The sequence below is a fragment of the Apium graveolens genome, chromosome 3, assembly GCF_009905375.1.
Source record: "Apium graveolens cultivar Ventura chromosome 3, ASM990537v1, whole genome shotgun sequence".
NCBI lineage: Eukaryota > Viridiplantae > Streptophyta > Magnoliopsida > Apiales > Apiaceae > Apium > Apium graveolens.
Window position 1 is genome coordinate 34,213,039 of NC_133649.1, and position 72,089 is coordinate 34,285,127.

General features: G+C 34.2%; 2 protein-coding genes across 2 annotated transcripts; one reads left to right on the forward strand and one right to left on the reverse strand.

Moving 5' to 3' along the window:
- Positions 1–9,550: 9,550 nt before the first annotated feature.
- Positions 9,551–15,064, forward strand: LOC141712090 (putative membrane protein At3g27390). The gene is made up of 11 exons (XM_074514887.1): positions 9,551–9,699; positions 9,843–9,977; positions 11,472–11,580; positions 11,670–11,862; positions 11,951–12,087; positions 12,739–13,027; positions 13,434–13,540; positions 13,632–13,770; positions 13,926–14,124; positions 14,235–14,478; positions 14,589–15,064. The coding sequence occupies exons 2-11, from the start codon at positions 9,884–9,886 to the stop codon at positions 14,842–14,844; spliced, it is 1,767 nt and encodes a 588-aa protein (XP_074370988.1). The 5' UTR covers positions 9,551–9,699; positions 9,843–9,883; the 3' UTR covers positions 14,845–15,064.
- A 16,096-nt stretch (positions 15,065–31,160) lies between these two features.
- On the reverse strand, positions 31,161–34,296 carry LOC141710666 (sesquiterpene synthase 2-like). The gene is made up of 7 exons (XM_074513215.1): positions 34,148–34,296; positions 33,632–33,911; positions 33,108–33,483; positions 32,807–33,025; positions 31,972–32,113; positions 31,642–31,890; positions 31,161–31,525 (listed from the first exon to the last, which is right to left on the reverse strand). Exons 1-7 carry the CDS (start codon positions 34,277–34,279, stop codon positions 31,232–31,234), a joined length of 1,692 nt encoding a protein of 563 aa, XP_074369316.1. The 5' UTR covers positions 34,280–34,296; the 3' UTR covers positions 31,161–31,231.
- Positions 34,297–72,089: the final 37,793 nt, after the last annotated feature.

Here is a 72,089-nt window from a genome sequence, read left to right on the forward strand (position 1 = left end):
GATTACAATGTTGCTATTGGAGAATTAGACATAAACTCCCCTTCTCGTGTATGTGCTAAAGGGAGGGAAGTACCACATGTGCTTAAGGGTGTTGATGAACCCCTCTATAAACCATCAATTGCTGAACCATTTGATGCGACCTCTTCTGTTATTCAGGAAGAAATACGTGCTGAAGATCATGCTAATGAGAAGGTTGTTTCCAAGTCAAGTGTGTCGAAAGTTCCAGTCAAAGTTGTGAAAGCAACTGAGACTAACTCAGACACACATGAGTTGGATAACAAAAATGCCATGTCTGCCATGCATAAATTGCCTACTATTAATCACTCTCATAAAGCATGTGGTGTTTCTAATTGTATGTCTTGTGCTTTTAATATGATGTATGCTTATTTTAATGGTAAGTATGTTTCTAATGATAAGACTACTCCTCGTCAGCATGTGAATAACAAGAAGCATGATAGGTCTAAGACTGCTAGTCCTTCTAAGGCTAGAAAGGAGACATTTGTGCCTAAGCTTAAACAGAATTTTGTTAAGGCTGTTTACAAGGTCAAATGTTCAGTCATTGAGAAAGTTGAGGCAATTAAAATTAAAAATGTTGTTTTGCCTGACAAAGGACAGTTCTACAAGTATGCCGGGCCCAACCAAGTTTGGGTTCCGAAGAAGGTCTAATCCATTTGTAGTGCAGGGCATTAAACAGGTGTAACCGGTAGTGTGGATTCTTGACAGTGGATCATCAAGACATATGACCGGAGATAGAGGCCTGCTATCAAATGTGGATTGAGAAAGCTGGCCCCCTGGTTACCTTTGGAGATAACAGCAAAGGTTTATCTGAGGGATATGGCTGTTTGCAAGCTGGAATGTTATCATTGTAATTTTGTATATTGTGCTAGGTTATTATCAGGAAGCAGTATCCAACATATAGCACCAGTGACGAGACTTGGGAATATTACGACGTATCAAGCACCTGCTGCACATTACACTTGGAATTGAACTCTAGTAAGATGTGTACAAGTGTACTCCTGTTTGGTGAGTCAAAAGAGGAAGTCAGTGCACCACAGTTCATGGACTTTGCAGTTGCAGATCTATTGGACTATGCAATCTCTTCTTCACAATCTCACTTCAGGTTGGTATGAACTAGTATACTGCTCAAGCAATCGTCAAGGACATGGTATGGCACTCTAACTGCAGTTACAGTTTTATATGAATAAGTAGAGTCGTCATATTAATAACTATCTTATCACTAGGCACAATCGTATTGTTTTATATGTGCAGTGGTATATTGATAATGCTATCATTGAACTCAAACTTCTTTCTACATTAGTGATTTCTTATTTCTTGTAAAATCTTTTGAAATTACTATTGTAAATCATTTTCTCTCTATAGTGCCATATATTCTGTGTTACAGGTTCAGTCTCCAATGACTTTCTTTCATTGACAGTCATGAGGTTGAAAACCCACAACGTCTATCCCAGACTGTAAAGACAAACACAAAAACAGAACCAACCAACACTCTCTTACCACTAAATGTAGTATGAATAAGCGTGAGGGAGATAGTGCCTTAGTGCACCACATAAGGAAGGTTCTGTAGTCAACCCAGTAGCTCTGTCTCCTACAAAGATGAGTAGTATTTAAACCGAGACAACTGCTAACCCCCATACATCTTCTCAAAAAGATGTAATGGTTGAAAAGGCACAAAAACAGTTACTAGATTCATTCTCTCAACAGGGTGCGTCTATTGAAATTTGCCTGTCGTCCAAGGTATCCTATGTAGTGTCACCACCTCAAATATAAACAATTCTTAATGCACAAGGAAAGGTTACACACACAAAGGATGAGTTGACGGAAACAAGAGTTTTGACCATTTTAAGGTTAGATTCGATTGTTTAAGGTTCGTTAATGGACCAATTGCCTTTACAGGTGTTAGGAGAGGATACTGATCCAAAAGCCATATGTCAGTGGTCAGTGTCTACCTCCCAAGGCTTAAATCCCCTGGATGCATCTGCGGATAGTGGATCTGACATAGGCACAGATCGGCAACTTGTTGACAATGATTCAGATATTACCTGATAAGTCACAAGGAAATGTCTTCACAGGCATTAGAAGGGAACTTTGATCTTTATGCTAAATTCGTTGGATCATTGTTTACCTTCCCAGAATTCAAATCTGGAACCCTAAAAGGGAAACTAGCAACTTGTAGATTATGACTCAGATTCATCTGACGAGTTTAACAAGGATGGGGATTTGCGAACTCCCATTGCACCACCTGTGACCTCCTTAAGGATGGCTAAGGTGATTTTCCTTGCAGGTACAGCTGGATTATGGAGCTATGAGAGAAGAGTGATACACTTGTGAGAATGAGTGTAAACACGAGTGGAGAGAAGAGTGAAACACATGTGAGGTACACTAAACAGAATCACACACTCACAGTGAGGAAGAAAGAGAAACTACTTGTTATTTCTTTTCCAACCAAGTGAAATATGAGAATTCCTTCAGACGGCGGCATACATTCCTTCTTTAAGGGGGAGATAAAAGCTTAAGTAATAGTTTGGAGGATTTCTCAACTAAGGGGGAGAAATAGCAGGGAGGAAGAAAAAGATCCTACGTATGTACACTACACCACACCATTGTTGTTTGTAACTACGGATCCTATTGTACGGGAGAGGTGGTAAACACAAGGTGATTTTCTAGTAAGGGGAGAAGCTGTTTTCAAAAGGGGAGTACCATTAGCTTTTATCTGCGGATCCTATTGTACGGGAGAGGTGGTAAACGAAGGTGATCTTCTTTAATCAGTTGATTCTCATAGGGGGAGAAGCAAGAGAGATATGGGCTTCTCAACAGGAAATGTGGTTATACAAATGAAGATGAAACTACTTGAAGATATGTTCAGTCTAGAGGAACATCTATTTGGAATCTGGAAAATGTTAAATCTAGTCAAGAACTTTTCTACTATTTACTTTGCATTTATGTTTATATCTTTTTCTTATTTGTTAGTTGAGTTATCCTCTAGGTATTTGTGTGTTATTGTCTAACAAACAAATAGGGGAAGATTGTAAGGCATATGTCATAGGCCTATTTGTATATTCGAGGATTCAACTCAACTCAACTCAAATAAGAATATAATAAGTAAATAGTGGATCTACCGTCAGAGAGATCTCGCAAAGTAACATCTGTCAGAGGATTCAGAAACAAGGTTCATCTACAGACTTGAGGAGTTAATTCACTGGAAGAATTTCAAGAAATTGATCAAGCCTCAGTGATATAAATCTAGATCGTGGATTTAATCAAGTGACAGAGATCTCGTCAGAGTATCATTAATTACAAGGATTTAATCTGAAGAAAATCAAAGTGTCAAAGTCAAGACATGAAGAAACGTCACGGAAGTTAGTCACTCATGAACCAGACAGTACATCGAGTGTCAACATTGAAGTGGTGGAATTGATTCATATATTTCAGTGATTTTCAGAATATATACAGAAGAATAGATGCTGCTCAAGATTAGTATTAATTCTCTATTAATTAATTAAGTCATATAATTTAATTAAGAAAATAAATTATATCTGCAAAAGATTAATTTATTTGATTAATTAAATTAATTGATTAATTAATTATGAATTAATATTAAGAATTTTCAGAATTTAAATTGGTTTAAAAATCTGTTTTAATTCAACAAGACAACTGATTGTATTAGTATGACAATCGGTATGACAATCAATAGTCATACCGAAAGTCATGCTAATTCAAAAGGATTGTCTTACCAGAATTTTTATAGGATTTAAATCTATTTATTTTCAGCAAAAACAATCTGTTTGAACTACTATGACAATCGGTATGACCATTGATTGTCATACCGAAAGTCTTGCTAGTTCATTCTGATTGTCTTGCCAGTTCTAAACAATAGTCCTACCGATAGTCTTGCTGAGCCAAAGAGATTGTCATGCCAGTTCATTCTATTCGGCTGTTGGATTAAATAGAAGCAGAAGTCATTCATTCATTTTTCAATAATCCAGAATACAGAAGTCAAGAACAAAGCAGAAAAGAAAACAAGAAGCAATATTTCATCTTTTCATCTGCATACTTCAAGATTAAATTTCTAGATTGTAAAGTTAAATCCAATCCACTAGAAATCTTTATCTTGCTCTTGTGTAACAATCTAGCGGATCAAAATCCCTAGAACTTAATCTCATATCGCGTTTAGCATTTGATTCTAATTATTGCAAAAATAGAAAAAGTTCATGTCGAATTTATTCTAAATTTGTGATAATTAATTTAAGATTAATTCCTTGTAATCGATACAGTTGTTGTAACACCTTTCAAGTTTAATAATATTTTTATTTAACTTGAATTTTGTTTCACATTTTTTATTCCGCAATTATTCGATTATTCGGTACTGTTTGTATTCAACCCTCCCTTCTACAAACACATTGGGACCTAACATATTGCAATTAGGTTAGGAAGGAGTTCTCGAAAGAGTTTCGGGTTATAAAAACGTAAAAGCGGATGATGTCGGTTGGTTCCCGTTTGTATAAAATAGTTTTTGAATACTCAGAAAAAGATTTTATAAAATCAAGATATTTCCTATAAAATCATAAATCAACATAAAAATAATTAGGAAGATATGACAATTATCTATATTTTATTTTGGACATATAAAAATTAAAATACTCAATTAATATTATTTTTAAACATCCAAACACATTTAACACTTAACAAATAATTCACAAAATAGATACTGAACACATATAATAATTATTTTTTAGCAAAAATAATTACACTATATATCCCGGATATTACAAATCTCATACAGATTGGTCCTTACAGGCACATTTTTAATGCTTACTTTATCTGTTTTATCTACAAGTTAACAAATCTCATGGTTCCGGTGCCATCTTCCAAAAGTGTATAATAACTTCAGTTCTTGGTCTTTTACATTCAACTCGTGTTAATTACATCTCACTTATCCTGGTGATACTCGTAGTACTTGTTCGCGTTCTTCTTATGATCGGCCATTTTCATTTTGGCAGGGCGGACGAAGCCTGGCTTTCCTTTAATCTCAAGGAAAGTCTTGGAGATTGGCGCGTAAAGATGTGTAAACGCAATCGAATCTCTATCTTTTCGCCTTTTTACGCCCCTGTCGGTTTGCTTTTTACCATCATTCGTACGATCATCCCTTCGATCACTGTTGGACCCTTGGGAATACTCGTAGCGACCGGACTGCCTGTTTCGATCCTCTCTTCGGGGTTCTCTATGCCCCTCCATGATCTCCATATTTCTTTGGATATTCTCACATCTCACATATATATCATTAAGGGACTTTGAGGGATAATCGTAAAGTGAAGATAGGAGCTTCTTACCATTGATCGGATCCAGTCCAGTAGTCAGGTATCCAATAGCCTTTATTTTGTTCAAATTGGTGATTATGCCCGCTTCCTCTTTGAACCTGGCTAGGTAGTCACCCAAGGATTCATTCGTCCTTTGTCGGTAGTGGATAAGGGTCTCAGTAGCATTCTCTCTTCGGCATAGATGTTAGTAGTGCCTTATGAATTTTTCCTTCAATTGTTCATAGAAATGAATCGATCACGGCCGAAGCGACTTGTACCACATCGAAGCCGCTCATTTCAAGTATGTCTTGAACATCTTACACAGCATCGTCTAGCTATGACCCATTCCAGTCGTCAACAGTTCATATTTATCACAATGGTCTTCGAGAACCCCCCCTCTCATTGAACTCTGTCATTTTTGGGAACTGTTTCTCTTCCCCTAGAAAGACCGATATGCCTCTATCTCTTCGGTCACCACTGGTTCACGATTGAATTTCCTGTCCCCAAACGTGGCATTTTCAAGCCTGGACAGCCTAGTGCCTGACACATCGCCTTCCTCCTCCTGGTCGGAGTCCGAAGTCAGAGCGACTTTCGTTCTCCTCCTCCTGTGGTATGAGTCAGAGTCCGTGGACTCATCTTCCTCAACATGGACACGCTTTTCTTTTCGATGGCCTTTTCCCCCTTCAGTTTCCTGAAACGACTCCCTAAGCGCCTTCTCCTCCAATTCCAATTCCTCCCTTCTTAGCTTGATGGCCTTAAGTTTCAGCGCGTCGGCTTCCCATTTCTTGGCCTTCGCCAATTCAGCCTCATCGGTCTCTTTGGACTTTCCTTTTTCCTTGGCTGACTTTTCGACTCTCATCTTCCTCAACAACGCTTGTTCCTTAGGAGTTGGAATTATATCGGCCTCCTCCTCGAAATCAGCTCTCAGATTCCGAGGAATAATCACAGATTGCAAGGTAGGATTGGTTTTTGGATCGATGAACCCCGGAGGGCCCTGCTCATCATTTCCGTTAGTCATTATCTCAGATCTCAGAACTTAATCTCGTATTTCCATAGACGACACCAAATGTTGTAGCCTAATTTATGCTGACCTTTTTCGCCTTGAAGAATAGACTTCGGCCTGCAAAGAGAAAAATATGAGGGCTGATCCACCCGATTCACCTTCGGTATGAGAATAAGTAAATCGATTTAAGTATGGGTAACTCATGATACGAGATAGTACTGTAATTTGTGTGTGTGAAGATGGAAAACCCTTCATTGTGTATATATAACCTGTATTAAGTTAACGTCCCTTTCCGGGGTCTTCGGCCCGTTCCACTTTGAAGGGGTAGGAGACTGCGTCTTCTCGGTTACTGGGCTGCTCTTGATCTCCGTTCTTGGGCCAACCTTCATTCGGCCCACGCCATGTCGATTTGTCTTCGGCCCAACTCGAATCATGGGCCTAACATAGTGGGCCTCCAACTCTATCTAAGATACAAACAGTTTCAATTCACAACTAAATCCATCTTCTTCTGTGTGTTTGATGTGTGTAATGTGGTTTGAAGTAAGGTATTATATAAATTGACCGTTTTTTCAAAAAATTTTAAAAAATTATTACTAAATCAGTTAAAAATATTAAATTTATTTAATAAATTATCGATAAATTATTCAAATTTTTGAAAATCGTCGATAAATCAGTATTTTAACTGAGTCAATCAGTTCAGATTTCTCGACCTCATTATTAAATCTTTAATATAAGCAAAAATTTTATTTTCCATCGTACACTCAAGCACTGAGTATAGTTAGAGATGCACAAAAAATTCAAACCCGAAAATCTGAACCGGCCCGATTCGGTCGAAACTCGCCCCGAGAAACTCGGTCTGGTCCCAATTCAGGCTTACGGTCTCGACAGACCCTATATTTTATAAGCACAGCCCGACCCAGCTCCGTTAAAATCCTGGATTTCTGCCAGACCCGGTCTTTGAATCAGCCCGATTAAAACCCCGAAAAACCGGTTGAAATCTGATTATTCTAATATATTTCTTTATACAGTAATGTATGTATATTTATTATAAATATAAATAATACTTTAAATACATATATTATTTACATATTCATGACTAATTTATATACTTAATTTTATGATTCTATATATTTGGATAACATTTATAAAACGTATTATTTTATAAACATGATTATTTTTTGTCGAATTTAAATATTTTCAATGAAATAGTATCTTCACAAAATAATTCATGTAAACTAATCAATTTTTGCAATGATTTTGTTACTAGCATATATTGTATTTAAAATCTCTAATTAAATGCATTTCGCTTTAAATTAAAAAAAAAGTCCAACATGATACGATCCGACTTGAAAAAAAGTTCAATAAAATCTGCCTAGAGAGTAGGGGTGTTCATGGGCTCGTCAATCCTATCAAACCAACCCAATTAAACCCTCTTTTAGGCAGATTAAACCGTTTTAAAAAAAACCCGATCCAAGGTTGGGTTAAAAATATTTCGAACCGCATTAAATGGGTTGGGTACGGGTTCAAGATTTTTTCGGCCAACCAAACCCAATCCGATTTAACTTAAGCCTCGTTCGATAATTTAAATATAATATATATTATATGCAATTGTACATTATAAAATATAAATATTTTCATTTATAGTTAAATTTCGTGTATGTGTATATGATTTACGACATGATATACATTACTAAAATTTCGATTTAATCAAATTTTAGGAAAAATACTATAATCTTAAGTTATATTATTCGAAATTAGCACATATTTATAATATTGAAACTTTTTTTATATAACCATTCAATCCGTTCAAACCAACCCAACCCGACCCTAACCGGTGTACGACGGGTAGAGTTGAGTTACGATTTTATATTTTACGGGTTGAGTCAAAAAATTTCAAACCGATTTAATTGGGTTGGGTGGTAAAAACGCCTCCAACCTGACCCATGAACATTCGTGACAGAAAGCCTAAACAAGGTCTAACAATTCCGGAAACACCAGACTCGGCCCAACTCAATTAATGTTAAAATTTGAAAAGCAAGTCCGGTCAATACCAGAACTTTTTATGGTCAGGCCGGCCCAGAGATCTTTTGGGCAATTCTATGTATAGCGAAGTATGGCTGCACAAAGGTCAAAAACCGGACCGAACCGGACCGACCCGGACTGGACTGAAGACCGGAATTTTTCAGAATTAAGGACCGAGGACCGGACCGGCTCTATCCGGTCTTGAGACCGGACCGGACCGGAAAAACCGGATTGGACTGGGACCGGACCGGTTTGGACCGATTCAATTAATATTTATATAAAAAAATTATTCATATAATTTTTTTTTAATTTTGTTTCCAAATTTATATACATTAAAAATTTTGTTACTTGGTACGTCAATAAAAATTTAAAAGTAATTACATATTTTATTATTTTAAAAGTAAATATAAAATCTTAAAAGTATGAATATCAATATTTTATTACATAAAGTACAAAATTTAGTAATTTAAAGTGTAGTATCGATCTATTCTATTATATGAATTTATTATCTATTAACTTGGATCAATAAAATATGATATGGGTGAATATTTAATATTTATATATGATATTACAAGACATAAACTAAAGATAAAACAATTATATATATGAATTCAGGTCCATTCAGGTCTGAACCGGATTTTTTTAGGTCTTGGACCGGACCGGACCGAATCGGACCGGACCGAAAACCGGATTTTTTCAGTTATAAATACCGGGGACCGGACCGGGTCCGGTTCAGATCTTGGACCGGTACCCGGTCCGGTAGACTCCGGACCTGAATTCTATTCAGCCCTGTAGCGAAGAATTGATTCATTTGTTTAGTAGAATATTAGCACAACAATGGACAGCATTTCTCCTTTATCCAGGTTTTCTTTATTAAAAGATTGTACAGGTGCCAAGAACAAAGCTGCTTTTATTAATTCCGTGCCCCTCCTTTTTCGGTTCTATTAAAATTTTGTTGCCTATTCTAAATTATCAGATAAAAGATATTTACAAGTCACATTAAAAGAAATTCTAGTATATAAATGAAAAAAAAACATACTTTTATATTAAGTATAAAATTAAAAAAACATACTTTTATATAAAGTATAAAATTAAAAAAAAATATTTTCCGAAAATACTAAAAAAATGTGTGAACACTAATAAAATTAAAGGTCGGTGACCAAGACAAGATAATATATTTTGGTTCTGTATAGTGTATATAATTAACAAAATGAAAAAGAAAGTATTCTTTGCTTCTGTGCTTTTAAATACTTCACCACCTTAAAAGTTGCACGAGAGGTTCTTGACAGTTTATCATACCTGTTGTTAATACCTAACTGTCAAGTGCCAAACAAAGTTATTCCTTATATTCATACATACGTACGTGTATCTCTTGCTCAATTTCCTTTCTTGTTAAACAACTTACATTTTTGGTGAACAAAAAATGAACTTTTATGAATTCAAGTTGGTTGTTTTCTTTATTAAGTGGGATTAAGGGAATTAAAAAGTTAAGATTTGAGCAGGTTTTGAGATGGGGTTTTAGAGATTTTTGTTAGATCTGAAGATGGAGCCTCCTAGAGGGATTTGGGCTTCTTTGTGGAACTTCATTTGTTTTTTGCCTTATTTCATTGGACTTCTTCTTCTGGGCTTAATTAAAGGTTTGCAACTCTATTGTTGTTTCTATGAAATTTTGTATTTATGTTTTGTTTCTGTAATGAATAGATTTTACTCTTTTCTTTCATTGCACCAAAGTATTGGTTTTGTTTTAGTTTGTTTGGTTAATGTTTTGTGGAGCTTGATTGTTTGAGGTTGAAACCATGGCAGTGAATTTCTTTGATTTTTTAAAATATCAGCACTTGGAATTTTGTTTGTTTTGATATAGGAGTAGTTTGTGATTAAATCCTTGATTTTGATTTTTTACTGTTTGATTTATGCTGAAAAGATGTTATGTCGATAAAATGCGGACAAGGTATACATTCAAAAACAAAGACACTACGGTCTGCGGCTAGGGGTGGCGGGGGTGGGTTAGCCACTACAGAAGAGAATATATAATACCATCAGTTTTGGTGGTTTGGTCATTTCATAGACCTCGAGTTGCATCGGTTTGACTATTGAAGACTTAAGTCCAGGGATGTGCAAAGATGCTACTATAATTCATGAGTTAAAACTTTGAATATAGACATGAGCAAAAGAGCACAGGGCTGACCGGAAAAGTATCAGTCAGAAGTTTTATGCGGAGAATTGTTGGGAAATAGGTGACTGACAGTGGACCAGTGACTAAAAGAAATTTCTGGAGAAGTTTTAATATAGAAATCCTTCCATGATTTATGTGTGGTTTAGGTAGATGGAGAAATATGTAATACCACCGTTTTTGGTAATTTGGTCATTTCATAGACCTCGAATTGCTCAGGTTTGACTAGTGAAGACTTTAAGTTCAGGGACATATGCAAAGGTGCTATGGTTGATGAGTTAAAACTTCGAATATAGACATGTGCAAAAGAGCAGAGGGCCAACCAAAAAAGTATCGGTCAGAAGTTATTTGCGGAGAATTGTTGGAAAATAAGTGACTGACTGTAAAACTAGTGACTAAAAGCAATTTGTGGAGAATATTTAATATAGAAAACTTCCATGATTATGTGTGCTTTAAGTTGACCTCCTCTAACCTTTTAGAAAAAAAGGCCGCTCTGAGGACTTTGTTAAGATTTGGATCTTGTGTCAGGAAGTGCTAAAAATTTGTTTCTGAAGCATTTGTATGATTTTATATAGTATCCCCTTAAATAGTACTCTCAATGTGTGTGTATGTGGTGTTGATTCTTCCCTTTCATTCTTAGTGTCTGTGTTTTGGCTTTTAGACTCTCAATTCTACAAGTACTCCACAACATTTAACTTTTGCACTTCTATAAATCTCGATCTATAAAGGTTGATGTAGGTTTAACATAGCAAAATCATGTTTGCACACCGATTTTTTTTGTCTCAAAATTGTTCTTAGAGTATTCAATGATTTGAAGTTGTCTTTAGAAGACCTTGTATTTGCAATGTGTAGACAAGTCCAAAGAAACTATCCTTTGCGGATAGGGTTGTATGAGTGAGTTTTTTTTGTGTACTACATCAGTGGACTCATAAATGTGGAATTCCTTGCTCTTTGTTCTCAGGTATCATTTTATGCCCAATAATATGTCTTATTATGACCATTGGGAACTCTGCGATAGTATTGGGACTCTGGCCAGTACACTATCTTTGGACGTATTATTGCATTCTGAGGTGCTGTTTCTGGTCACTATATTCCTGTATTTTTTGCCTAATCATATTTTATTTCATTATGTAATTGTTCTTTGAATTTCATATGGCAGCACCAAACAATTCGGGATCGTTTTGAAGCTTGTCCTCTGTATCTGTATTATCGTGCCTTTGTTTATGTGGCCACTGATTAGCATAGTTGGAAGTATTATTGGTGGTGCAGCATTTGGGCTTCTTTCACCTATATTTGCCACTTTTGACGCAGTTGGCGAGGGGAAAGATGATGTGTTTTTCCATTGTATCTATGTGAGTTGGATATTATATTTGCATAACAAGTTATGGTCTCTTTCTTGTTGCTTATGTGAAAAGAGATCGTGTTCTGGATTATTTGCAGGACGGAACTTGGGAAACAGTCACTGGGTGTTTTACTATTGTTAGAGATTTTGGGGATGTATGCTATCATTCCTATTTCTCGATTATGGATGACCTACGAGGTCAAGGACCTCAAAAAGGAAAATATTACGAAATAAGGTTATTTCTTCTACATGTTTTTAGCAGTAATACTTTGGGGGGGGGGGAGGTCCATATTTGTCAACCTTTTATGCAAAAAATTGTTAAGTTATATCACTGGTCTTATTACGATATTCATTTTGGTGGACAAGACCTCAGATGGATTGATTTTTATCTTTACTAATAAATTTTAGGACATGGTAACTGTAGCACTTGAACTGAACTCTACGTTAGTACGTTCTGGATGTTAAAAAATAACTCACTAGCAGGCATTATTCATAGCCTTGTCATTTCTCAATCATCGTGGCAGTATAGTTCATTCCCTTATTTTGTCGTATTTATAATCTTATAGGTTTACCCAGCCAATCTGGACTCAAGTGATTCAGATAACAGTGGTAGCTCACAGTTGGCTGCTAAACAGTCCCGTCTCTCCATCTGTTTTCATTAATTATTTCACTTGTTGCTGTTCCTAATATTATTGTGAGAACTGAGAATAATGATGAAATCCTTGTCAGGATTCTTTAACAACTTGAGATTTCTTTAACCTTTACTTTTCTGAAGTTTGCATGGAAATGACTCCATAAAATTGTCCTTTTACAAGACTCTGCTTTCGTTGGCCACTCATTTGATTTTCCTTTGTTTAACGAACTGATCCATTTTGCTCTTGTGCAGGTTGATTTGCATTCCAGGAGCTATTATAGTTGGAGTGATAGGTATCTTGGTTGACTTTATAGTGATCTCACTTGTTGCTTTCTGTAAATTCCCCTACATGCTCTTCAAAGGGTGGCACCGTTTGTTTCAAGACTGCATAGGACGGGAAGGTCCTTTCTTGGAAACGATATGTGTCCCAATTGCAGGTCTGGCTATATTACTCTGGCCATTGGCTGTCTTTGGGGCCTTATTGGCCTCCATTTTGTCGAGTATCGTCTTGGGGGCTTATGCTGCAGTTATTGTATATCAGGTGATTTATTGTTTATTCACAATCCATATCAGTGACAAAGATAAACATATTTTTTTTTGAACATCTTAATAACTCAATCAGGAACTTTTGAGTTCACAATTTTCTAAAAATTGAGGACTGATGGTTATGATTTGATTTACTTGGCTAACAGAAAGTAAAGAGTAAAATATTAATGATTACAAAATTTTGTGAAACTTATTGTCTTATTACTTTTGGTGCTTTAGATGCAATGTAAAGTAGAGAATCATTACGAAATCACCTATACGTGTTTTCTAATCTGCACATTTTGTAAAACATTTTGCATCTAGACAATCTACATCTGAGCATGCTACAGATGAAGCTAGATTGATAATTATTTCACATACATCAGGTTCCAATAAATACTTTTACTTGGCTTGTGCTACAGGAATCTTCTTTACAGTTGGGGTTGTGCTATATTATTGCTTCATTATCCATATACGATGAATACAGCAATGATGTTCTTGACATGCCAGAAGGCTCCTGCTTCCCCAGGTTCTCGTTTGACTAAATCTTTATTTTAGTATGACTAGTTACTAGTGTTAATTTTGGCTACCAACTTATATATTTCTTTAAATATAACTAGGCCTCAGTATCGGAGAAAGACTTCAAACTCAGGAGGCAGCTCTAATAAAGGCTCTTTACACAAACCTGAGTCCTTCCGCAAGGTTCCCTCTCGTTCAAACTCTATGAAGACCCCTTTAGTTGAGGTGAAGCCTCTAGAGGTATAAATGAGTATATTTTAAACGTCAAGGGTCTGATTAATTTTTATGAAATAACTCACTTCCTCTCCGGTGCAGGCAAGCACATACAAAGAGGGGGGGGGGGGAGGGGGTATTGAACTTGGTGCATTTGATTTAACACTTAACATTACTTGTAGCTCATTGATAACTTATTCAAGGAGTGTAAGCGCTATGGGGAGGTAATGGTTTCTGAAGGCCTTATAACTAAGCAAGACATTGAAGATGCCAAGTCAAATAAAGGTAATGGAAAGGCTATATGTACTGGTTTAGCCGCCTACGGCATCCTGCAGTCGCTTTTACGATCTGCAAAATATAACTCTCCTGGTATATTGCTAGGTAAGCTAAAGACAATTTTATCAAATTAATATACTGATCATGAGTAGAGTCTCAATCATGCAAGGTAATGATTATGCAATCTTATTACAAATTTTGTCACCTCGGTGCAGCTGACAATACTACTGAGATAACACCCACAGACAGACCAAGGGATGCTTTCTTTGATTGGTTTCTTAACCCACTCCTTATCATTAAAGAGCAGATTAAAGCTGAACATCTCACTCCGAGTGAAGAGGCCTATCTGGGGAAATTAGTTCTACTGAGTGGTAACCCTGAGAGATTAAAGAATTCAAACATTGGCACACCTCCTGAGTCTGAGCTTAAACGAGCTGAGCTTGATGGATTAGCTCGAAGGTATTGAAGAAACCAATTTTTGATAATCTCTGAAGTGATTTTCTTATTATGTACTTGCATTCCATCTGCTACTTATTCTGCACTTTACAACTTCCAATATTCTTCTTCAGGCTGCACGGGATCACTAAATCTATCTCAAGGTACCCAACATATAAACGTCGTTTTGACAGTGCTATTAACACAATATCTGACGAACTTGCTAAGAAAAGTGATAACAGCAACAGAGAAGGCTCTGGATCTCAAACAAACCCAAGGTCAAAAAATTCGTTTGCTAAGATATTTAGCCAAAAATCTTTTAAAGGCAAGCCGTCAGAGGCTGATACAGAGGCTCAACGAGTTGATGAAAGAGAGATCCTTGTTCAGTGAAGATTACATCTAACCTTGAACCAGTATATGGTTTTCAACCTATTCGAGATTGAGAACTTACATGTGTTGTAAATTTAGGAAATATAACGGGTGGTGTTGTTAGGGAGAGAGTGGTTTACTTGCTCGCTTTTTCAATGGACCACAAGTCCTATAGATTTATGTGCTGATCTTATATGATATTTGTAAAATCTAATTTAAGATCTAATTTAGTTTTGGAATAGTTGAGTTTCTTCTGCGTTTTGAGAGAAATTTGGTAACATCTCAAGTAAATATTATCGGAATAGCTGATTTTACCCTTGGTTTTCGGGGATTAGAACAGATCTGTTTGTTTCATGATTCTGCATAGGGACTGCAATTCCAGGTTTGTGGAGAGATGTGACGTTTTTTGGGACGGATTTTGCAAGGTTTCCGGACATGGGAGGCGGAGCAGTTTTTACTCGGTCGTGGGGATGCCTGAAAATGTCTATTGTTCCATTTTCTACATGATCCTTGTAAAATAATTATAAGTGAGAATCAATATTTTTTAGTCCTTACAAAGTGCTAACGTATCCAATATTTATAAGAATCAAGTCTCATGTAATTTTTAGGTTTAGGACTCACTTATGAGAAAGCCACATTTTGATAAACCATGTGTACAAAGTTGTCCAACCATTTTTCAGTAAGTTTCTAGTGTCCGAACTCCAGGACACTCAAAACTTGATTAGAAGTTATTACCATGTTTTTAGTGATAGAAATGTATTAAGATGTTATTCCTTGAAAATAGAGTCCATTTTACTTGATTTTAGGAGATACAATTCTTGTTAAATATTGATTCTGCCCATAAAAGTACGCTAGTACGCCTGTTCGAGTACCTCTCCATTCTGGCTCGCTACCACAGTGTTTTCAGCACCTCACCTGTTTAACCAAAGATTTACCTGGGCAACAGCACTTGCCATGCCTGTCCAAAATCCAGTTGGACCTCTGTTATTCGGCTTTAACTTTCTATGGTATGCAGCTTCATATAACCGGTAAAACATCTTCTAATATACTGCAGCTTCACATGATAAGTTGCACCTTAGTATAAGAACCTCCAAAACCATCAATTTTTGGACCAAAATTGAACCCAATTATCCATCTCACTTGGACTCGACACAGCATTCTACAAGAAGCTCTCCCTTCGTGGTATCGTGCTAATCATTCAGTGATCACCTAGAGTCTTGCCCTAAACGATGAGAAAGGTTAAATGGTTCATAAAATTATCAGATTTCAACACGAGCACAAAAATAAATAAATAAATTAATTAACGAATTTTTCCGACTAACCTTGTTCATAAGATGGATGGACATGTATTTTGGGGAAAAATTGTATGAACACGTATTTAGCAAAAAACAAAGAAGTTGTTCCGCAGGCTTCAACCTGTTAAGTTCAGAATGTTAATCGTAAACATTGACCAAGGTTGACAACCAAAACACTAATTAAATATGCTTAATGAACTTTTAAGTTTGGGTTTGTCTAGTGTGTACATGCTGTATGTAGAGTACATTATTATTAATGTGCTCTCCATAATATTTTATGGACAACTCATTAAACACTAAGAGTAACTCTTAGCATGTCCACATCACACACTAGAAAAACTCTTTAAATTTTATTAACTTACAAGTTAATTATTTTACTTTTCACGTAATAAATTTGTTATTAGTTATTATTTTATGTTGAATATAACCTATTGTTAGTTTTACTAACTTAAAACCCGTGCGATGCACATATCGCATGCATAGATTTTTTTAAGAATATATTATTTTTTAATTTTTTTTTGAATTCAATTCTTAATTTGTTCATTTAAAACTTTAAATAATATGACTTCATAATAATTATATTAGTAGACGTATATATTCATAACTTTTTAGAATATTTAAACTTATTTAAAGTGATAGTATTGGTAAGAAGGAATGTTATTATAACGAAATTATCATTTTATTCAGGGCAAAAATATAATGTCTTCATTATGTTCGGACCGTAAAAAATATTATTTTAGCATGGTGATTACTTAATCAATTAACTATAATTTTATAAAAGATATTTGAAAAAGACAATATTACTGATTGAATGATATAGTTTTATTGATAATTTTATGTGTATTTTAAAAAACTATTATTTATATTTTAATTAAAATTTGATTATTAGTTCACATTAATAGGATACGAATTACACTTAAGCTCTGTTTGGGATTGGTGTTAAAAATTGTTGTGCTGTTAGAAAAAGTGCTGCTAAAAAAAGTGCTGTTGTAAAAATCAGATGACTGTTTGGTAATTTTTTTGATATGTATATGTGTTGATGCAAAAAATTAAAAATAATGATGTTTTTGATAAGGTTTGATGGTGAAATCAGCATCTGCTTCAACAGCTGAAAAGCAGCTTTTTCTAAAAGCATTGGGGGACTTGCTTTTTCTAAGAAGCTTTTAGGCCAAAAACACTTTTCCGAAAAGCAGCTTTTAAATTTTACCAAACAGTTTTTTAACTTCTTTTCAGCGAAAAGCTGCTGTTGCTGTCTGCAACAGCAATACCAAACACACCCTTAGTCTAATATTAATTTGATTTCTCGGATCAGTGGTTTACATTATTTTATTTTAGCCTGATGTTCAATACACCGACCAAATCAAACTAATTATTTTTAGTTTAATTTTAATCTTTTTTAAAGTATGGATCATTAAGATAATTTTGTTTTAAACTGAATAATTAGTATATATGATTTTTATTTTTATTGGTCGAATTGTATTTTATTTTAGTTTTGTGTTAGTCTGAATCAATTGTATAATGTATTTTTTTTATCATGGATAAATAAAATATATTATTTTGTTTATCCAAGTTCATTATATAATTTTATAGGATGATGTATAGTATTATTATATTATCTTAACCCGATTCACATGATATATCAACTAAATCTTAATAATTATATTTAGTTTGTTTAAATTTAATTTAGCCCGAAGTAACAAATTAGAATAATATGAACTCGATATGAATTGAAATATAAATTGGTAGAAGAAGTTGAATTCAATATAAATTATAATGATATAGATTTTGATATATAATAGAATTGAAATTGATAAAACAATAGAGTAAGTTGACTTCAAAATCATTTAGAATTAGAATTGATCGATCCAATAATTAGAATTAGAATAATTAAATAAGATTAATTAAGTAATTTCAGCAAGTACCGACAGACCGACTACCAAAATTTTAATTTTTCGTCTATTATAATATAGTATAGATTTACTTGAGCATTATTTTATTTTATTTTTGATATTATTATTTTAAAGAAAGGGCTTGTTATAATTTTTTTGATTTTATTGTTTATTAATTTATAAACTTTTAAAGTGAAAAAAGTTGAGAACCAATGTTAATGATAATTTCTTATTATTCAAACTAGCTTAAATCTCGTGTCATGCACGGGTTCCTTTTAATATTTAAATTTTTTATTTATCTCGTAATATTATAATTTTACAATATTTGTATAAAATGTAAAAATTATAAATTTATAATAAAAATAATAGAATAACGGATGGTCGTGGTTTAGTAGAATTAGTAGAATATGTCTAGTATTTATTAATTTAGTAGTTTTGCAGTACTATTTATTATTTTTTAGTAATGTGATAAGTTGTGATCGTGGTTTAGTAGAATAAGTAAACTATGTGGAATAGTTTAACAACTTAGGAGTTTAACGGATATATAACACTATTTATTTATTTTTTTTAATAATCCAAATTAGGGAATAATCGTTGAACCAAATTATACCCCATTCCGGTTAATCAATTTAGTAGTTTAGCAGTACTATTTATTATTTTTTAATAATAATTTTGATTATTAAAGAAAATAAATTAATAATGTTATATATCCGCTAAACTACTAAATTATTAAACTACTAGATATAGTCTACTTATCTTACTAAATTACGACCACAACGTATCATATTATTAAAAAATAAATAAATAGTGTTATATATTCGTTAAACTACTAAATTGTTAAACCACCAGACATAGTTTACTTATTCTAGTATAGTTATTATATTATTTTTATTATAAATTTATAATTAATAAATATTTATAAAAGTATTTTAAAAATTAAAATATAACGGGATAAATAATTTTTTAAATATTAACGAGAATCCGTGCATCATACGGGATAAGCTAGTGCATTATAATCCCAGCACTTCACGAGTAATGGCGTGGTTAGTCGAGGCTTTGGAATTCAAGTTACACTTTGGTACGAAAGTAAGCAATTAACTGATTATTAATGTAGTTAAGTATGTGTATATTTATATAAAGATTAAAAGAATGATTATTAACACCATCCTATTCAGAGATTGGGTACTTTTAAAAATTAAAATACTATTTTTATAATGAGTTGGGTTCTATGGAGACCCCATATATTTGGAGACTAAAGAGACCTATTTTATAACCATTGGATCATTTACCATCGTGTGACTCAAAATTAAACAAAGATAATGACAATTTTGAAATTAATTACAAAATTAAATGGCAATGTGTGGCTCTGTTATAAACTGAAAGTGTGGGTATTGCAACAGTCGTGTCATCATCACTCCCAAATATCCTGCAAGCAGTTACCAGTTCAAACTACAATTTTCCGTCGGGACAAAAAAATAGCAGAACACTTCATTCTAATTAGGTTTTTTTTACAGTTGGTGCAAAACTTGACGTGCAGAACAAACAGAATCATAATTGATGATATGTTTTTTATATGTTCATGAATGACTATTTTGTTTTGTTAACCAATTAGTAATATTTTTTAATAAACATTGGTATAAGTTTATGTATTTATTAAATGGTAGCATTATTTGTATGTGATTTACTTAAATTTTATGATGTATATCTTAGGCCGGAGACGTAGTGGGAAACTAAACGCGACTCATCGGGTTTACAAACGGCCGGAAAATCATTATGTTCATGTTGACTTGGATGTTGGTCAAAAAAGTGGGAGTAACGGTACAATGATGAGTGCACGACGAGGTAGATGTGTGTTGAACAGTAATAGGGTAGAAGCTGTTGATTCAAGTGAAGAAGATGATGAATTTGTTACTCCTGGAGAAACGTTGACATCGAATACCAAATCTATAAAAACAGGGAGTACTGTGGAGAAGAACAAATTTGTAAAACCAGTACATAAGAGTATGAATGAAAATATAAATGTTAATTATGGAGATGCCGCAGAACAAGGTTCTAAAACAAGGAAAAGAAGCAGAGGCGATGAGGTAAAAAATTTCTTAATTTTTTTATTATTGTTTTCCTACAATTACAAATGATGTAATTGTATGAGCTAAACGTGTTATTTTTTGAGTGTATTGTAGACTACTTACCAAAGACGGTCGCGGGTCATTCTTCAAAGAAAGCATAGTAGACATGATGCACAAGTCAGTCCTGCGAGCATAATGGATAAGGTATTTTGTGAAATGATAAAACATTAGTTAAATTAATAAATTTTTATTTCACAAGGGGTGATTATACTTTGGTTTTTTACATGATGACAAACAGACTGAATCTAATATTGTTCCACTAAGAAGGAAATTATCTTTACAAAAGGTTTCAAAATCAGAAGGAAAAAAAGGTAAGGATGTCTGGTCAAATAGCAAGAAAAAGAATAAAAAGGTTAGGACGTATAATCGTTACATCCAAAAGAAGTTCTCTCCCTCTATAATGATAGATGTGATAATGAATCTTTCTGAAGCGCAAGTTAAATGGGTAAATAATACGGGTTTTGGACGGCTACTGAATTTTAGAATGGTGCATTACACACACAATTTAGGATATAATGTTGTTGAAGCATTTGATGGTGCTGCATGTTCGTTAAAGGTGAAAGCATGAAATATTAATATAAGTGATAACACTGTTCATAGTGTTATTGGACTACCATTGGGGAGTGAGGCTGTTGAATGTAAAAAAGACCTATCAGAAAATCATGCTTGGGGTGAGCAGTTTGCAGGTGGCAAAAGTTCTTCAGTAACACCTTTGATGGTGAGAAACAAGATGCTTCAAAGTCGGAGAGCTGATTATAATTTCAAGTAGAATTTTTTGATGATGATGTACAACTTTTTTATTGAGTCCAATCAGAATAGCTTTCTTAATCGAGAAATACTAAAATTTTATGGGAATATAGAAAATTGTGACAACTATAACTGGTGTCACCTGTTGATTGAAAAAAATGAAAAAAATGCCATGCTTATTGGGCTGCAGATAAGAAGAGGAACTTCGCAGGACCACTGCCTTTCCTAATCGTAAGTGACTATTTTTTTTCATAGTTATTAAATAGTTTAAAAAAATTGCGTCAATAAGATTTTTAATACATTCTTGGGTGCAGTATTTATATGTTAGCAAAGTGAAGAACAGGAAAATAAATTACGCTCCTATAACCTTTCCAGCGTACCGTGGTTGGTCAGATATGTTATTGCGTGAGCGACAAAAGTATGACTCCAGTGCCAAAAGGTTTGGAGTAGGTGAACTAGTCAAGTTACTTGATGGAAAGAAGGTAATCACTCAATTAATTTCTATATTTTAGTTATCAATTGTCTTGGGTGATTAATTATTGAAGTACTGCTAAAATAATTGGGAATGTTGTCACTACAGGATGAATGTGTGGAGGAAAACAGCGAAAAAGAGGTAATTATTGAGATAATTAATAAAAGAATGGATATGAAATACTGGTAAAGTTTTTATTTCTTAAAAAGAACTCACACGAATGCAATGAGGATGGCGAGCTTACAATGTTCGATGTAATTATGGGGAATAACTTACAATATGAGGATGAGGCGCAAAACAAAGATGACAATATTGTATATGTCATTAACATTAAGGGTACCGAAGACAAATCAGATGTGAGTAACAGAAATATACTTATTTTTTACATATGTAATTGGAAGTCGTGACGATGTGCATATTGATAAATGTGCATACTGATAAAACTTAATGCAGGAACTAGTGGTGTATAACAAGGATGGAGAGATGAAGGAGAAAATGCACAATAAGGCAAATTTGAATGAAAACTATGAGTTGGATAGTTTTCAACATATGTTGGACACGGAGGTGAATGATAATGTGAGCAGAACAAATTTGTTTTGAGGTTAATGAAATAGTCCAAAAGGGTTATTATAAGTAATTTTATTTGCAAACAGGATGTAGTTTCAGAGGAAGAGGTGAAAGAGTTCCCTGGTGCGCTGAAACTTGGTGAAAAATTGATGAATTCAGGATAATATATGGTATTGCGTGGTATCCTGTACAAAACTAGATGTACAAAACTGCAGGATGTTGTATGTACTGTATGTATTTTTCAGGGATCATATTTCTGCACAAGAAATAACTGTTATCCTATATTTCAGAGTAATAGAAACTGACGCACAGTTGGTTAAAAATGAAAAGAACAACGTGTGTAATCAGGATGGTCAGGATTAAAAATTAAAAAAAAAAAACTAAAAGGTGGACCATCGGATTAGGTTAAAATGGATGGTCAAGATGTAGTTTCCAAGTCTCCACAAAAATTGAGGTCTCCACTGAACTTTGTTCTATTTAACTAATATGCGTCTAATAACAAATTATGTATTGTATATTAGACCGAAAGATGGGAGTTTAGTAATCATGTTTAGGCATTATGTTAGAGTGCGAGATTATCAATTTCGAGGTATGAATTCTACTCTTCTTTTTTATTCAAAGCTATTCATACCAGGACTAGCTATTTTTGTTTCGTTTTCTTCTCAAATCTCTTTGGTCCGTTTTTTTATTCGTGTCAACTGTTTTAACTCTTGAAAATTATATATATTTACAAAAATATTTTAAAAATTAGAATATAACGAGATAAATAAATTTTTTAAATATTAAAGGGAACCCGTGCATCGCACGATCAACGGTTATTCCCCATTTTGATTATTAAAAATAAAATAAATAATATTTTACATCTACTAAATTACTAAATTGCTAAAATATTAGACGGTGTCCTTAGCATCCTAAACAACTGCCACGACTTAAAATATAAACACAACTTCTTTCTAATTATTTATTATTTTGACTATAAATTTATTATTATCATATATTTATATAAATATATTAAAATAAATGTTAGGATATGGTTAGATAAAAAAAGATCGAGATATTTATAAATTAATGGGAACTCGTGCATTACACGGAATTTAAGTTAGTATATATAATAGGAATAGGGTGAAAATATTTCTGAGATTAAATTGAAAAGACTAATATCTACTAACTTAAATCCCGTGCGATGTACGGGTTTCATTAATATTTAAATTTTTATTTATCCCGTCATATTATAATTTTAAAATATTTATATAAATATTTAATAATTTGTAAATTTATAATTAAAATTATAGGATAACATGTGATCGTAGTTTAGTAGGATAAGTAGACTATGTCTAGTAGTTTAAAAGTTTAGTAGTTTAACAGATATATAACACTTAATATTTATTTTTTAATAATAGAATAAATTGTGGTCGTAGTTTAGTAGGATAAGTAGACTATGTCCAGTAGTTTAAAAATTTAGTAATTTAACAGATATATAAGACTATTTATTTATTATTTTAATAATTAAAATTAGGAGATAATCTTTAAACCAAATTATGACTCATTCCGGTTATTATAGTATACACGGATTTCCGTTATTATTTAAAAAATTTAATCGAGTAATAAGAAGAACAAAGAGTCAACAAGAAGGTACTCATCATTAGATATTTCAAATAATATAGCCCGCCAGACAATGGATGCAGTTATATCATTTTCCCATGATACATATGCCATTACAAAGTGACCACGTTTTGAGATTACAGATCTGATTCCACTTGATTGTTCTAACCCTTTTGCTAATTAAATTAGTTACGAGGGTTCTTGCTGGTTAATGCCACGTCACATATTTTATGAAAAAAATATTATCAGATACCTAATATTATATCTGTAACACTGATGTTTATATAAATTTTATAATTTAAGTAAATAGAGTTCTCGGTGAGTAAAAGTATGTCCAACAGCCATGGAACGATTATTATTTATAGAAGCAGAGAAAATTGTTCTTGACTACATATTGTAGAACTACTCCATTGTGCAAAAAAGTTTAAAATCGATCAGAGTTCTCTGTCAAATGTAGTAAAATAAAAATTTAACACCGTTATGCTAGTTAAGTTAAGACTAAAGGGAAAAAATGCCACCACGTTTGCAGTCACTGATGAAACACAACCGGAATAATGGTCTGCCTGCAAATAGTTTAGCTACACAACTTCTTCAGAAATTCTGAGCTGTTCTTGAATATAGACAAGTTCATGGTTTTTAATTAAATGTGTACAAGGTCAAGTAACTCCAATACTTGGTCTCCATATCTATGAAAATAACACTTGCACTCTACCTCAATTAAGAATATCACAAAATATGTCAGCGGCCGGCATGCAATTTAAAATTTTCAGGTTGTATCTTTTCCATTTGTTCATTATCGAAATTTTGGCACAGAATTGGACTGCTTAACTCTTTTATAACACTCCCAACTTATACTTCACAACTCAATAAAACCTTTCTCTTTAATCTGTACCCCATATTTTTGTTCATTCTTAATGGCTATAAAATTTATTTACCTAGGCTTGTTGGCCATGATGTTCGCTGTTATTTTGGCCATTGATGGTAGTTCTTTACAAGATTTTTGTGTTGCTGATCTGAAGAGTTCCGGTAAGATTATAATCACAATTCATCACATGAGGTTAAACAGTTTTAATTAGTCATAAAAATTTAAGTGCACAATGTACATCTTTATATAGTAATTTTTCATGGATGGTTTATATCGTTATATATGAAAATATCTCTAGCATACAGTTTAACAAATTTACTCTGATTGCAGCTCTAGTAATAATAAGCGTATTGATTTACCACTACTTCCATTCATCCAACCTGGCAACAATGACAGCACAACAACACCACATTAAGTCATTCTTTACTATTTATAGAAAGATAACAAACTCTAGCTGGATAGACTTTGTATATATATAGACAGATAGTTAGTTTTGTTTTTCCAGGTTTTTCTCCACAAATTATAACAAACAGAGTTTGTATAGTTTTACATCTTCTTCATTGTTGTGTTCTCCGTTACTGTTCTTAATCTTTGCTCGTTCATTTCACTAAAACTAACATGGTATCAGAGCTTGTGCAGATCATTGTGATTCATCTCGACGACTGGTTACGTCATCTTAACGACTGATTCGTCATTTTTCATCACAATCTACGTCATTTTAATGACCGATTTGTCATCTTTTCATCAGAATCTTCAGAATTCAAGGTGTTTTCTTCCATTAGGTTACTGAATTTCGTTATCGATCTGTTTTTCGTTATCGATCTGTTTTTTCGGTGATTTTTTTTTCCTGAAGATTGATCTGTTTTTCGGCGTTTTTCTGAACATATTGTTCTGAATTAGTTCTAAACATTGATTGTTGATTAGCATATTGCTTGAATCTGATTGTGTAATAGTTGAAAATGTCAACATCTACATCTACGTCTCAAACTGATGTTCAAACTCAGTCGAACTTAGATCTTTCGAGTGTGTATTACATTCATCCCTCAGATGCAAATACAACACAATTTGTTTCGGTTAAGTTCAATGGCATCAATTTTAATAATTGGAAGAGATCGATGATTTTGATTCTATCAGCCAAGAATAAGCTTGGTTTTGTTAACGGAACAGTGATTCCACCTGAAATGACTTCACCTGAGTATAGTGTTTGGGAACGATGTAACTCTCTCGTTATTTCTTGGATTTTGTTTAATCTTGATGAGACAATTGCTAGAAGTGTCCTGTTTCTCAAAACTGCAAGGTCAATCTGGAAGGACCTAGAGGAAAGATTTGGTACTTCATCTATTACTGAATTGTATTCATTGGAACAAGAGTTGACTGAAATTTCTCAGAATTCTTTATCTGTTTCTGAATATTATACAAGGCTTAAAACTGTTTGGGATATCATAGATGATGTGAATCCTGCTCCTATGTGCACATGTGAGAAATGCACTTGTCAATTGGGACAAAAATTTCTAAAGAAATAATAGGAACAACGATTGCTGCAGTTTTTACTCAAACTGAATGATAAATTCAGTGTTGTTCGAGGTCATATTATGATGATGAATCCGTTGCCAACAGTTTCTCAGGCTTATATACTAGTGGCTTAAGAGGAAAGCCATAAGGACATATCTCAGTTATCTCTACAACCTGAAAATGTAGCATTTGTTGCTGACAAAAGGAATTACAATTCATACTCTGCTCAGAGGTTTCGACCTCAGAATGTTTCTCAGACTTTCTCTCAAAGTTTTCGACCTCGGAGTTTTTCTCAGAATTCACATAATTCTTCTCAGAATTTTGCTTAGAGTTTTGCTCCAAAGAGGCCATCCAAGCCAGGAGCAAATTATTTCTGTACTCATTATAAGGTTCAAGGCCACAGTGTTAATAGATGCTTTCAGATTCATGGATTTCCACCTGGTTTTAAAGGTTTCAAGGAAAGAAAACCTAATTCTGCTGCTATGCTGTCTCAGACTCCCATCACTGATAATCAGAATACAAACACTTCTCAGGATACATCACAATTTCCATCAGCTCCAGTTAATGATGGTCATCACAGTCCTCTTACTGATGAACAGTACAATCAACTTCTGAGCCTTCTGCATAAATAATTTCCATCCAATGATCATTCTGCTTCTGCCACTAACCATGCACTCTTAGAAGGTAATATCTGCTTAATGAGTACCTCTAAATCTGGCTGGTTAGTGGACAGTGTTGCCACTGACCATATTTGTCCAGATTTAAATAAATTTACAGACTATACATCTGTAGCTGGTTCTAACATGACCATCACTATTCCTGATGGTAGTAAAATTCCAGTTCTGCACAGAGGAACTATAATTCTAAATGTCACAATTACTCTAAGAGATGTCCTTCATGTTCCTGATTTTCACTTCCATCTTATATCTGTTAGCAAGTTGTGCAGGGACATGAATTGTAAGATGATCTTTACTGACAAATAATGTGCTCTAAAGGTCCATTTGAAGAAAGAACAGCCGATGCCTCTTGGTAACTTGACTGATGGACTCTACAGTTTTTTGAATTGCTACATATTGATGTATGGGGTCCTTATAAGACCAAAACATATACTAATTATCAATTCTTTTTTGACTATATTGGACGATTACAGTTGTTATACATGGATTCATCTTTTATAACATAAGTCAGAAGTCTCATTTATCCTTGAGTCATTTATGAATTATGTTGAAACACAGTTCAAAGCTAAAGTGTTATGCATTCGTTCTGATAACGCTTTGGAGCTGACAGAAGGAGTTGTTAAACAGTTTTATCTGAAACGAGGAATCATCAATCAAACCAGTTGTGTCCACACCCCTCAGCAAAACGGGGTGGTGGAACGCAAATATCGCCATTTACTAGAAACTGCTCGTGCACTGTTTCTTCAATCTCAGGTGCCAGCAAAGTTCTGGGGAGACAGTATTCTTTGTGCAGCCTATCTCATTAACCGCATGCCTCTTTCCAGCATTGGTAATTCTTCTCCCTATTTCAAACTTTATGATTCGGTTCCATCTCTTGATAATCTTCGCAACTTTGGATGCTTGTGCTATGTAACTACACCTAAAGTTCACCGCTCTAAATTCCAACCTCGAGCTGAACCTGGGGTTTTCCTTGGATATCCTCCTAACAAAAAGGGCTACAAAATTCTTAGTCTTACTTCTAAGCAGATTGTAATTTCTCGAGATGTTAGATACCATGAAATGCACTTTCCGTTTCATTTACTTTCTAATATCTCTGATCATGATTATTCGAACACTATATTTTTACCTAGTACTACCACTCCTCATTCTAAACAGTTTGTTGATGACTTTCCCATTCACACTACTTCCTCTTCTATTCCTACTTCTCCTGATACACAAAATTTAGTTCATAATATTGTTTCCACTGATCATACTTCATCAATTAATGATGTTCATGATCATAATGTTCCATCCATTAGAACTTCATCACGACAAGAGAACTAATCCTTCATACTTAAAAGATTATCAGTGACACATTGCTACCCTTTCTACTCCAAGTCATCATTGTCATTTTGTTTCATCTGCCAAGTTCACTAGTGCGCATAAAACTCATATTTCTCAGCTTGATAAAATTACTGAACCTACCTCATATGCTGAAGCATCTCGTGATCCTATCTGGGTTGATGTCATGGCTAAGGAATTACAGGCCCTTGACAAAAATCACACTTGGGATCTTGTCCCACTTCCACCTGGCAAGAAACCCATAGGATATAAATGGGTTTACAAGGTTAAACTCAGGTCTAATGGTACATTGGAACGCTGTAAAGCTCGATTGGTCGCGAAAGGCTTTACTCAGCAATATGGAATCGACTATGAAGAAACATTCTCCCCTGTTGTTAAAATGGTTACTGTTCGATGCCTTATTGCACTAGCAGCTAGTCTCCATTGGAATCTTTATCAGTTAGATGTCAACAACGCGTTTCTTCACGGTGACCTCAAAGAAGAGGTTTACATGAAGCCACCCCTGGACTGAATGTGAGTTCACGTCTGGTATGTCGTCTTGTTAAGTCTTTATACAGGCTCAAACAAGCCTCACGCGAATGGTTTTGTAAACTTCTTCATGAACTTACTGCTCAAGGTTTTATACAATCCAAAAACGACTACAGTTTATTCATTAAACGTAATGGTTCCATGGTTACTATAATGGCAGTTTATGTTGATGATATCATTATCACGGGCGATGATATTTCTTCAATAATCACATTAAGACACATCTTGACAATGTCTTTAGTATTAAGGATTTGGGCCTCCTTCATTACTTTCTTGGACTCGAAGTTGGTTATTATGCAAATGGGATTATTTTGAGTCAAGCAAAATTTACTAAAGATTTGCTCATTGCCTGCCCTTATGAATTGCCTCGCAAGGCTTCTACTCTATTGCCACTCAATCTTAAACTTGTTTCTGATGGTGGTACTCTATTACCTGCTCCTGATCTTTATCGATCATTAGTAGGTAAACTCAATTACCTTACAAACATACTCCCCGACTTAAACTATGTTGTGCAAGTTTTAAGTCAGTTCATGCAATCACCCCGTACTTCTCATCTGGATGCTTTATTACATACCATCAAATACATTTCTACTTCTCCTAGCCAAGGTATATTATTACGTGCTTCCAATTTATTGACACTTCAAGCATATTCTGATAGTGATTGGGCTGCTTGTCCCATGTCACGTCGGTCTGTCACTGGCTATGTTCTTCTCTTTGGTGATTCTCCAGTATCTTGGAAATCCAAGAAGCAAGCCACCATCTCTCGTTCTTCTTCCGAATCTGAATACCGTGCCATGGCTTCTGCCGCAGCTGAAGTCACCTGGACAGTGAGGTTACTTGATGAACTTGGTGTGCATAATTTGACTCCTGTAACCCTTCACTGTGATAACAAATCAGCCATCCATATTGCCAAAAATCCTATCTTCCACGAGCGTTCTAAGCATATCGACATAGATTGTCACTTTACTCGTGATAAGGTTTTAGAAGGGCTGCTGCAACTTACTTATTTACCAACTCAAAATCAGTTGGCAGATGCTTTCACTAAGATTTTACCTCTGCCACAATTTCAGAATCTTCTTTCCAAGCTGGGAATGTATTCCACCCTTCCCACCTTGAGGGGGGGGGGTATAAGCGTATTGATTCACCACTACTTCCATTTATCCAACCTGGCAACAATGACAGCACATCAACACCACATTAAGTCATTATTTACTATTTATAGAAAGATAACAAACTCTAGCTAGATAGACTTTGTATATATATAGACAGATAGTTAGTTTTGTTTTTCCAAGTTTTTCTCCACAAATTGTAACAAACAGAGTTTGTATAGGTTTACATCTTCTTTATTGTTGTGTTATCCGTTACCGTTCTTAAGCTTTGCTCGTTCATTTTACTAAAACTAACAAGTAAATGGCAAGGCATGCAAGGATCCTAAGCTTGTCACAGCCGGTGATTTTTCTTTAACTGGACTTCGGACTTCATCTAGCTGGTGACACCTCGAATGCTATTGGCTCAAAGGCGACACCTGTATTTGTTGCACATATATCAGGACTTAAGAGCAAGTTTAACAATGTCCTAGTAAATGCCTTATAAATATTATAAAATATTAGTTGTATATCAACTCGAACAATATGCCTTGTATTTTTGCCTTATTACTAAAGTAGTATTATATTTGAATTATAATGAGGGGGAAAGTCAATAATGAGAGTAGAGAGGTGTGTAAAAAGGGAGGAAAATAATATTTTAATTGAAATAAATGAGATAGGGCATTTTTAGTGGTGCTTTAAAAATGAGGCACATGATTAATGTTCTAGTGTTTTAAGGCAATATTGAGACATTGTTGGAGCACTCTTTTGTCCAAAACGCCTCAAATTTTAATTTAGGACAAATTTTTAAGACATTTTTGGACTTGCTCTAACACCTTGACATTTTAATGGTGCGCCTTGACAGCACCATCATGCATAAACCCTCTCCACACACACCCACGTGCCACTGAAATTCTTAGAGTTATTGAAGGTACTCTAGAAGTTGGATATTTCACCTCCAACCCTAATTATCGCCTCATTACCAAGATACTTAATAAGGGAGATGTGTTTGTGTTCCCTGAGGGTCTTATCCAAAAAAATGTTGGAAAGTCTTATGCAGTTGCGATTGGAATTCTAAACAGCCAGGACCCTAGTGTTATTACAATTGCTACTGCATTGTTTGGGTCAAACTCTCCCTAGTTACGTTTTGGCAAAGGCTTTCCAAGTTGATAAAAAGTTGATCCCTGTGATGCGGTCACAATTTAAGATTTAATTACTACATTTATTTTCTTGGAGAAGTGGAACTGATTCTGTGATTTCACTATTTTTTCTTATTATAATAAAATATTTAATAAATATAATTATGGGAATTTAAATTAATATATATTCTAACAATTGATGCAACCAAGCAACGTTGCTCTCAAATAGATCCAAGGACTTTTAAGAGTTATAAATGTACGAATAAATACACATTTAAGTGATAACGAGATGGAAGCTCTGTTATATAATGTTGTCCCCCATGATCGAGAGTTGGTAACAAAGTACACACTCTAGTGTTTACTAAATCGCTAATTAATTAAAGTAAATTTATCTTTAATTTCAAGCTAATACCCGAATAAACAAAACAATTAGCACAAAGCCACCGAATACATTAAAGCACACCATAAACAACAGAAAGTCACCAAACACTACATAAAAGGCACATCGTAAAATAACAGTCACTGATTACATAAAAGCACACTGTGCAAACGGTACTGGAGCATCATACAGGAATAGGATCTACCAGTACTGAGGTGATCATATCTTTTGTGGTAGCCGAAGAATGCGTGTATCCGTCATCCTCATCATAAATAAGATTTATAACACGCGCCAAATTGAATACTCTTGTCAGCAATGGCATTGGAGCTGCTATTGGATGCAGGCATTCCTGATTCATATCCTTCCACGCGTTTATAATGTGTTTGCGCAGTCCATCATAAGCAGTTTCCTTGGGAACACCATATTGTTTCATGAAACACTCAACAGCTGTCGGTATATGTGGTCTCTGCGACTCAAACTGCACTTACGACTGTGACTGTGAGTAAGCATATATATATATATGTACAATAAGCAGTTAATCTACATGTAATCATATGCAACATCAGTTTCTAAATCAAACTTTCTACATCTAACCTCATGTCCTACTATGTCGTCACTGAGTCTGCAAATCACAGATGCAGCTTTAACAATCAAGGGATCTTTAGACATCCACTCATATGCTTCTCTAGTCGCCACATCACCCATTAGCACGAAGCTTGTCACTGATAACATTTTGAATGCCCCAGTTATGAGTGCAACACTCATATACTCTTCATAACTTGGAAAATATTGGACTTCACACCATTTAGCTTCGTCCAAATATCCTCTCGTTAACCTTTTAAACTGAAAATGAAGCATCGGGTATTATTACATAAAGATGACAAATAAAAAAGGGCACTAGATTGCTTCATTAAAGATACTTACAGCATCTTTTGCATAGCTAAAGCCGTATGACGGCCTTCCTGCCTTTTCTACGTCCTCTTCAGCTTGAGAAAATATATCAAGTAAAGGACCATAACAAAGTTTGATGTACTCTGGCAGCTGCTCCATGGTACTGATATCCCATCTGAAACATGACACGAAACAATATATATTTCGAAGACTCGTTATATATGGAGTAAATAACAGAGTAATAACTGTATTTTACACCCAATTTCAAAAAAGTTGTCAAGTTTACAAATTAATGGTCATCTTTAGTTTCCGCCTTTTAAAAGAAAGGCTCGTTCCAATTGTATTTTAAAACGCTGACCAGATTTTATTTCACATTTTAAAAGAATGATTGTCTTTAATGTTCACAAATTAATTAGAGCCATTTATTTAAAAAGGCGGAAATTGGCCAGTAATTTGCAAACTTGGCAACTTCTTTGAAATTTGGTGTAGTGTATGGCGACCACTCTGCAATTTACTCTTAAATATTAAGAAGTATACATGGATGAAACTTATGGAAAAAAGTATTTACTAAACATGTATATGTATGTTATCTTTGCAGATTTAAAGGGAAATTATCCACAGCCAGGGATACACGAGCGGGCTGCCGCATTGTTTCATTGCGGGTGCACCGCAATGAAACATTGCGGCTGTTGTATCCCATCTAACGATGACTGGGGATCAGTTCCCAGATTTAAATTAGTGTGATATGATATTAGGATATATAAACCTTGTTAATACTCACAAGTTCATGTAGAGAATCTATTGGGAGAGACGAATGAAAGGATGATACATTGTTTTTTAATGGTTACGGTACTCAAATTGCACTTACTTCTCGATTGCATCAGTGAATTGCAGAAGTTCTTCAATGGTACCATAAATATCATATATGTCATCAACAATGGATGTTAAGGATATTACTTTGGTTAAAAATACTCTTGCCTTGTGATACCGGGGCTCAAAGTACACTCCTGATATCCAAAAGTAACATTCCACCACTCTATCCCTTGCGAAAGGAAGTTTATTTGTAAAATCTAAATCTTTCCACCACCTAAAATATATTCCTTTTAGTATACGATTTAAGAATGATTTCAATAAACAAAGCATCAATTCTTTAAATTAATTAAGTATACCTTGTAATATGACCTAGCTCTGTTTGATGCAACTTCTGCACTTGATTAAAATCATGTTTTGCCAAATCTAATAGCACTTGATTATGCCAGTCAAATTTGTGGTAGATTGGAATATAATGCCTTGCTACCAGCCTATTTAAACTTTTATGGAGGGGATACTTGAGTGCACGGCCAACAAGGTCTACTAATGGATCATTTATGTTGGAATTCAGATATAGAGTAAGGTGCGAGGTGGTAAATTCAAGAGCATCTTCTAGTATTCTTTCCCCATGCACCATCAGATATGTTGCTTCATACAAGCTTAGCATCCCTCTCACGTCCTTAGCCAAGTGCTCCATGAACTTCCCGTTGATGTCCTTAAATTTGTAGAATACATCTGCATGATTGAAGATACACACAAAGATGATATATAGCTAAAATGTTAACTGCAATCATATTCATGAATATTGGACTACGTCTAAGTTAACTGGCAGGAATGTTAATCAGCATATATTATGATTCTTTTAAATTTTATATCGACCTACCAGAAGAAACATCACATCCTTGCTGTCTAAGTAACCGAAAACATAGGCCAACTTCAAGTAGGCTAACATCATTTTTGCTGCAATAAAGTTCATGGAAGCTATTGTTTAAGTGCTGCAATAATGTATCAAGCTCAGCTTCAAAGTGGTAGGACAATCCGAGTCGTTGAATATCATCTATTAAGGAAATCAATTCGTGTTGAGGTGTGTCTCCTGCAACTAGCATTTTCTTGGCTTCTTGTTTTAGCACTTGAAGATGTTCCTCCTCTTTACGATCAATATTCTGGTTGTATGAGTTAGTAAGAACACAGTGTGCGTACGTTTATATGGACAAATTTCTGTCAAGTACTATTTATTTATACCGAATACCTTGAACGCCATATATGTTATGCAAAAAGAACATGTTTGAAAATTGAAACTCCAAGTTCTCCGGCATAATTGGTATAGTACTCCACAAAATTCAAGTCATAGTTATATATAGGAAAAATCTAACAATTAACATAGTAAGTAGTAACATACTGGAAGCGGTGAATTACTGTGTGCGAGGAATTTATCTCCCCAGACGCTAGGATGATAATTTGCTGAACTCCGAGCAATCTCATCACGTACAACATTTTGAGGACCGGAGATAGAGTTGATATACATTGCCATTTTTAGTTGGGAGGAAGATCCAATTAAGCAAAAACTGTACTTGTACTTTTTTCTGAATACAGATACTTGGCGGTGTGACGATATATTTATAGTGTTGTTCATTAATACCACCCTAAAACTAACATCAATGAGCTGTTTCCTATGGGAATTTTCTTTTCAATTATTAGCATAAATGTCACGTTTAGTAGCTGTTTAATATAGACTATAAATAATACTACTCTCATTTGCTTGATTTACATCGTACTATTTGTTTTTTCCAATTCATTTCGTATTGGTTGGATTGTTTTGGGGAACAAGAAAATATCAATGTTTCTTCTAGTAGTCAGCACCTGATCAATATATCCAGGCACTTTGGATGTGTATCCACCTAAAAGAAAAATATGAATTTATCTTATTTTATTTTGTGAGGGAGAGATATGCCAAATTTCTGTTAGCCTTATCATAACATTACTAACTTAAATCCCGTGCATTGCACGGTTCTTGTTACTATTTAAAAAGTTTATTTATACCCTCATGTTATGATTTTAAAATATTTATATTAATATATAATAATTATAAATTTATAATAAAAATTATAGGATAACCTGTTGTCGTAGGTGAGTAGAATAAGTATATTATATTTAGTAGTTTAATATTTTAGTAGTTTATCGCATATATAATACTATTTATTTATTTTTAATAATAAAATAAGCTATGATTGTAGTTTATTAGGATAAGAAGACTATGTTTGTAGTAGTTTAGTTATTTAATAATTTAGCAGATATATAACATTATTTATATATATTTTTAATAACCAAAATTGGAGAGTAATCGTTTAACCAAATTATACTTGTATATATGATAAGTAGAAAAAATTATACGATATCTGTCTGTCTATTACTATTATATAATAGATGAAATATTAAAAATTTCGGCACGATACCTGTTTTTAGGTATACACTGAATTTACCTAATTACTCTTATTAAAAAATATAAAATTTTGATTTAAAATATAGCCCCACCCAATTAGCAACCAGGTCCCCCGATGCTTTAATTAGGCCGTTAATTAGGACCCTTCTAAAAGCCTTTACTGAACTTTCTCATCTCCTTTTCCTTTATCAAAAATAATAAAATTTGGGCGGTAGTTGAATAGATCATCGAAATTATAGTAATATTTAAAATAAAATACTTTCATAACTAGATAAATATTTACGTTAGAGTTATATTATGTCTAATAATTTTGGTTTAAATAAAATAATATATAATATTCACCCGGTCGGGCTAAATAAAATTATATTATTGATCCAATATTAAATAGAAAAATAAAAATAAACTACAGATATTTAGTTGAATTAGCATATTCGGGCTAAAAAATAATAAGAACTATTGATCTCGCTAAAAATATAAGTTATTAGACCGAATTAAAACAAAATAAAAATTTTAAATAAAAATCAATTGGTCATTATAATGTTATCAGGCTAAAAAATCATTTTATATAAATTAGAAAATTCAATAAATTAGAGCCGGATGGTAGAAAATTCGTTTTAAAAATCAGAGCAAGATGTTTTTTTGGTGAGTTTAGCTACAATGAAGCAAAAGCAAGTTCGCGTGCATTAACTTGAATTATATCGCACATTTATTTTTTATTTCAAGACTTATCTATATCATCTAAGGGCTATTCCAATTGAAACCAATTTAAAATAAAAATTTGAAATCAAATAATTTTATTTTTAAACTAATTCGAAATATAATACATATGGTATGCAAATCGATCGTTGAGAGATGTAGAAAAATACAGTAAAATCGGATTTTTAAAAAAACTTACGATTTGACAGGAAAAATTAAATTAAAAACGAAGGGGAAAAGGTGAAATTGGGCGTGGGAGGGTGCAGAGTAGTCGGTGGGGTGATTTAGGGTACCATTAGATTAGGTAAATCTAATGGCTTAGATTAGTTATTAGTTTCTATTTTAATTTTAGTTTGTATTTGATGATAGGGGGAATATTATATTATTTTTATTATAAATTTATAATTATTATATATTTATAAAAATATTTAAAATTATAATATAAAGGAAATAAAAATTATTTAGTAGTTTAGATGCTATATAACACTATTTATTTATTTTTTTTAATAATAAGATAAGGTGTGATTGTTGTTTCGGAGGATAGGTAGACCATGTGTGTAGTAATTTAATAATTTAGTATTTAAGCGGATATACAACACTATTTATTTATATTTTTAATAACCAAAATTAGGGAATAACCGTTCAACCAAATTATACCTCAAATAGTATTATATACATATTAAACTACTAAATTACTAAACTACAAGATATAATCTCCTTATCCTGCTAAACTACGACCAAAATTTATCCTACTAAACGACGACCACAACTTCTTCCTAATTCTATTATTATAAATCTATAATTATTATATATTTATATAAATACATTAAAGTTATTATATGATAATTTTGGCTATTAAAAAAATAAATAAATAGTTGTAATTTCCAGTAATTTTTAGAATAATAATAATTATAGGATATTGAAAAAAAAGGATTAAAATTAGATAAGGACTAGGATTTAAAATTAAATTAGAGTAATGGGCCTAAAATTTGGATCAGATTCCAATATGGATAACTTTTAGGTTAAGATATAGGGTTTTGTATCGTTATAAATACACTCTATTCGTTTTCCTGGTTTTAATGTTAAAATTTGTAGGCCTCTTCTCAGCAAAAATCAGCAATCTTGTAAAATTTGTAGAAAATTCATCGTAAGTCGTAATTCAGTGATCCTGGACTTTTCGAAAAGATCTTTTTATTCTCTACAACCTTTGTATTCTATTTTCTTCAAGATAACATCGTTTAGAGGGTCAAAAAGGTTATATTCAGATCTGGTCAGGCTTTGAGGTAAGTACTTTTTGACTTACTTTTATTTTCGGAAAATTTTTGATATTCTATTTTTGAATTTTGTATAAGATATAAGAATTCTGTTTCAAAATGTATAAGAAATAAGATATGAGAATCTTTGAAACCCATTCTCTACGTTTTTGAACCCCTTCATAATTTACGCTATAATTCCGGAACTAGTCTTAGATACCCTTATTAGACGCACAAGTGTGCAACTTTAAAGACCTATTAAGGGCGCGTTATTATTGAACTTTAGATGTCGATCACTGGCAAAGTGTGGTATAAAGAATAAGAATAAGAATTAGATGCCGGCTACTGGCGAAGTGTGGCCGTAGATCAAAATTGTGATATTTATAAGAATTATCGCTTCGTTCTGTTTTACTCTGTTATGATCTGTTACAAAATCTGCGCAGTTCTGTTTTAAATTCTAAATTTTAAAATATAAAACTTTGGATTGAATTTATTTTAGAAATTGTTTTACAAAATTGTTATTATCTAGAGAAAAATTGTTTTATTAAAACACCCATTGTTTTCCGGTTAAATAGTTAGTCAATTGGTTTCTTGCTGGGCTGTATAGCTCATTACTTGCAATTTCAGGTTCGCCTAAAATTCGAGTTGGATAGCATTGGAGTTCGAGGATTTAGAATTGGAGTCGATTTGACCTTTGGACTTCCGCTTTTATCTGCACGTTTTGTAATAATCGCCTTTATAATAGAATTTTGTATTAGTAAATTTGTTTTGTATTAGTTTTGATTTAGATATAATGGTCCGAAAGTGCGATCTGTTACAATAGTGTTATATATCTGATAGGTCCATATTATTACATATTATTAATACATATTTTATGTCTGTTTTCGTAATTTTATTAATAAATAAATTGTTTTACTTTGTTTTATAGGAAAATAAATAAAATCAGAATTTGAGTTGGAAAATGAGCAAATAAGGAAGGAGGTGGACTATTCTAGAAGTCAAGGAAATTGAAAGATAAATAGAATCCTTATTGGAGAAGAAGAAAATTTACTTTAAGAATCCTACTTGTATTCCAAGAACCCAACCCTCATATTTTCCCTATATATATGGGTCTCCCCTCTTGTATTTTACACATTCAACATTCCAACACCCAAGACATTCAATTAGTTATTTGTTTTGTTCATCTTTTTATCATGTATAGCTAAATTTATTCCCTAGGATGAAGATGAAGTTAATTTAATTGTTTTGATATCTTCTCGTTCCTATTATTTGATTCTCATGATTTTTCTTGGTGCTTAATTATTTAATTGACAAAGTGATTTTGATATATTATTGTTACCAGATTTATTTTTCATAGTCTATGCTTGCTCCATGAAGTTTTGATGGGTTATTGTTAGATAACAAGTTTCATAGTATATGTTTGTCTCGTTAATTAAAATTTATTAGTGAAGAAAAGAGAATTGATTTTAGGGCGAGTTAATATTAATTGTGATTGATTAACGGATTCGGATTCCTAGGTTTTTCATATTATTTGATCTATTTGTTAATTAGGTTAATTCAAACTCCTCTCAAATCTTATTGTCTATTTCTCCTGATTTAAATTGTTAGAGTTTTGAAAATTCATAGTCTTTGTGGATCGACCTGTATTTGCTACAATTAACCGCTGTGCACTTGCAGTTATTTTACACATCAAGTTTTTGGCGCCGCTGCCGGGGACTATTGTTAATTTTCACTCCTTGATATTTAATTCTTCGGACTAGTTTTTTTTGTTTTCTCTTTGTTTTTTTAGGGAATCGTGAAGCGAAGGAAAGTTTGGACAAGAAGATCGCTAGGAGGCCTCACTATCTCTTTTGGAATTTTTGAAAGCGCTCTTCGGTATTCCGTATCACCTCTCTATTTTTTTTCTCACTTTTATTATTGAAAAATCCAAAAAAAAATAAATATTTGAAAAATCCAAAAATATTAGTTAATTGTTAATAACCAATTTGTTGCATCATTCATTCTCTCACGTAGGATCACATCATCTAGATTTTCTTTTTGTATTTATTACTTTCCATCTTATACAATTGTGGTGATTGCTGGAGGAAAGAGGTACGTACTATTTAGAATAATACACGTAGTGTAGTGCATCCATAAGTGTTTATTATCTTATTCTTTGTGTGCTGCATCAACTAATCAATCTTAAGGGCGCCACCCCATTTCAAGATAAGGTGAGGGATTTCATCACCCTTTCCTTGGCCCACAAATCACTAATTCCTTCATCTTGCATTCACCCACCTTAATAAAATTTAAGTAGACGTTGGCCCCTAGGATTTCGAGATCAATTAGGAAGGTACCTAAAAGAGAAAGTAAATTTGGAATTATTCGAACTTTTGGTGACAAGGCAAGTGTATCACTTACCTGGCCAATTTGGATTGGTGACTAGGCTAGCGGTTCTCTAATTCAGCGCCTTGTTTACAAGGAAGTGCCCCCGCTTATCTGGCCAATCGGTTTGAATAAATCTAGATTTATAGACTTTTTGGTGGTCCAAAAGTTAGGAGCTGTCTAGATTATTTTTAGGATTATCCATAGATCTAAGATATTCTTTTTGATTTTCCAATTTTGTTTGGGTGTTTACTTATAGCTTTTGTCTGCTACGTGATTACTTTTCTTATATGCAAAGTAATTGGGTTCGAGACCATTCATCTAGATTAATAAGACACTCTAACCTTTCATCTCCTTAAGTAGTAAGGCAACTCGACTTTTCTTCACCCACTAACTTTTCTTCACCCACTAAAATTGAGTCGAAAGAAGAAGTAGAAATTTCACCTGTAATCATGGCTGTCTCATTCAAAGACCGTTGTTATCCCGCTCGTTCCGCTAAACCCTCATGCATAGTCCTACCTGAAGTAACCGCGAATAATTTTGAAATTAAACATCACCACATTAGCATGTTACCTAGGTTTTCTGGGGTAGAGGGAGAGGATCCATATCTTTTCATTCGAGAATTTGAGGAAGTTTGTGCTTTATAAAAACTCCAACAACTTAGCTCAGACTCCATTAGGCTCAGACTTATTAATTTTGCTTTAAAAGAAGAGGCTAAAAAATGGTTGCATAGTCTACCCGTTAATTCTATTTCCACGTGGGATGGATTTGTGTCTATCTTTCTTAAAAAATATTTTTCAAACCATAAGTCAAACAAACTTAGGAATGAAATTAACCAATTTCAACAAAATCAAAATGAGTCTTTTTGGAAGTATTTTGATAGATTTAAAAAACTTTTGTCTAAGTGTCCTCAACATGGTATAGAAAAATGAAGACTTTGTAAAATTCTTAATGAAGCCTTAGACAGTTGTTAGTCCCTTAACAATATAGCAAGAATTACAGAAGGGGGGTTGAATGGAATTCTTTACCTTTTTCTTGAAATAAAAATGTTCAACTCGATTATGGATATATCTGTTTTGATTAGCACAATGCGGAATATAAACTTTAATGAATCAAAACAAGAGTAATTAAAAACAAGAGTCTTTAAAAACTTTCTGGTGGATTTAAACAATTCCACCAGAGATATATATTAATATATCGAGAGAACTCTGTGTGCAGAAATGCTCACAGCTGCTTTTACAAGATAGAACAACTAAGAACACAGGAAATGCTAAAGATAGTGCTTACAAAGATTTCTCTGTGTTTGTTTCTAAGCTTACTTAGTTTTCTTAGTTATTATATATTTACTACTCTCTTGGTTTATATATATTACCAAGATTACAAAGTCAAAAGAACTGAGTAAATATAAAATCTAACAGTCTTGATCTTTGCTGCTTTTCGTCCTCTATTACCCAGTTAATGGGCTTCCACAGTGTTTGTATCCAATCTCGACGGCTGTGTGTCAGCTTTCACTGTTCAACTGATGTTTGAATATTGATATTATCATCCGTCGACTTTCAGATCATCCGTCGATGACTTACTTGATTATCCGTCGACTGCTATTTTGAACATCCGTTAAAAGTCATTTGATCATCCGTCGAAGATTTGTTAAGCATCCGTTGATAGCTATTTTGGCACTTGACTTCATTTCACTTATACAGAATTACAAGACATTGCTTATGTACAGTTAATCAACCTATTCTGCATATCTAGTCAAAGTCAACATGACTTATATGCTACTACAGATTCTATACAAAGGTGCATACAACACTGTGCTACAAACTTATCATTATATAAGCTACTCACTCGATGGATAATAAATTACTCATCCGTCGGTACTCAAACTGAGTTATCCGTCGGGACTATAATTCTTATCCGTCGAGTGCTACATTATTTCACTAAGTAAAATCTACTTAGATGTTTTGTTTAGGTAATCATCAAGTGCCCAACATATTCACAACAATCTCCCCCAATTTATGTCTACTGGAATTGTAGCCATAAATTAAGAGACACTTGATGATAACAAAACATCCTAAACATATATCTTTAAAGATAAGTAGATAAAACTGAAAGTGCTTCAACTTAAACAAGGTATACAAGGTTTGGCTCACAGTCAATTCAAGATGCTCCTCTAGCCTGAGCAGATTTTTCTAGTTTCTTGAAGGTCTGGATCTTTTTCCAAGCTTTCTGTTATTTTCTTCAATTTGATTCTGGAGCTGTCTGTGGAATTCTAATTCATCAGCTTCTGAGAGATCTAACATTTCTTGCATTTCCAAAAGAGTCTCATTGCTAGAGATCCTCAATTGGTCTTCTAGTCTGAAGAATCTTCTCACACCCTTGTCATCCATGAATTCCATCAGCCAGTAGGGCCTTAGATGCACTCTTCTCCCTGTGTATAGGATGATAAGAGTTTTGGGTAGTGCATCTTTGGCTCTAACACTCCTTAGCTCTTCAATCTTCTTCAATACTAATCTTCTTGCAGTTACATTAAACCCAAAGTTTTTCTTGAAGGATGAATAGACTTTGATCAACACAGCTTGGCTTTCTTGAAGTATCCTGTGAAGAGGCCACTGAATCTCCCTTCCTCCTTTGTACTTGAATACCAACCTTTCAGGTAGGTTTCTGTATGCATCAATTGCCCTTACCTCATCCAGCTCCTCCAGATAAAGGTTTAGGTCTGAAAATTCCTTGATGTCACACAAGTACAAGTAGTCTCCCTTGTTGATCTTGGGTTGAGCTTTGACTACTGCCTTGGATTTGAGAGGTGACAGCTTCACTTTCTTGACTGCCCTTGATTTTGTCCTTCTTGCCTTGGTGAGAATTGGCAAGTTGAAGTCAGGAATTGGTAATTTATCCCACTCTATTGGCTCATCCTTTGGCACACTAGGCTCTCCATGTATGTTCCTGTATGGGTCTACCACCCTTATGTCTTCAAATACCACAGAGGGCTTTAATGCTTGAGTTTCAGCTTTAGTGGATTCCATTAGAAATTGATCTTCCAATTCCTTGTTAACAATATCCAACTTTCTTTTTGTTCTTTTAGCCAATTCTTTCTTTCTTGGAGATTTCTTCTGTTCTTCAATCTTCTTCTTTGATCCAGTAGCTTGAGTTGGTTGAGAGGGAATTTGTTGAGAAGAGTTCACAGCCTGTAGCTTGGTCAAGATAGCAAACTGTTCTTTCTTTTGTTTAGACTTCTTTGCATCTAAAGCAGCTTGCCTCTTTTCCTGCTTCAATCTGGCTTTTTCTTCTTCCTTTGCTTGAGCAAATTATGGATGTCCAGCTACCACACAAATTTCCTTCCCATTTCTGAATATCTTTGCAATTCTCTCTCTTGAGGCTGAATCAACTGGATCTTTGTAGAAAAGAATAGATCTTGACAGAAGCTTCTTTTCATCAGGCTTGGGTGTCTCATACACAGTATCCATAGGGTTCTTCAAAGATGACTTTGGATAGTTTGCCCTTGGTTTAAGAATCATCTCAGCCTTTGTAGTTTTGATGCAGGAAGATTATCCTTTCTCCAGATAGTTCATACTCATCTCATTCACATTGATTGGCTTGACAAGAGAGTGATGGATTGCTGACTGATCTGGTTCCTTGACTAATTGAAACTTTCTCTGTATTTCCTCATCAATCTTTTTCCAGTTGATCAGAGTCAACTCTTCTTTATCAGCATCTTTCAAACTTGCTGCTGCTGCATTTATAAGATCTATACCATCTGCAACTGGTGGCTTGGAGATAGTAATTGAAGGTACAATTACTTTGCTGATTTGAACTACAATGTTCTCCCCCTTAGTTGGTCCTTTCTCCCCCTTAGTTGGTCCTTTCTCCCCCTTACTTAATTCTCTCTCCCCCTTTTTGTTATCATCAAGTGAAGGAGTTAGGCCTTGTGCTTTAGCCAGTTGCATGAGAAGATTTGTCTGAGTCTGGTTATTTTGAAGAAGTAGGGCCACTGAATTCTCAATAACTTGAACTCTGGTCTCCAGCTTGGCTATCTTCTTTTCAGAATCTGATTCTCTTCTCAACCTTTGTAATAAATCATGCATGATACCATATGGCATTAGTGAATCCAGTTTCTCAGAGTTGTATGTCTTTAAGTCAGCTATCTCCTTTTTCAATTCATCCACACTGATATTCTGTCCGGAGTGTTGGATCTTCATTAAGTGCAAGGAGTCTAGATGAGCTTTAAGAATAGCCTTGGTACCTGCATCTGAAACTTCCTGAATGGCTTGCTGAATAGCTGTTACTTGTCTTACCAAAGACACCTCAAATTGTCCTGGTGTAAAGTTCTTTGCCCATGCCCATTCAGATAAACTTAAAGCAGAACTTTGGCCTTCAGCTCCCCCTAAGTTCATGCTTCTATTCAAAGAACTAGAGTCATCATCATCAGAATTTACTCCAAATTCTTCAGATGGCTCTCCAGCTTGAGGAGGCATCCTGTTGACAACAACTTTATCTCTTTGAAGAGATTCTGTGGTGTGCACTAAGTGTAAAGTCTGCTCTGCCTCCACATTGCCCTGAGCAGCCAACAGTTGATAGGCTGAAACAGGGTGAGTAAAAGTGTCAGCATCCAAGGAAATGTTATCAATTACAGCTTTGTAATGTTGCTGAAATTGTCTTTCCTTTTCAGCATCATCCACAATCATTGACTCACTAGCAATGGCTGGCTCCATCCTTATTGCTCCAGTACCTGCTTTTTTCTCATGTTCTCTCTTTTGTTGCATCAGGGTCTCACCCTGGCTCCCCACCCTCACACCCTCACCTTCACCTACTAAGGTGGGACTCCTCTCACTCACTTTTGTCAATCCTGAATGAATGGATTGCGGAGATTCACTCTTTTCCTCTCCTTTTGCCTGGGAGCAACCCAGCCTCTCACTCAATACACTCTCCTCTCTCAGTCCTAAGAGTGATTGTATTACCACCAAATCTTCTGCACTTGAAATTATTGAAGTTTGAAGTTGTGCAGAGACACTCGACGGATAAATGATATCCGTCGGGTGAGTGGTAAAGCTATCCGATGGATAACTGCTGTTAAGCTTATCCGTCGGGATACAATCACTACTCGACGGATGAGCAATATCCATCGAGAGAGTAGAAATGAATGAGGTGGGAAGAGAAACTATTGTTGACTCTGTGTTGATTGAAGTTATTTGAGGCACAGATGTCACAATAGAATCAGAAAGAATTGGCAAGTGAGCCAACAAATCATCTAAAAGATGATGCTCACTTGCACTAGATTTTGGCTTCCCCAACAGAGTTAAAGAAGGGGAATCAGGAATTGAAGTGTTTATCATGTCCACTTCCAGTGAGTTGGTTGGTGAGTATTGTGTTTCAGTGGCTTCTATCAAGAGAGATTTTGGTTGTGACTTCACATTTATTGGAGCCACATCAATCTGAATTTGAGAAGGTGCAGGGACTGTGTCTTTAGCACCAGTTTGCACTAAGTGTGTGTCCTGTGCATCCCCAGTCGTTTTGGATTTCTTCTTTCTAGTGTAAGTTTGGTGTAGGCTTGTGTCCTTAACCCTCTTGGCCTGTGCTCTTGGATGAGAGCTTTGTTCAATAGCCACATCCTTTTGGGAGGATGCAGCTAGAAGTGAGCTTCTGTCCTTTTTAAGCACTGCAGTTTGTTGGGAAACTGCAGTGTGGCTAGGCTGGGATTCACTTATCTCTCCAACCTTATCCTTGGGGTTTCTTTGATGTTCACCCCTTCCCTCACCTATCTTACCCTCCTGCACACTCCCCTCTTTGTGTTTGGTAGAATTTTCAACTGGTACCTTTTGGGAGATACCAGAGGGGGTTTTCTTTGATTTGGATTTAAGAATTGCAGTTGTTTTGGCAACTTTGGTAGGCAACTGTTTGGTCATTGTCACAGTTGCCATAGCTATGCCTGAAGTCAAAGAAATAGAAGGGATTGGAATAGTTGATAGTGTAGATGAACTTACCTCACTTACCTGAGGTGCCAGCATTACAGGAAAATAGAACATTGGCACATCCTTGTGATGGTTGGCTCTATTCAAATCTGTAATGATTCTTCTCTCTTGAACCCAACACGCTAGTTTGTTGGTTGGGTTCTCAAGTACAATCTCTTCACAAAGATGGTTAGCCAAAAGCATAAAAAATCTAGCATAGTAAATATTCTTTCATCTTTTGGCTAAGTCACCTAGTTTATAACCTAACTCATACACAACTAGATCACTTAAGTTGTAATATTTGTCTGTAACTAGCATGTATAGCATGTTAAGCATGGAAATGTTCACAGAATCAAAATTACTGATTTTTCCAGAAAAGACCTTAGTTACTATATCACACAAATAACTCCATTCCTTCCTAAGACCTAGTCTTCTAATTTCACTTAGTTTTGCAGTAGGAAGTGCCTAATGAATGGAATTTAGCATATTGACAATATCAGTGTCAGTGTGTGGTGCAGTAACATTGTCATCAGGAATCTTGAAACATGCTTTTATGACATCACTATTGATACAGAAAACATTACCTTTGATGGTCAGAGTGATGGTTTTGTTAGTAGAGTTGTAGATTGCTGTTGTCCACATCTCCTCAATAACTTCACAATAAATTGTGGGTGATTCCAGCATAGCAAAACTTAACTTGCAGTTCTTCACGAAGTCCATCATATTATGATGGTCTTCAGATTGCTGAATCCCCTTATTGACCAAGGCAGTGAAGTTGTTCTTCTCATAGATGAACCCAGTCTGTGACATGATCTTTACTACGGGTGCCATTGTTAGGGAAGAAAAGCTTGAAGAGAAAGAGGATTTTTGCTTGAGAGAGAATGAAATAAGACAGTTGAATATGAGAATGATAAAAGAAAATGATTAGAATGAAATAGGCTTTTATACTTTGCTCAAACTCAACGGATAAAAATAATAAAGAGAAATAAATTACCCAATAGAAACTGCCTAAAATTACCGTTTTAAAATAAACTTTAAAAATTCCACCCATTATCCGTCGTGTAATGCTTACAAACTGTAAGTATACTCGATGGATAATGTTCAGGGAATTAACGGTTAAGATTTAGACACTTCGACGGATGAGGATAAAATGTTATCCGTCGAGCTTTAAAATATTCCAGAAAAGTAATTGATTTTTATTTACAATTTGTATATCGACGGATGACTCAACCCGATGGATAATGGTCATCCGTCGAGAGACAAATTTTGACTTAGCCAAAATTTCATCCAAGACTAAAAATCAACTAAATTTCTGGCTCCTTTTCAACTTGCTAGAATAATTCAGATAAATTCAAGAGTAATTAAGCATACCTAACTCACTTACCAACCTAGAAAAGGTGGATTCATCCAGTGGCTTGGTAAAAATATCTGCAAGTTGCTTCTCACTTGGAACAAAATATAACTCTACAGTACCATTCATTACATGTTCCCTTATGAAATGGTACTTGATGTCTATATGCTTTGTCCTTGAATGTTGCACTGGATTTTCAGTGATGGCAATTGCACTTGTGTTGTCACAGAAAATAGGAATCCTTTCAACTTGCAAACCATAGTCTAGCAATTGATTTTTCATCCACAAAATCTGTGCACAGCAACTGCCAGCAGCAATATATTCAGCTTCAGCTGTAGAGGTAGAAACTGAATTTTGCTTTTTACTGAACCAGGACACAAGCTTGTCTCCTAAAAATTGACAGGTTCCTGTTGTGCTTTTTCTATCAATTCTGCAACCTGCATAATCTGCATCTGAATAACCAGTTAGATCAAAACCAGAATCTCTAGGATACCAAATGCCAAGGTTTGGTGTTCCTTTGAGATATCTGAAAATTCTTTTAATAGCTATCAAATGAGACTCTCTAGGATCAGCCTGAAATCTAGCACACAAACATGTAGCAAACATTATATCTGGCCTACTGGCTGTTAAGTACAGAAGTGAGCCAACCATGCCTCTATAACTTGAAATATCCACAGACTTTTCAGTAGTGTTTAGTTCAAGCTTAGTTGCAGTGGCCATGGGAGTTTTTGCAGATGTGCAATCCATTAGATCAAACTTTTTTAAAAGATCAAAAATATATTTAGTTTGACTAATGAATATTCCATCACTAACTTGCTTAACTTGTAAACCAAGAAAGTAAGTTAGTTCTCCCATCATACTCATTTCATACTTGCTTTGCATCAGTTTGGCAAACTTTTTACAAAGTTTCTCATCTGTTGAGCCAAAAATAATATTATCTACATAAATTTGAACAAGTATGCTGGAGCCATTCACATTTCTGAAAAATAAAGTTTTATCTACAGTACCTCTTGTGAAGTGATTTTCCAAAAGGAACTTTGATAAAGTGTCATACCAGGCTCTAGGTGCTTGCTTCAGTCCATAAAGTGCTTTCAATAGATAGTAGACATACTCTGGGAAATTTGGATCTTCAAAGCCAGGAGGTTGACTTACATACACTTCTTCCTCCAAATCTCCATTCAGAAAGGCACTTTTGACATCCATTTGATAGACCTTGAAATTGGCATGGGCTGCATAGGCTAAGAAGATTCTGATGACTTCAAGTCTTGCAACAGGAGCAAATGTTTCATCAAAATCTATTCCTTCTTGCTGACAATAGCCTTTAGCAACCAATCTTGCTTTGTTCCTTACTACTATGCCATTTTCATCCATCTTATTTCTGAATACCCATTTGGTGTCTATTGGATTCTTTCCTTTAGGCTTGGGTACCAGCTTCCATACTTTATTCCTTTCAAATTAGTTTAGCTCCTCCTGCATAGCTAAAATCCAATCAGGATCTAATAAGGCTTCTTCTACCTTCTTTGGTTCTTCCTTAGACATGAAGCTGCTGTATAGACATTCTTCTTGAGTTGCTTTCCTGGTTTAAACTCTGGAAGAAACATCACCAATAATCAGTTCAAAGGGGTGATCTTTCGTCCATTTTCTTGGTTGAGGTAGATTAGCCCTAGATGAAGAGACCTCAATGTTGTCTTGATGTGTGATTGAGTTTTGATTGCTAGAAACTCCCCCTGAGTTTGTGGATCTTTGATTTGAAATTGGGGTGCTTTCCATGGGTGATCTGCCTTGACTTCCTGCTCCTTTTGATAACCCGACGGATGGTGAATTTTGAGTACCGACGGATGCGGCAGGTTGTCTTCCGACGGAGAATACAAATTGCCTTCCGACGGATGAAGCATTATGTAACTCGACGGATGTTGAGTTTTGTGCTTCATTTGTAGTAAATTTGTCTGCATTATCCTTAGACACTGTTTCTTGATCACTTTCATCATCACTTTCTTCACTGACCATCTCAACATTGTCGAATTTGAGGCTCTCATGATAATCTCCATCTTTTAGTCCTTCAATATTTTTATCATCAAATACAACATGTATAGATTCAACAACAATATTGGTTCTTAGATTGTAGACTCTATATGCTTTACCAACAGCATATCCAACAAAAATTCCTTCATCTGCTTTAGCATCAAACTTCCCATTTTGATCAGTTTGATTTCTCAGAATATAGCATTTACAGCCAAAGACATGAAGAAAGTTCATAGTTGGCTTCTTGTTCTTGAACAATTGATAAGGTGTCTTGCATTTTGCTTGATTAATCAGAGAGATGTTCTGAGTGTAGCATGCGGTGTTGACAGCTTCAGCCCAGAAATATGTTGGTAATTTTGATTCTTCAAGCATTGTCCTTGCAGCTTCAATAAGAGATCTATTCTTTCTTTCCACTACTACATTCTGTTGTGGAGTCATTGCTGCTGAAAACTCATGCAGGATCCCACTTTCCTCACAGAATGCTCTCATGACATAGTTCTTGAACTCAGTTCCATTGTCACTCCTGATTCTTCTAACTTTGAAATCAGGATGATTGTTAACTTGCCTTATGTGATTGATGATGATTTCATTAGCTTCATCTTTGGACTTTAGGAAATAGGTCCAAGAGAAGTTTGACAAATCATCTACAATTACTAGGCAAAATCTTTTCTTTGAGATTGACAAAACATTGACTGGTCCAAACAAATCCATGTGAAGCAGTTGCAGAGGTTCTTCAATTGATGAATCAAGTTTCTTCCTGAATGATGCTTTAATTTGCTTCCCTTTTTGGCAGGCATCACACAGTCCATCCTTTGTAAACTCCACCAGAGGAATGCCTCTAACTAGCTCTTTCTTTACCAGCTCATTCATGGTCTTGAAGTTCAAATGGGATAGCTTCTTGTGCCATAGCCAACTTTCATCTTGACTTGCTTTACTGAGAAGACAAGTTACAGATTCTGCTTTATTTGAGTTGAAGTCAGCTAGATACACATTTCCTCTTCTCACACCAGTGAGAACCACTTTGTTGTTTTGATTATTAATCACAACACAGGTTTCTTTGTTGAAGGTTACTGAGTTTCCTTTATCACAAAGCTGGCTGATACTCAACAGATTGTGTTTGAGACCATCCACTAAGGCAACCTCTTCAATGATGACATTTTCCTTTGAAATCAAGCCATATCCCACAGTATAACCTTTGCTGTCATGTCCAAAAGTGATACTTGGGCCAGCTCTCTCTTCAAACTCTGTGAGCAGGGTAGAATCACCAGTCATGTGTCTTGAACAACCACTATCCAAGTACCAAAGATTCCTTCTGTTTCCCTGCACACATCAAAATCAAATCAAGTTGATTTTGGTACCCAAGTTTCCTTGGGTCCTGTCTTGTTAGCTTTCTTCTTCTGTTTCTTAGGTTTTAACTCATTTGACTTAGAAATTTCAGATTCTTCCTTAGTCATTTGGGTTGGGCCTTTGAAACCACTAGATGCTACAGAATTATTATGCATGTTATGGCTAACAGGAAATGGCATGCTTGGTGCAAACATGTTATTCCAGTAAGGCATGCTAAATGGCATTTGAGGCATATTGTATGCAACATAATATGGATTAGGTGCAAATGGCATATTAGCAAACTGTGCATTCATGTTCTGTGTAGGCATAGCATTAACAAGCATAGGAGGCATGGCATTCATGTTAGAGAATTGAGGTTGAACAGACATGGGAGTAGGCATGGCAGATTTGCAATTAACAGACAAATGATTTACACTACCACATTTGACACAGATTTTTCTAGGAGCATATTTGTCAGGTGTGTAGTTGTTATGTTTGTTAATCCCTACTTTACCATTCCTATTGTTTTTTCTTTTAGTTTCTGTTTTTACCTCTATCTTCTCAAGTCTGTCACTCAACTGTTTGACAGTCATGTGACCAACATTAGCCTTTTTTCCTTTCTTGGCTTGACTTGACTCCCCTGAAACAAAGTTCTTGGAAACAGACCCATACTTTTCATTTAGCTTGGTTAATTTGGCTTTACTAATGGGTTTGTTCACAGCCGACGGATGAGGATTTTTATCATTCGATGGATAACACATTTTGTTATCCGACGGATAGTCCTCATCATCCGTCGAGTCTACATCTGTCAGCAATCCATCTACCAAAATAGGTTCTAGTTTCTCCTTATTCTTTTTCCAGGCTTCATCACAAAAGGACTCAATTCCTTGAACCTTGGTGATTTGAGCATGAACATCTCTGGATGTTTTCCATGCTTTAATCACCTCCTGTTCACGATCGAGCTGCTTCTTTAAAATTTCTTCCTTTTTCAAGGACTCAGTTAATTCCTCCTTAGCAAACTGAGACTCAAGCACATTATTCCTCTCACTCAAAAACAAGTTGTTTTCTTTGATTTTAGAATTTTCTTTAGTGAGGGACTTAAGTGTAACACGCAAATGATACAATTCTGTAGACATGTCATTTATTGCATCATTACACTCAGCTTTAGATAAATGTGCAAGGTTTGTAGTAATTACCTGATTGCTTGAGGAACTTGTCTCTGTTTCATCAGACTTGGCCATAAGGGCTAGATTGACATAGCTGATCTCCTCATCTTCATCCAAAGCATCAGCTGCCCAGTCATTCTCTTGTGTAATAAAAGCCCTTTCCTTCTGTTTGAGTAGATCAAAGTATTTTTGCTTATAATCCACAGACTCAAATCTCTTCTTACTAGAATCTGACTTTCTACACTCATTTGCAAAATGCCCTGCCAAGCCACATTTGAAACACTTGAATTTAGACTTATCCACCATGTTTCTATTTGGCTTGGCAGCTCCAAAGTTCTTCTTGAACTTGAGCTTGGAAAATCTTCTTGAAAGGAATGCTAGGTGCTCATCAATGTCCTCCATGTCATCTTGACTAAAAGAATCTTCACTTTCTGCAGCTAGCCCTTTACCCTTGCTTTCACAGGCCTTTGAAGTTGATTCCACAGCTTCCATCTTCACTTCCTTCTCCTTTTCCAGTTCAGCAACTAGTGCAATGGATCCTTCTTTCTTCTTTCCTCTCTCCATTCTTTCATCCTGCTCTATTTCAAGCTCATAGGTCTTCAGAATGCCATACAGTCTCTCCAAAATAAACTCCTTATAATCTTGTGAGTTTCTCAATGAGACTGTCATTGGTTTCCATTCCTTTGGAAGAGATCTGAGAAATTTCAGATTGGAGTCTTTAGTCTGATAGACTCTTCCATGCAATTTAAGAGCATTTAGTAGCTTTTGGAATCTACTAAAAATGTCAGTGAGTGACTCACTTTCTTCATTGTGAAAATGCTCATATTGCTGAATCAGGAGCTGCATTTTATTTTCTCTTACTTGCTCAGTACCATCACAGATTATCTGTATTGTGTCCCAAACTTCCTTGGCAGTCTTGCAGTTGATGATGTTATCAAACATATCTGCATCAACACTATTGAACAGAATGTTCATGGCCTTTTTATCTTTCCTGACTTGTTCAAGATCAGGATCAGACCATTCATGCCTTGGCTTTGGAACTGATGGTTCATTTCCTGTTGCAGCTCTCATTGGAACATGAGGGCCTCTTTCTATGCAGTCCACATTGGCCTCATCTTGAGAAAGCATATGAAGATGCATCTTTACCTTCCAATGATGGTAATTATCTTTATCCAGAAAAGGAATCTTGACTCCAACATCTTTCTTGTTCATCTTGCTGAATTGTTTTGATCTTTAAACTCTTTGTAGATTAAGAGCTTGCTCTGATACCAATTGTTAGTCCCTTAACAATATAGCAAGAATTACAGAAGGGGGGTTGAATGGAATTCTTTACCTTTTTCTTGAAATAAAAATGTTCAACTCGATTATGGATATATCTGTTTTGATTAGCACAATGCGGAATATAAACTTTAATGAATCAAAATAAGAGTAATTAAAAACAAGAGTCTTTAAAAACTTTCTGGTGGATTTAAACAATTCCACCAGAGATATATATTAATATATCGAGAGAACTCTGTGTGCAGAAATGCTCACAGATGTTTTTACAATATAGAACAACTAAGAACACAGGAAATGCTAAAGATAGTGCTTACAAAGATTTATCTGTGTTTGTTTCTAAGCTTACTTAGTTTTCTTAGTTATTATATATTTTCTACTCTCTTGGTTTATATATATTACCAAGATTACAAAGTCAAAAGAACTGAGTAAATATAAAATCTAACAGTCTTGATCTTTGCTGCTTTTCGTCCTCTATTACCCAGTTAATGGGCTTCCACAGTGTTTGTATCTAATCTCGACGGCTGTGTGTCAGCTTTCACTGTTCAACTGATGTTTGAATCTTGATATTATCATCCGTCAACTTTCAGATCATCCGTCGATGACTTACTTGATCATCCGTCGACTGCTATTTTGAACATCCGTTGAAAGTCATTTGATCATCCGTCGAAGCTTTGTTAAGCATCCGTTGATAGCTATTTTGGCACTTGACTTCATTTCACTTATACAGAATTACAAGACATTGCTTATGTACAGTTAATCAACCTATTCTGCATATCTAGTCAAAGTCAACATGACTTATATGCTACTACAGATTCTATACAAAGGTGCATACAACACTGTGCTACAAACTTATCATTATATAAGCTACTCACTCGATGGATAATAAATTACTCATCCGTCGGTACTCAAACTGAGTTATCCGTCGGGACTATAATTCTTATCCGTCGAGTGCTACATTATTTCACTAAGTAAAATCTACTTAGATGTTTTGTTTAGGTAATCATCAAGTGCACAACATATTCACAACAACAGTCAAACCACTGCTTTGTTAGAGTCTATGTGCCAAGGTAAATTTATGAATAAAAATGAGGAAGAAGCTTGGCAATTTTTTGAGGAGTTAGCTGAAAAAACAATATTGTGGGAGTCAACTAGGGAACCTAATCCGGAACCTGAAAGATCTAAGGGCTTACACGTAGTTGGTAATTCAATTGCAACCGGAGCTAAGTTAGCTACACTCACTAAACGTCTGGAAGCCTTAGAAACCAACAAGGTGTCTTCTCAATTTTCTATTTGTACAAATTGTAGTTCTCCTAATCATGTAATAGACAATTGTCCTGAAAGTGAACAAGTCAATGCTATGTTTCAACCTAGAGTTAGGAATGATCCATATGCACCCACATACAATCCTGGTTGGAAGAATCACCCAAATTTCTCATGGAACCAAGGTCAATACAATCAGTTTAATCAAAATTCTCAACCTGCTTTTCAAAAGCCCAATCCTGGTCCATACCCAACTCAAAATCTTGGTCATTATCCTAACTCAGTCCCCTTAAACCCTCCTGGTTTTAGTGAATCAGATAAGAAATTGAATTCCATTAAAAAAAGTATGGAGACTTTACTTAAATCTCAACAATCTTTCATGCAAGCTATGACCCAAGATAGACAGTTGCTAAATTCAAACACACAAGCCATATCTAAGCTAGAGGTCCAAGTTAGTCAATTGGAAAACACAATCAGTGAGAGAGAGAAAAATCATTTCCCTAGTCAACCCGATGCTAATCCTAAATTTCATCAAAACCAAAAGTCTCATGAAACTGTAAACTCTGTCATCTCTCTAAGGTCTGGCAATCAATTCAACAATCATGTTGGTATTAATACTCATCAGGAAGATAAACTAACATCTAAACCAAATCCTCTACTCTTGAATCATAGTCTTCAACAACCTCCCAATCCAAATCCTGAAACTTCTGAATCTAATGAGTCATCACCATCCAAAGAACCACCTTCAAAACCCCCACTCTGATGCGTCTAGTGAAAAAGTCTTTAAGCCAAAAGCTCCGTTTCCTTAAAGACTTATCTCAAACAAACAATCTGCTCAGCTAGATACAATTTTGGAAGTTTTTAAGCAAGTCAAGATCAACATTCCTCTTTTAGATGCAATTCAACAAGTTCCCTCTTATGCTAAATGTGTAAAAGATTTGTGTACTCATAAAAGAACCGCTCATGTTCCTAAGAAAGCTTTCCTGACCTCTCATGTTAGTTCTATCTTGTCAAATCAAATTCCTGTGAAGTATAAGGATCCTGGTTGTCCTACCATCTCTTGTGTCATAGGAAATACCTTCATTGATAAAGCTTTACTCGATTTGGGAGCTAGTTTGAATCTTCTTCCATTATCTGTCTATCAAGCCTTGGGCTTAGGTGAACTTAAAAAGACCAGTATTACTCTTCAATTAGCTGATCGTTCTGTTAAAACTCCTAAGGGTATAGTTGAAGATGTTTTGATAAAAATTGGTGATTTTGTCTTCCCCGTCGATTTCGTTGTTCTAGAAACCGAACCAGTCAAAAATCTCAAAAATCAAATCCCCATAATTTTAGGAAGGCCCTTTTTTTGCCACCTCTAATGCTTTTATTAACTGTAGAAATGGTTCGATGAAACTCACATTTGGAAACATGTCGATAGATCTGAATATCTTTAATGTAGAAAATCAACCTAATGAGCTTTTTGAACAACCTGTAGGAGTTAACTTGATAGATGAGGTTGTGTCTTGGTCGAATCTTGAGGATAGTGCAGTTGAGTCTCTTCTTGAGGAAGATGTTTCGTGTGAGTATGAGAGCAATAGACAATTGCATGAGTTGTATAAAAATTTCACCTGTGATGAGATGTTAGAGGAATTGAATGCCATTTGTTTTAATCATGAAACCCAACTTGAGGATAGTTATTTTGATCTTAAGACCGTTGTTAAGACTTCTACTGGTGAGCCACCCACACTAGATCTTATTCTTTTATTTTCCACTCTTGAACAGTCTTTGGTAGTTAATAATAAAACTTATCATATTCTTATTTCTAGTAGAAAAGTTCATAACCAAGAATTTTAAGACATTAATTTGCTTAAACAACATAAAGAAGCGTCTAATTGGTCCATGAATAATGTTAGTGCTATGAGTTTTATTTTGATGCATGATCTTATCTCTCTAGTGGATAATATTCTTCTTATGGGTGAGTTTCACATGTGTGTTGATTGTGTTACGAAGGTAGTTTTCCCACGTTCTAGTATTGGTTAATAAATAATTTTATGTATGAGTCTCCCATAGTAAAGTGTATGTATGAGGGAGTAACTATGTGTGTGAGTGAATGTGTGTGTGTTATAGGTAATTGTGTTCCTCTGTCATGCCCTTATCAGGTATTCTCGTCATTTTACTTTGTCATTTTTCTCTCATTTGCATTCATTGAGGACAATGCATGATTTAGGTATGGGGGAGGGGTTTAGTAGTACTTACATATATATATATAAAATCCAAAAAAAATGAAAAAAAATGAAAAAAATCAGAGATATTTTAGCTAAGTTGTTCAGTCCACTCTTGTACTTTAATAATAGTTGGTGTTAGCAGTTTTTTAAAACTTATATATATAATGCCTTGAGATGATTTGAACGTAGTTGAGTAAGATTGTCTTTATGAAACTTGTGTCGAACGAATTTTTGCTTAAGAGTCCAAGACGTCACATTTGCACAAGGTCTTTGTAGGAAAGATTGTTTAGGGAAGTTTTCGATATCTGAGCCCACATGTTGAAACAATGTCGAATCAAATTTTTACGAAAAAAAGAAAAAAAAAAGAAAAGCAAAAAAAGAAAGAAAAAGAGATGCTTGAATAAACTACTTCAATACCCAATATTCCTCACAAATGAAGAAAAAAGAGAAAAAAATTGAGATGATGGGCACAAGTAGTATAATTGACTAGTCTTGTTTTGTGGCCTTTGTTACTCGAGTAATTAAGTCCGTAGGGGTATTTCAAAACCTAGTGCCCTAAGACCATCTGGTTTGGGAGTCATTGGCCCAAAGCTCGCTACATGGGTAATATAGAAAGCCTAAGGACATTGCACAGTCAGTTAAAAAAAAGAAAGAAAAAAATTGTGAATTTTGGCTAGATACTTGTTTTGATAGAGATTGGGCCCGTTCAATATTGGTTGAAAAAGAGTAAATATACTTACTCAATTGATTCTTCATAGACCTATTTTCACGATACACCTTGGGATTTTTTGTAAACGTTCAGAGTCGATATAAGTGAATTATTGATACCTACATCTTGGCTATAATTAGAAGAGTCTTAAAGGCATGTATTTTCCTAAAAAATCTTGTGTTCACACCGATGAATGTTATTATTGATAGAGTTTGGACACTTGCTAGAGTATTTCACAGATTTTATGGGTATATCTTCTGTAAACCCTTAGGAGACAACATTCCTCTTGTAGATATCGTCTATGAGTTTAACGGGTTGGTAAACCTAAAATTTCCCGTCACGCCTACGAAAAGGAGCATAGGACTTTTCTTAGTTAGCATTTTTCTTTTTGATTTTTCTCGAGGATGAGCAAAAGATAGGTATGGGGCATTTGATAGGTCCATATTATTACATATTATTAATACCTATTTTATGTCCATTTTTGTAATTTTATTAATAAATAAATTGTTTTACTTTGTTTTGTAGGAAAATAAATAAAATCAGAATTTGAGTTGGAAAATGAGCAAATAAGGAAGGATGTGGACTATTCTAGAAGTCAAGGGAATTGAAAGATAAATAGAATCCTTATTGGAGAAGAAGAAGAAGAATTTACTTTAAGAATCATACCTGTATTCCAAGAACCCAACCCTCATATTTTTCCTATATATATGGGTCTCCCCTCTTGTATTTTACACATTCAACATTCCAACACCCAAGACATTCAATTAGTTATTTGTTTTGTTTATCTTTTTATCATGTGTAGCTAAATTTGTTCCCTAGGATGAAGAGGAAGTTAATTTAATTGCTTTGATATCTTCTCGTTCCTATTATTTGATTCTCATGATTTTTCTTGGTGCTTAATTGTTTAATTGACAAAGTGATTTTGATATATTATTGTTACCGGATTTATTTTTCATAGCATATGCTTGCTCCATGAAATTTTGATGGGTTATTGTTAGATAACAAGTTTTATAGTATTTGCTTGTCTCGTTAATTAAAATTTATTAGTGAAGAAAAGAGAATTGATTTTAGGGCGAGTTGATATTAATTGTGATTGATTAACGGATTCGGATTCCTAGGTTTTTCATATTATTTGATCTATTTGCTAATTAGGTTAATTCAAACTCGTCTCAAATCTTATTGTCTAGTTCGCCTGATTTAAATTGTTAGGGTTTTGAAAATTCATATTCTTTGTGGATCGACCTGTATTTGCTACAATTAACCGCTGTGCACTTGCAGCAATTTTACACATCAATATCCACTAAATTACTACACACATAGTCTATTTATCCTACTAAACTACAACCACACTTTATGCAATTATTAAAAGTAAAAATAAATAGTGTTATATATTTTGCTAAACTACTAAATTTTTAAACTACTAGATAGTATATATTTATCCTACTAAACTACGCCCATATGTTATTCTATTATTTTTATTATAAATTCATAATTATTATATATTTATATAATTTTTTTAAATTATAATATGGCGGGATTAATAAAAAGTTTAAATATTAATTGGAACCCGTGCATCGCACGAGATTTAAGCTAGTAATAATAAACACACAAACATAATAATGACAACTAAAGACATCCGAAATGAACGAGAGGGAAAAGGGGCTTTAACTACACATCTGGCCCACTTTAAGTTGGGGTCCACAAAGTAGGCCCATGTTTTGATGCTAGATAATCATGTGTCTAAGGACCTCTTGACTAAGAACCCAACAAATAAGCTTGATTGTTGGGTCCAAGAAAAGAGGGTACTTGATCTTAACAGGAACAATCTCCATAGTGAGGTACCTCTCAATTACTTGCCAATCATGGACACACCTCAGGTAAGTGAGGTAAATGTTTCTATCTCTACTATTTCTTAACCTCAAGTTTCTTTGCAAACAACTGTGGCTATGGTTTCTGTGACAGTGACCAAACATGCCCACATGTTATTCTATTATTTTTATTATAAATTTATAATTATTATATATTTATATAAATATTTTAAAATTATAATATGACGGGATAAATAAAAAGTTTAAATATTAATAGGAACTCGTGCATCGCACGAGATTTAAGCTAGTTATACTATACTATAATAATCGGGATGAGCTATAATTTGGTTCAACGGTTATTCTCTAATTTTGGTTGTTAAAAAAATAAATAAATAGTGTTATATATCCGCTAAACTACTAAATTATGAAACTACAACTCACATAGTCTACTTATCCTGCTAAACTATAACCACAACTTATCCTATTACTAAAAAAATAAAAAAATAATGTTATATATCCGCTAAACTACTAAATTATTAAACCACCGGATATAGTATACTTATCCTACTAAACTACGACCACATGTTATCCTACTACTTTTTTATAAATTTATTATTATTATTATTATTATTATATATTTACATAAATAATTTTAAAATCATAAAATGACGTGATAAATAAAAAATTTAAATATTAACGGGAACCCGTGCATCGCACGGTTTAAAAAATTTATTTATCCCTTCATATTATAATTTTAAAATATTTATAAAAATACATAATAATTATAAAGTTATAATATAAATAACATGATAATATGTAGTCGTAGTTTAGTATGATAAGTAAATTATGTCCAGTATTTTAAGAATTTAGTTGTTTAGCGGATATATACCAATATTTATTTATTTTTTAATAATATGATATGTTGTGGTAGTAGTTTAGTAGTATAAGTACTCTAAGTCTAATAGTTTAACAATTTAGTAGTTTAGAGGATATATAACACTATTCGATGCACGAGTTCTCATTAATATATAAATTTTTTATTTATCTCGTCATATAATAATTTTAAAATATTTATATAAATATATAATGATAATAAATTTATAAAAGTTTAATAAAATAATATATAATCGTAATTTAACAGGACAAATATACAATATCTAGAATAGATATACAATATATTAGTTTAATAATTTATTAGATTAACGGTTGCTTCACAATCGGGAGCCATTGCAAAGCAGGCCCAAAGTGCCTCTTTCCTTTTCTGCGTGTGTGAAAGCGAGCACGGTAAATTGAGATTTTCATGAAAATCTTATTAAAGATAGAAAAGAAATTGGTGATGACGATATAAAATAGCAGGATAAAGTAGCCAATAAGCCTGATATAACTATTACGCATAAAAATCAAAGGATATGGTTTTTTGTCATATACAGATCATACATAACAAACTGACACAAAGGTTCATGTTCAGCATTTCCAGGCACGACTTGTTCTTCTTCTTTTCTTTTTTTTTTTCTTTTTTTTTTTGCTAAATGACTTGTTCTTCTTCCTTTATGCAAGATACAGAGTGAACGTACCTATCTCAAAGTTAGCCTTTATTCTATGTTAATATTTTAAAAAAATATTTGTCAGGTAATATTTTAATTTTTAAAATATTTTTGTAAATATATGATAATTTTAAATTTATAATAAAATAGTAGTATAATTTTAGTAGAATAAATAAACTGCTTTAAAAATTTAGTAGTTTAGTGGATATATAACACTATTTATTTATTTTTTAATAATAAGATACGTTGTGGTCGTAGTTTATAAGAATAAGTAGACTATATCTGTTGGTTTAACAATTTAGTAATTTAGCAGATATATAACATTTATCTCAATTTTCATATTTGTCGATGCTAAAATAATTGGATCACATTCACGTCAATTTTGTACCATGTTTAAATCCATAATTTATTAGTGATTAATATTTAATTGTGTTATATATTTTGAGTTTTAATATTTATTAAATTGCAATTATATTCAACATCTTTTCATTAAATTTATAATTTATTTACAGTTTCATTAAATTAAATATTAAATAAATTTATTTTATCATTTAAATAAATATATATATATATATATATGAGAACTGGAAAAATAAGAATAAAATAATATTTTTAAACTACTAATATGGTATACTTATCCTACTAAATTACGACCACAAGTTATCCCATTACTTTTATAATAAATTTGTAATTATTATATATTTATATACATATTTTAAAATTATAATATGACGAAATAAATAAAAAATTTAAATATTAACGGGAACCCGTGGATCGCACGAGATTTATTATCCTCTAATAAAAAATTTGGCGTAACAACTTTATAAAACGGACTTATTATGGGGTCAGACACCTCAAAATCAATCTCAAACAATACCATCCAACTATACTACAATAAGATTATTAAATTTAAAACACATAATAATTTATATATGCCCATATAAACTCGTCTAAAACGATTAACATGGCCATTGGAACCAAAATTCTGGTCAACGGTGACCTCTCCAACAACTTCTAAAAATTATGAAATAAATATATATACACTAACATGCTATAATAAACCCAAGTACGAAATGAAATCTCGAAATTCTTCACTCAAAATAAATTTTGATCACCCCAAGAGGTTATCTTATGTCCGGAATTTTTTTCCAGAAAAATCTAAATTTAATAGCCATAGATATACACGCGCGAAAACGCCATGTAGAGTAATCAACATCATCAAACTCCTTTTGTACGCCCCGAAAATGAATTAAAACAAAAATATGTTTAGAAATTTTTCTTCTCAAAACCTTGCAATACATATACCTATGCCTAGATATCGAAGAGCTGGTCATTTCTATATATAGAGATTGAAATTTGGATGAACGGTTTGTTAGATGAATTTTTAAAGTTTTTAGCCTATAATAAGTAAATATAGAAGAGAGAGACGGGGACGAGAGAGATAAAAGGAAGGGGAAGGGGATTTACATGGGCAGGTGGGGGTTTACGTGGGTAGTTTCAGGTTTTTTTTTAACGCTAAAATCAATTCAATATAAATAATTAGTCCAAAAATAATAATTAATAGGGAATATTTTTAAAAAATATAAAATTTATATCAAAATTTCCTAAAAAATTTGAATGTTCCAAAAATACGAAAATAAAGATTATTTGAATAATTTTTTATTTTAGAAAAATAAAAGTATAAAATTTGTGGGCTTTAATGTCCTGGTCGGGACCTAGTCCGATAATCCTTTTATAAACTGAGATACTTTCTAAATTAATAATACACCCCGAAAATAAATATAAAAATATATAAATGCAAGCAAAACGAGATTTAACACGTAACGCGTAATAAACGCACTTTGACACGCGTCCAAATTGCGTATGATTCATATAAATGCATTTTAAACACGTAACAAATATCCGAAAAATATGTTGGTCCTTACGGGACCACATACAATTTAATCACATGTTAAATCACGGCCAACATCATTTAAAATAATAATAAATACAAAATAATAAATTTAACGTGTAACAAAATAGCTTAAATACGGTTTACCTTGGTAGACGTGATTTGCAGGCTTTTGCGTGAGCCCGTAAGGTTTACCCAATGTGCACCCGAAGGGTAGTGGCTGCAGGTTACCTACGATAAAAAAATAGATGTAAAATATTATTTTTGAATACTTTCACCACTCACCCTATACCCTGGTGAACATAGATAAAATACCAATAAAATATTTGACTCAAACAAAATATCCACACAATCTCAAAATTATAAAACGAACTCAATTTACCGATGTCGATAAAATGATCGACTTTTAAAATAAATTTTTGAAAATAGTAAAAGTAATTAATACTTTCAAAATAACTGAAAGGGATCGGAACAACTTATAATTAGCATACGGGTCCACATAAATACACGAATTCATCAAACATGAATAAAATATCCCCAATTTATTCCTTCAATATCATAAAATTCACATAAAATAATCAAATAATAATAATAATTTCTAAAAATACGGGAGATTACAAGTTGGTTCTCGGGAGGGTTTAGAGAAGATACGCCCACAAAAACTATGTAGATCATGCAATAATAATGTTGGTTATTATTAAACTAACACTACGCGCAACAATGAGGCAGTTATATATATATATATCACAATTAACAAGAACAGGCAATACACCAACTAACGAAACAAAACACGAAGGCAAACAATAATATAAATCAGTAACTGAATTGACAAAGAGAGGATAAAATACTAAGCACTAACAGAAGCTTTAACAAATCTGAAAGAACCATTAACAGCTGAGGCGCCTAGCCTTCGAGAAGTCTAGACTGTTCTTGAAGAGATTATTTCCCCACTTATGTTGTGTTGGGTTGCAGCAATATCACTTACAGGATACAACAGCTCAAAACAATTCGTCCACAGATACGTAAAGCTCAACAACTACCTGACCTCAGTTCGCCCAGAAAACCTATGCTATAATCTGTATGTTATGGAGGAGAGAAAGAGAGAGAGGGATTGATAGCAACTTGGGTTTCACTGCTATGTGATTGATATATATTTCTTCCAAACATTTTAGTCTGTATGTTATACAAAATAAAAATGTAACTGAAGATATGCATTAATTAAAATAAATATTCTGACTTAATATGCATTTAATGAAATATTTCCAGAATCATAAACGTAACAGTCATTATAAGGATTTGTTAAATCCTGATATAGCCAGCCCCTTCAGTATTTGCACCCAGCAAATCGTGATCCAGGCACGTCAGGATCTGTCCATTAACAGATAATGCACATAATCAGTCTATCAACGGATGATCCACATTGTACTTCAACGGATACTGAGTCATGTGCATCAACAGATGTTACTTAACAAATCCTTACTGTTCTACAGATTCAATATTCATCATAAAATAATATAATAAGTTAGTAATTATGTACATTAAAATGTTGAAAGTAATCATGTTCAGGAAACACAGGTTATTCGTAGATCTAGTAGGATTCACCATGAGTCCGGGAGAAATTATGGATTTCTTTTTACTCAAGATGGTGATGTGATGCTTACGGATAATGATAAGCCTCTCCCCTACCAAGATGCTATGAACAGTCCAGACTCTGAGAGATGGATGGAGGCCATGAAATCCGAGATGGAATCCATGTATCAAAATAAAGTATTAACTTTTGTTGCCCAGTAATACTACAATTGTTTAAGGGGGTTGGATAAAATTGTATAGATATTTCGAACAAGTATAAAAATATAACAGTTCTTTATATTTATGATAAAAATTGTTACAAACTCTCTCAAGAAATACTGGTGTTCTTGAGAGCTGCTAGGTCATACAATACTCGAGTTAATCACAATGTGATGACCTAAACTGTGTTTTTATATTACAATGTAATGACCTAAACTGTGTTTTTATATTACACAGCTGCTACAAATCAATCTAAGATATGCATTATCAATTACTAACAGAAAATGATACATATCTTTAACTGAATATATAAAGTCCTATAACTCAGAACATAATAGATATTCATCCCTCAAACTAAGGAACATAATTAATCTTCACAGCTGACCGCCTCCAGATGTTGATGATATGCAAATACTGATGATGCATCAAATCCTGACGACACACCAAATACTGATGACATCTAAAACACAGTCAGATCCTGAGGTTTATCTGATCATTGAGAATCAGTACGTAACAATCTCCTCCAATTTATGCTTTATGTAATGAAGCACAATTTCCATTCTCAATGATGCCAAAACCAATTACAAAATGTAAAAGGAGTAAAGCTTACTTCAGTATCCTAAGATAACTGACAGTTATTTCCAGAAAGTTGTTCAACCTTTCTTCCGCCTTGTCTTGCAGGACTTTAACAAGCTTTTTCTTCAACTCTCTCTTCTCTTCAGTATCTTCTCCAAGCTGATAGTTGGTTGATCTCAGTTTAGAAATTGAACTTTTATTTAATTCAAGATCACCAATTAGTATAAAGCTTAGACTAACATCTTCATGATCAGGACTAAAGGATAACTGAGGATTATTGAAAAAAACTTTTAGAACTGCAGAAAAAACTTTTAGAACTGCAGCTCCCTTTGGTATCTTCATTTCTTGACCAATATAAGTTCTGTACATAGGAACATAATCACCATTGTATTTATCATCCTTGTTCATGACTCTTGTTTTGATAATTTCAAGTATCATAGAAGACCGATTTCTGGTGACATTATTCTCAACTCTAAAAAGATAGTGAATGTATTTCAACTCTGTCACAGTCTTCATCAAGAGTTGCTGCAAGGTAAAACTCTTTACTTTACCATCTCTCAAAAAGTATAGAATCTCCTCTCTGACGTCATCATTATTTATCTTTCTATATACAATCTTCACAGCTTCAACTTCTTCAAGATGTGAAGGAGTAACTCTTTCACCAAGATTGTCAGTCAGAATATTTGTATCCAGTATATCAGAACTCAGAATATCTATTCCAGAATGGCCAATACATCCTCTGGTTCCAGTTTTGACAAGCTTCAGTCTTTCATTATGTTCCACCCAAGAAGGTTTCTTGATGGACTTGTTAACATCTTTCTGTTCTGAAACAGAATCTCCTAGTCCTGCAGACACATATTTAATATGTTTGAACCCTTTAGGATAACTGAATGAACCAACATCTTTCCATCTTCTATCCTATTTTCTGATAGGAACATAATTTTTAGGTAGATCATAAATCTTTCCTTTTGCTTTATGCCATTGCTCTCTCTCTGAATTTAGAATTCTCTGCACATAATCATTTTATGCTTGATCAGTTTTCCTTCTGTCAATTCTTTCTTGTTCATCAACCTCTGAATTATGAGAATCAACTACTGTAGTAAGAACCAATTGATTCAATGCTTTGACCACTTTTTCATCAGTGTCAAAATCAGCTATAAGATTTTCAGTATCAGGATTTGCCTTATCCTCAGGATTTGTCTGCTTCAAGAGTTACATTTGGATTTGTTATATCAACTTGAGCACTGTCAGTGGTTGATCTTTTCCTCCTTTGAACAATAAATTCTCCAGTCTTATGAACTTCTTCTGCTAATTCATGTCCTTATACAGGAACATAACCTTCTTTAGATAAGATATTCAGAAATGCAGAATCAATTGTAACCATTTGACTTGGTTTAGGAGTCCTTCCTCTTCCTCTAGCTCTTGTAGATCTACCACTTCTTGTTCCTCTTCCTTTAGAGGTTTTGACTTCAGCTTCAATTTGAGCCATTAATTCCTTCTTTTGCATAACTGCTTTTTTAGTTGTAAGATCCGGAAATTATTCAGTTATCATTCCAAGAGCACTCCTAGCATTCTTTTGCTCAAACTTTTTATCTTTGTAGTACATAATAATCTCTTCACCTATTTCCTTGTATCGGTAGGGAAAGAATAACCCTTTAACATCTGCTAAGTTAGAGATTGTAACATTACCAGTCTCAGGAGCATCATCATTAGTCTTGTGCTTAGCTTCATGAGCACCAATAGACTTTCCTTGTCCTGAAGAAATAGATCTTTTAGAATGTTGAGGTTGTTGAGCAATAGGAATAATTGGAACATTGACAACTAGATTTTTATCACCATCACCATCAGTATCTTTATCCTTCACTTGAATAGAATCTGGTGTACATTTTGTAGCAACTATCCTCTCTCCTTTTTTGGCATCAGTATTTGAAAGAAGAAAAAACATAGCATCCAGTTTGTCAGCCATGCTTCCAAAGACGAAAATCTAGAATCCATGCTTTGTTGAGATTGAACCACTGCGTTAATGGCAGTTTTCACACTTGTGAGTTCAGCTGAAATATGTGTATTAAGCATGAATGCATCAATCTTGTCCTTTAAACTAGCATGAGATTTCTTCATATCAACAAGTTTGAAATGAATCCTTTTCACAGAAATAGTAGAGGCCTTAAGATGCAATTTCAGATCAGGATTTTGAATTTCATCATAGACCCCATGAACATGTTGCATACCAACAACAGATGAGATAGAAGTATTTGCATTTCTCCATTTAAAATCCCATTCAGTCTTTCGAAAGTGCTCAGCATCAACATTGTAATAAGAAGGATTTTTTACTGAAATGTGAAGAAGAGCCAACATTGGACTTATTAGATGCATCAATAGTAGCATTAAACCGAGCTGTGTCAGAATCATCATCATCACTATCATCATCAGAATCAGAACTAGACAGACCTTCAGAAAAATTTGCAGAACTAGGCCGAATTGCTTTGCTTTTAGAGGAATCCTTAGCAATAGGTGTCCGTTCCTGATGAGATCCTGAAACATAAACAAGGTAACACCTAAATCTCTCTTTTCTTTTCAAGTGATCTCATCACTTCTCACACAATATATTACTTTTGAGAGTAATATTTTTCTCGCAGAAGAAAGTTTATAAGTAAAGAAACACTTATAAAATTCTTTTCTCAAAGCTCCCTCTCCTTTTTCCAGTACCAGAGACTGCCACTCAAAAATTTTATTTTTTCTCATAATATTTTCACACAGTCTCACAGAAAAGTACAGTCACACATTTGTCATAGAAATAAGAGATGGATGAGAGGAGTAGTATGCTTGTCATATAAATAGAGGTAACCTCAAACAAGAGACTATTTATAATCATACAAACATGAGGAACAATGTGTAAGAGAAGAAGCAATACCTGAAGGTGAGTCCTCAAGTGGAAGTGATGATAGTGGAGGAACAAATAACACATCAAGATGTTTTAGCAAACTAAAAATCAACAAGGGATCATCAGTAGTAGCTGTTGCAGTTGAAGAATGAACAGTATCAGGATTTGATGTAGCATCAGGATTTGACTTGTCAAGAGGATGAGATATGCCAGCATCAGTACTTTGAACTGATAGTTTTTGTGGGGCCTGAGGAATATGAGCTGCTTCAGTAGGTGTTGGTGAAGGTTCTTGTGCACTCTCCTCAAAAATAGGATCATTGATAACTGCATCCACCTTTGACAATTCATCCTGATGAGTCTTCTTTTCCTTCAGTAATTGCTCAGAATCAGCAAGAAGGTCACATTGAGCAAAATCAACAATGATTTGTGCAGCCTCTTGGTCTGCATCTTCCCTTTGAGAAGATGGTTCTTGTGTGACTGGATGTGTCTCAGTTGTTAAATCCCTTTGAGACTTAGGTTCTTGTGGACTGACAACCATAGCAGAGGACTGAGCCTTGTTCTTCTTTCTGATGTACCCAACTACTGCTCCACCTTTTCTTTTCAAGCTGCTCACATCAGTTTCTTTGATCACTGGAATCTTTTTTAGCAGAGCATTAGTATCAGTAGTTGGCTCCTTGGTACCAGTAATATCAATGGATTCATCAGGATTTACAACTGTTGGTTTCTTGATCTTTAACCTAGACCCAATGGGCATCTGATTATCAGAATTAGAATCATTATGCATGAACAGTCTTCTCTTCCTGACTGGGAAACATGCTTCTTTCTTCTCACTCTCACTCAGTAAGGCCTTTAGAGCTTTTTGTTTAGATTTAACAGATTTCTTAACTAGCCTTTTCTTTGTTACAACTGATGCCTTTTGGGAGACACTATAGGAGGCTAATTTAGGGGTTGGATGAGAGTGTTGTTTAGAAGAAAAAGTGCTTGGGTTAGAAAAAATATGGGTAGTGTCTTGTCCCACAGCATCAGGAAGTGGTACAGAGGTGCCAACAGCAGGATTTGCAGGAACTTGTGTAGGAGTAGGTCTATTTCTTAACAGAAATTTCCTGACCTCCCTAAGAAAGGAGGTCCTGAAAAGTCATTCTTTTCTTCCCTTTTAATGTGATCAGTGATAGATTTTTCAGAAATTTGAAACACAGGGGGCAATTCATCATTATCAAATTTAGCATTAGGGCATAGAAAATTGAAAATCAATTGAAGAAATCTAGTATACCCTATAACTCCTGATGCATCTGCTCTCCTAGCAATTATGAATTGAATTATACTATTACCATAGTCAAAATTACCAGAGTAAAGGAGAGAGTACCCAATATTTAGAGAAGTAGAGGGAAGAGCATCAAAATTTGATGTTTTATTCAAGAAACACCTGCTGATGCAGTCAAAGAAGAAATTCTACTATCACTTCAATTTTGTCCTTGTCAGCTTGCCAATGGTTGTGATTTCACCTTTATAGCTCAGTGTCCTTATCATATCTAACAGTTTCTTAGTTGGATAGTTATCTGGAGCACCATCACAAGAAGGCAGTCTCAAGGCTTGAACCAGGACATCAGCATCAACTACATACCCGCGTCCCTTATATTCAAAAGAGAAAGCAGTGTTTGTTTCATTAACAAGAGCTGTATTCCATACCTGTATTACAGCCTTGTATGACACTTTGGTAGGATTTGTAAGAGCATACCCAATTGGACATTGGAGTAAGAAATCCTGAAAAGATTTTGGAAACTGCTTATGTGTCAGCAGAGCCAAATAGCTATTGGTACCAAAGGTATTTCCATGAATGATAGTAGTTTGGCTGAAGAATGATGAAACTTCAGAAGATGACAAGATGTATGTAGGAGTTAAGTAAGGATATGGGTGAGTTGTGGATAGTGAGGTTGTGTATGATGATTTGTGTCAATAACGTTCTTATGAGTATATAGGTTTGCAAAGTTGAATTGTGTATAACACACACACGAAGAAGGAAACTTAGATAATTAGACTTCTGACAGATGGCAATTACTGAGTAATAGGATTTAAAAGTGGAGTAAAGGGCGGAATTAACAACAAGATACGTGTTAGGAAATGAATAACACACAGAGGGGGGTGAATATGTTTTATTGTTTTAAGCTTTTCTTAAATCTTTTATGGTTGAACAAAGTAAATTAAATTTTGTAGTGAAAGTGTGTTCATGCAGAAATTAAACTTGCAATAATAAAGAAAACAGATCTTCAAAACTCACTTAATTTTATATTAAAATTAAGAATATTTTGCTACAAAATTTCTAAGCTCTTTGTTGATAAAGAGCTTAGCTTCTTCTTGAGAGTGTTATACGATTTTCTATATGAAATGTTACATCTAACTAAAGGACCAGTGTTAACTTTATAATTTAGTTACCTGCTGGTTTACACAGTGTACAATAAGACATGCTATTAGCTTTTGTAAACAGTCACTTGTCATTTCCATTCTATTTCTGGCTTAGCATATCTTTAGCATCCCGTGTTTAATTTGATCCTACTTTGTCAGTTAATCTTCACCATTGATCTTGCACATTCTTCAAGCCGCTTTTTGTAGACTTGTCAATCCAGCTGTTTGGATTGTTTGTTGATTGTTAATCTTGGATATTGAACTGATCTGTAATTTTGTACTTTGAGATTTTATCTCGACATCTCCAGTTTGATCTATAGAGAACTTGACATCTCGATAAGTATATTGGCATATCGAGATCTCTTGTACTCTATAGTTAATTTAGCTTGTAGAGGTCTTAAGTTATCTATAAGAGAATTTGACTTGTCGATAACTCTAGTCTTCATATCTTCATTTTGACTTATCGATAACTCTGAGTTCTCTAGTGGCTTCTTGACTTGTCGATATCTCAGAGTTCTCTAGTTAAATTTGACTTGTCGATATCTCAGAGTTCTCTAGTGAATTTTGACTTATCGATATCTCTGAGTTCTCTAGTGGAATTTGACTTATCGATAACTCAGAGTTCTATAATGAATGTTGACTAGTCGATAACTCTGAGTTCTCTAGTGAAGAAATGACTTGTCGATATCTCCAATCTTTATGTCTTCAATTTGTCTTGTCGATATCTCTTAGTTCTCTATAAGTCATTTTAGAGTTCTCGAATGACTTCTCTATAATACTAAATCTGTGACTTATAGAGATCTTGACTTAGAATATTTTTCCTAAAACAGATTTATTCAACTCCAAGCTTCTTCATAATTCTTCTGCGACATGATCTTCTTGATCTTCTTCCAGATAGAATTCTTAGGCTTGACACTGTTTATAGAAAAAGACTCCAGTCTGCTCCTTTGACATTTTTACAGACTTTAAGTGTTACAAGTACAAAATACAAATTAAGATAATAATACAACTTACTTAGGGTTGACAAATTGTCTAAGTCTTGTTAAAGTACAGGCATGTCTTGCACAAAAATCTCCTCCAATTTGTGAGAAGATTGCTTAACACAAATTCATGCCTGTTAATAAGACTAACCCTAAGTTTAAAATAATGGAAAATAAAGTTAATACACAAAGCTTGATAGAATTACAACTTTTGTACAACATAAGATTTATAGAGTTCAGTGGTTACAAGTATTTGTTGAAACCATAAAAAAATGCGTGGAAGAGCTCTTGACTTATTGTATGCACTTTACTGATGAGCGAAGGGGCTTTCAAGGAAGGCTATTCAATAGGGTCAACCGGAGATCGACTGAGTTGGAGATGAAGAATTCAGCGCCCTTCCGATCGGTCTCGCGATCAGTTGAGATGTTTTTAAGGCGCTTTTGAGGCCTTAATCGCGGAGAAGAGTTCTCTAATCGAAACTTGAAGTTGGTAACCATGAGGCTTCAAGATCCCATACACGTGTTCCTACGCTAAGGACTTCTGCAAAACCTCTTCGGATTGCGTGAAGTGATCCTTGTAATGCCAGGATAGGGACTCTCTCTTTTCTGAATCTCTCCTCTTCTCCGGACTCTTAGCTCTTAGGAAGAAGATTCTAGAAGAAAAAGTATTGTATGCGTGACATGATACGCCGCATTGAGCGAAGGACTTCCCGATAGGAGAAGTCTGAGCGGGATCTTCATTAATATTTTCTAGAATTCATAGGTACTATTCCCGGCGGCTGAAATGAAATCTCTAAGGAAGAGAAGCAAATGTAGAGCGCGACGCGTCTCGTGAGGTAACACACGAGACGCCCAGCTCGAACTGAACGCGATGTAATCAAACTTATGGTTGACGCCCTAGAGAATATAAAGCTCATATGCGAAGTGGAAAGAGTAGGAAGAGCAGGTACTATTTATGATGTCCCCAGGATTGTAGCCAGGGATCGTCAACAAACCTTAGCTATTCGTTGGACCCTTGAAGCAACTTTCAAACGACGTATAAGCATCAAGGGTGCTAAGATCCATTCCCGAGAGAATCAATTCAATTCCTATGGTCGCCATGGATGAAACGATTCTTATATCGAATACCCTCAGACGCAATGCATATCTATCTAACAAAGCAAGCACTTTCCTCGGTAAGGCCCGGGTATGCCTCCTACCTTCCTTCTGCAGGAAGAGCTTCCGAAACTACCTAACAACATTGCATTCTATACACTCTTTCTTCTATCGTTCATTCGCGGATACAAGCTAACGCTTTTGGGCTAACGCTTGTCTCCCGCATTCACTAACTACCATAACTAGTTGAGATAGATCGTTCGTATCCCATTTATAGGTATACTCACTTGCCTAGAGCTTTCATTGAAAGGTAATGGAGCAGTATCAAAGAAACCAGCTCTATATCATAAGCCAAAGAGGGG

Coding starts and splice junctions, on each gene's coding strand:
- LOC141712090 (XM_074514887.1), top strand. CDS start 9,884: ATGGAGCCTCCTAGAGGGATTTGGGCTTCTTTGTGGAACTTCATTTGT. Junction 11,581..11,669: donor ACGTATTATTGCATTCTGAG/GTGCTGTTTCTG, acceptor TTCATATGGCAG/CACCAAACAATTCGGGATCG. Junction 13,771..13,925: donor TTGAGGTGAAGCCTCTAGAG/GTATAAATGAGT, acceptor CATTACTTGTAG/CTCATTGATAACTTATTCAA.
- LOC141710666 (XM_074513215.1), bottom strand. CDS start 34,279: ATGGCAATGTATATCAACTCTATCTCCGGTCCTCAAAATGTTGTACGT. Junction 33,912..34,147: donor ACAGTAATTCACCGCTTCCA/GTATGTTACTAC, acceptor TCATACAACCAG/AATATTGATCGTAAAGAGGA. Junction 33,026..33,107: donor GAGCTAGGTCATATTACAAG/GTATACTTAATT, acceptor AATATATTTTAG/GTGGTGGAAAGATTTAGATT.